This window comes from Wyeomyia smithii, chromosome 3 (genome assembly GCF_029784165.1).
Source record: "Wyeomyia smithii strain HCP4-BCI-WySm-NY-G18 chromosome 3, ASM2978416v1, whole genome shotgun sequence".
In the NCBI taxonomy this organism is placed as follows: Eukaryota; Metazoa; Arthropoda; class Insecta; order Diptera; family Culicidae; genus Wyeomyia; species Wyeomyia smithii.
In genome coordinates, this window is record NC_073696.1 from 101,367,448 (window position 1) to 101,430,309 (window position 62,862).

Below are 62,862 nucleotides of genomic sequence, written 5' to 3' on the forward strand. Positions count from 1 at the left end.
TAACTTGGCAACTTCAACAAGCAATGGGCGTTTTGTTATTTAAATTTCGCCGTGCGCATGCGCGGATCTTAATAAACAAACATTTAGAGCTTTCCACGAGCGGTAATGGCGGAAAAGGCACGCAGCTCATCTTGACGTTTTGTGTAGGTCAGAGAATTTTGAATCTTTTTTTTTCCACTTGGGCTTACTTTTTTGCATACGCACACTAGTGAAAGAAAAAGTAGCTAGTGCGCGTTTATATTCTGTCAATTCCGGCCAATTTTCACTTCGCTCGAAGTGTAAACTCGTGAATTCTGTTTCGCAGAAACTGAAACTGCAGGCTGGGAAAATACATGTGTGTTCTACAACCGAATTTTCACGATAAATTTTGCTGTCTTGTCAAATTTTAATTATCATATTAGACAGAAAAAAATTAAAAAAAGAGATATCAATCTGTCATCCCGCTATACAAAACTATGACTGAAGAGATAATTTCCATTTTTATGTTTTCAGCAGATAAATAAATTAATTCAACTTTAAGTTACTAAACTTGAAATCACGCAGAACGGGTTGGATTTTGATTTGTTCTCCTGAATAAACACCCCACAATGTCATGTTAATAATTTCCATATCATGTTAATATATTATCTGCCAACACTTTTGCATGCCGAACGCGAAGTCACGGTTTTGCTTTCATATTGCGTTCCTCGAATTTGCGGCTGTCAGATCGAATGTTGTTTTGCATATATTACCCGGCAGAGGGAACGGGATGCAATGATTAGCATCAAAATGTTTCAAAGCAACCTCAGCAACAGTAGTAATAGTAGTAGTAGCAGTAGTAGAAATCAAGAAAGCATAAGCAGCAGCAAGAAAAATTAAAAGATGGAGTGTCCGGTCGTCGCTGAATGTTTAGTTTAGAAATAAAATGTTTGTGTAAATTTGGTAAAAACGGCGTCCGTTCCGGGTGACCAAGTGTGAGTGCTTCCCAGTGAACCCATTGCTGGTTACGAAGACGCGAAAAATCCCCGCCCTTGTGGAATTCCTGTGCATAAAAAAACTGCCATCCTTCTCAGGTCTAGCGGAGCACCAAGAAGCAGAACTCGGAGTGCGCAGAAGAAGAAGGCGAAAATTTGGTGTTCCGCAGGTCCTTGATGTAAAGTGAATATTGGATGGAAATTGGATTGAAACATTCTTGCCTGTTGGTGGCGATTGTAATTCTCACATGAAAGCGCGATTTTCGAAGTAAATCTGTCGTGTGCGTAGTGAAAAACAAGAATCGAGTATTGTGATTTGATTATTTTTGCTCTGGCTGAAAAAATGGTTCCTTGACTAGCTAGTGGAATATTGCCTTTGATACCAGGCAAAGTCGTCTGGCAAAAGTCATAAAATGGTCATAAGCAACTGTTTATGCTCGAACAGTGCGACATTAGAATGAAAATAAGGGAGCGCAAACTGTGTTTGCTTTGTGTCTTTTATTCGTGTGAATTCAAGAAAAACATTTCTTATCGTGAAATGCAAACACATCTAAAATTACATGGAAATGCCACAATATGATACTTCATTGAAAAAAGTACCTTTTCGAAACATGAATAGCTAATTGACTGTTATTGCTTCAAGGTATTTGATGTGGGTTTCGTCGGAATATGTAATACTTATCGATATCGGCAGCTAAAGGTTAAAATATAAAAAAAAAACATTGTAAAAAATTTATTGAAAAAAATCTATCGTTTTTAAACTTATGCCGACTCAAGCAACCACAAAATTACCATTAATTAACGGCTTCAGGTGATAGTTTCTGTTTCTACTGTCTCTATCTCTACACAGATGTTGAAAAAACTAAATAGTCTAGCAAAAAAACAAACACCCTTGGGAAGGTTTTCGTAGAATATCTAGATAAATTTATTCGTGCGGTAAATAAATGTTTTAGCAAATATAGCCTCATACATTACCCATTTATCCAAAAAAAGCTTCGATAAACAAGTGTTGAGTGAAATGAGCCAATTTATCAGTTTAAAATTATCCAAAAAATGAACGAAAATCTTGTTAATTTTTTTTTGTACAGTTGTAGTAGTTATAACAATTCATATATCAGATCTTTTCTGATTATTTGTAATTTAAATAGACAAAAAACGACTGTGCAATCTCCGACCCCGAAATAGTGTTACAATAAAAACTGTCGAACAAAATCACGATGGAAAAATGTTACTGAAACAGCTACCAATATATGTTATCCATGAAAATATGTGTTATCAGTGCAAGACGATTAAGGTGGAATGTTAATCAAGGAAGCCGCTCGGAGGAACCTCCATTGTTCCGTTCGGTTGTTGGTCGTCGTCGGATGTGTTTGTGTTTGCTGCCCTCTACTATTGCCGCTCATCATTTGCACTAACGGCGACGGCTGAGGCGTTTGGTTTTGGAAGAACCGCTTTCGAATATCCGAGAGTGGAGCGGAAAATAGAAACACCAACAAAACTACAAGGAGCATAATCTGCCGACTGTAATATGTACGTTAACAGCGTCACGGATGCGACAGATTACGACTTCGAGAAAGCAGAAAATGCAGCCAAATGGAAAGGTGTTTTCATAACATCACTGAGAAAGGTGAGAATTCGAAATTTGTATTTTCAGCATACACAAAATCTGTAGTGTGGTACTGGTCAAGACACTTCACCGTTCAATCGATTGTTGTCATCGGATGTAAACTGATTCTCAACGCATTGATTAGTAATTAATTACTTGTATCCTGCCACAAATGGTGACAAGTTAATAGGCTATTTTTGAGTACCTAACATGATCAGACCAATTTGGGATCATACTGTTCATCTTGACAAAGTAATTATTGGGGGGTTTAAAAAATAAAGCTCTAGGCTTCTGAGGAAAAAGAATTATTTGTGTTTTTTATGCATTAGGGGAAATCTTCTATTTCTACAAGTATGAACATAACTAGATATTTACACGAAGGCTTTTTTTAAGGCATTTAAGGCAGATTTATTGCAACCTTGTAAATCAGGAAGATAAGAAGTAAAAATGTTCTATAAGATTGAGCCCAAGATGCTTCTTAGAAGTACCATCAGATTTATTAGTTCGAATTATGTTAGGGTAAGGAACATATTCTAAGCAGCTTCAGGAACCACCTGTGTATTGAGACGAAATACGAAATGTGTTGGGTGAAATTCAAACAAAAGTATATCAATCTGTTCTCTATCTTTTTATTTGTCAGAACTTGTTTTCAGATTGTAAAACTAAGTTAGCAAACTTTAACAATAATCAATTAAAGTTACCATCAAGGGACACTATTCCAATCACCCCGATAAGCAGTTTCCAACTGTTTTGCAGGCGTTTTTTTTTCAGCACCCGAAGTGGCTCCTGAATGGCTGCAATATAGGTCGATTTGTTTCGAATGGTGACTGTTTACAGATTTTTTTGTGATTAACGGTATTTCTTATATTCGTAAGACAGCTAGACAATCAAAGTTTTCGTTTCCATCATTGAAATTGTCGATATTGATCAAAATTCAGGAGTTTAAGGCCTGCTTTCTTCGACTCATTAAAATAGGCGCCACTGCTTAAGCCGTTCCCTACCCTAGTTACTCTAAGTCACTGATGAGTAGTTGAGTGCCTCTGGCGAAAACCAAACTGCAAATTGAATTTTCATTGATATGTGTTGAGAATAGTTCCTTCAAAAACATCGATTATAGACGAAAGTGAACTAATTGACTGATAACTTGAGGCTTTAGCTAACCTGTTTCCGGGGTTTACAATTGGAGGGAGGAAATATCATTTTTTTCGGAAAGTATACTAATCAGTTGTTTAAAATATTCCTCGAAAGGCAATAAGCATTTTCAGAAAAATCTCATCATCGTCTGGAGCCTTTATATTGTTTCATGTTTTTGATAAACGAAAGATTTTGAACATTAAGCTCATACTTTTGTGAAACAACAGTTTCAGTAGGAGTCACAACGTTCGAATCGAAATTTCGAGCACTCATTCATACTACTGAGCTCAAACTTTTTGTTCATTCAGGATGGCGGAATCCTGGAAAAGCAGAGAATGACAGGAACAGGTTCGAATTCAAGGGAGGCATCGAGGACATATGCCCCGGGCCCTGCAGCTCGAAGAGCCCCCTAGTTCTAGGCTAGACATACCAACCACCACTCGAAGGCATAACACAGGGTGGCGACTACCGGGAAAAATCGGGAAAATCAGGGATTTAATTTTTCGATCAGGGAAATCAGGGAATTGAGGGGAATCGGGAAATCAGGGAAAATTTTACAGGCTTGGGATTTTTTTGCGGAGTTAGTTCTGAATTGGATTTATCTCAATGCGTTCGATGTGGACACTTACCAGCAATCCTACAACAACACTCAATTATTAGGTTACTTAATTTGCTTTTTCCGACGCGAAAGCTTAAGTGCCAATAAATGCTAAATGAGTTGAAAATATGCAAAAATTAATCGATCTTTTTTTGATTGACTGAAACTATGCACTCGTGCTTGACTCAGTATTTGTTCCAAGTAGAAGAATTTTCCTGAAAAGTAATTTTCTAGAAGAAAGTATCCATTTTAGCATAGGCTTCATTTAACCATATCCCCGCGGAGTGACACAGTTTTCTCGATAAATAACCTTTAAACTCTTCTTACTCAGCAACTAAATGCACAATTCGCACAAACTCTTTTGTAAATTAAAGATCGATTTGTTCTCTAACCGTTTTAAATATTTCCATCGTTAAAAATTTCAAGTATATTTGTTAAACTGCAATCAAAATTTAAATTTCAGTTGAATTCCCGCGGGGAATGGATTAGAGCATTGTAGCACAGGAACTTTCTGTTGTATAGTAAAACTTTCTGAAAATGAATTGCAGGGAACTGATGATACCGTGTACGGGGCTCGTAACAGTTAGACAATGCAACAGTAGTGACTTTAGTGACCAAAATATTAAGAAATAGTGACTAAAATTTTTTTAAAATATCCAAATAGATACTAACAAGTCATCACGTAGTGCGCGCATTTTATATTAATTACTTCGCTTTTTTTATAAAAAACAGTGGTTAGACAATTTTTTTCGGTTTCTCGCAATTGCTTCCGAACTATTGACGCACCTTCTAACATCACCTGAGCAAGCTTCACTATCGCCATTGTCATATTCCAGTAATCAAAAATGGTGATTGCTTTCTTGCAACCAATTAACAGAAGACTCAGAGACTTGCTCAGTAGTTTGAGTGTGTTAATAACTCGAAACATAGCGAGGCCAATTAAAGACGAAGTCACACGTTAGTGTTGTCAAATTTCTATCCCGGAATTTTTACTAGCAGAATTAATTGAAACTAACTTAAATGGGATTGAATCTATCATTAAAATTTTCAAAAGTATAAAAGCACCTCGTGACGATGGGATTTTAAACATTTAAAATGAAGTTCTTGAGAAATTCTCAGAAACTGCTTTAAAATGATCATTTTGTCAAATTATGGAGAAATGCCAAAAATACTCAAATTTCAAAGTCGGATAAGAAACCAGCTAAGGTTTCAAGTTGACGACCAATCAATTTATGATGATACGAGCTAATGAATCTGAAGGTTATTCAAGTGGAGATGCTCTTCTTTACATAGAAAAAGCATTCGACAGTGTTTAGTATAAAGGTTTGATTGCGAAATCGTTAATTTTTTAATTTTCTACTTTTTACAGTCAAGATTTTAAAACAATTATTCAACTGATCCAACCAGAATTCCAAATCTGATTGATTATCTTGTCAAAGCAGGCGTGTCTCAAAATAGGTACAGGTCGGACTCGATTATCCGGAGACTCGATTATCCGGAGACTCGATTATCCGGAAACTCGATTATCCGGAATTCGATTATCCGGAATTTTAGACTCGATTATCCCGGAAGTTTATTTTTTTGGTGTCTGTTTTCAATTTTTATTCCGAAATTTTGTCTTTACCATCCCTTCTGGCATATTTGTTACCATTTGAGTCACTTCTAGTATGTTTGGGACATGTTCGAATTAAGTGAAAATAATCAATGTCCAATTTTTCATTTTGCTTCTCTAGATTTTACCCCCTTTCGCCTCAGAAATAGCTTCTGGTTACGCCACTGCATTATACAAGTAAATAAAGAAAAGAAATATTTATTTTATGTTCGTTAATCGCAAAGTTTCAAGTTGTGTGATTCGATTATCCGGAATGAAAAAAAATGTGATGTTCCGGATAATCGAGTTCGACCTGTAATTGAAAACACTGTTCCTGTGAATTTTGGTCCCCCTAGACGTTCCGGAAATGCCTCAAGTCTTCAGAGACTTCAATAAAATTTTCCCGTAAGTAAAGGGAAAAACGACGAACACGACGAGCAAATACTCTGCGGCCTTTTACCGCACTTCTGCATTTACCAGAAGCACCAAAATGAACAGGTTAAAAAGCTATAATATTTTTAGGGTACTTATTCGAGCTTAAGGACAACTTTTCTCACTTTTGTTGACCAGTGTAATTTATATTTTCGATTTAATCAAACTGGACGTGTTTCTCAACAAAAACATATTTTTGTTCAAGATTTAAGTTAGCAAAAGCGAAGCTAAACTGTTTCAATTACTGGTAAGAATTTTAGCAGGAACCAGTTTAATTCTGATCCTTTTTAGTTTTGATATTTAGGTGGAAAAACCTATGATAGTCGTAACTTAAATCAGTTTAAAATAAATTTAAATAGTCAGAGGAAAAAAATGGAACATCAGGGAATTTATTTCAATATCAGGGAATTTATTTTTGGAAATTTCGTCGCCACCCTGATAACAGACAGGAAGACAAGAAAAGACCTTTTTTGCTCATCACCTTCCAGCAGAGCGTGAAGTCATTTCATACAAAAGGGCACCACGAAACTGTTCCGGCCCCCCTACACTCAAATCCGTCCCTGGTTAGGAAATTCATTTTTCGATCAGGGTTTATCAGAGAAAACTAAAAACAATTAAACAAAAAGTTAACCGGGACTGGATTATTTATTTAAACGGTTCTTAAGCGCTAAACGAAATTATTTCAGCCTAAAGGCTAATTTAAGACGTTTAATGTTTAGTGTTTTTTCAATGCGATTCCGGAGTTTCGTTCATCTTCGATCCACTGTTTCTGCTGAATGCAGTGAAATATCAGGAAAATTAATATTATTTTCCAGAAAATATCAGGGAAAATTAAGAAATTATACCTCTTTACTACTTGCCTAAATTGTTCGCGGATGACGTCACACTTTTTTAAGTTGTGAGAAATACTGCAGACAACGATTCTGGACACCGTTATCTTTTAAAAGTCATTACAACGAAGCCTTTTCTAAAGATAATCGACCACTCGGTTTTATGTTCAAAATAGAACGAATTCCACGATGGTGTCAATTCTACAACGCCTGAATAGGGTGTTCTAGGGGTATTTATATTATTATTTCTTTTGATATGAAATGTCAAAAGAAATACACATTCTACTGACTTTTCTTAATTTAAATAGCAAAACTATTGAAAAAATCGATTCCGAATTTTAACAACTGTAAGTGGTTTCGAGACATACCTTACCGTTAAGAAATCATGACACAGGGAGGCCAGGTCATTTTTCAAATATCTTCACACTCCACAAATAATGTCTTTATGCATAGGAAATCTGTAAACACGGTCTCCGTTGAAAGTTTACAAAACTTCCAGTAACACATTAAATCGAGTGAGGTTAATCAACCGACTATAAGGCATCCACTTATTCACACGCGCTCAAATATTTTCAATATTAAGACATGTCTTCACATCTGGCATCCCTGTCATGACACGTAAACCAGGTTTATTTTTTTTCACAAGCCAGCAGCAGAAATTTCACTTAGCTTACCATCAGGGTTATATTCCCCAAAAAGCCAGCAATAGCAATGTCACTCTGTGCACTACTTGCCAGTTAGTGAAAATTTAAAACAAATATAATTTTTCAATTTTAAAATCTTTTAAAATCAAAGAAAACTCGCAGAGATCTAAGACAAATTACCTACTGCCTACTGAAAGGTCGGTTATCGATTAGTACCATGGAATGGGGTGAAATTGATCACTTTTCACAATAATATGGAAATATTTTTAGATAGGAGAGTATTTGAGCTGGTAATCGAATTTTAAAACAAGTACTGCTCTTCAAGTTAAGCATCAGTAACGGTATCATCTTCAATAAACATCTGTATGTCAAGAATCGCTTAATTGTTTGTCAAGAAAAAAATTTCTGTTTTAGGGGTGAAATTGATCGCCCAGAAATCAAGACAACATTATCGGAAAACCAACGTTTTATCCGAAGCTACAATTTGACAGTTCTCGATTTAGATAATTTTGATTGATTTAAAACTAGATGAGGAAAAATTTTTCGGTTGGAGAATTACTTAATTAATATTAACTTTCCTTAAACAAAAAGTTGAGGGTTGAATTAAAATTTGCTTTTGTACCTTATCAGACAACTCAACGTTTAATTCAATAACTAATTATAATTAAATATCAATCAGATCAAGTAACAATGGTAATACATTCACGCATAGTTCGAGTTTTCGTTTGAAAATCACAGCGGTTGGTTGGCTTCTTTGACTTTCGTTTCGATTTTTTTTTCCTCGTTGCTCACAAGATTTTTCTTCGAGTCTTCTTTCTCTTCTTGTTTGATCTTGGCGGGTCGGCCACGACGCTTTATTTGGCCACAGCTCACTAATGAACAGTTAGGATCCGTGTTTTCGTCAGCTTCTGAATACGACAAATTTTCGGGTTCTTGTTTGATTTTTATTATTCGCTGTTGTTTTGGAAATGTAGAATATGCGTCCTCTGTACGATTACAATTAGCTTTCTCCACAGATGTTGAATTATTTGATTGAACAAGGCTTTGATCACAGCTCGTAGTCGGCAGCGAGGATAAAAAATTTGCTTTAGTTTTTAAGTCATCAGATATAATTGGCGCCGTTAAACATTAAATTGTATTTGTGCCGTGTCAAATAAATGTTATGTGAAGAAAAAAAAAAAAAGGCTTTGATCAACATCTTCGTTGATATCAAAACGTGCGAGATGTTCTTCTCCAACACTCTCTCCTGACTCGATTTTAACTATCATTTTGCGTTTTGGAGTGTGAGATTTTTCATCCTGCGAATACCGTTCCGCCTTGAATAGGTTGATCAACTGCTCTGAGAATGATCCATTTGCCGGCGTTACCGGTTTGTTTCCGCCAGGCAATTTCTTCAAAATTGCAATACGATTACAAAGAAAAATACCTGTTGCCCTGAAGCCGGAGGTGACATTTTGTGAACGAGACTTTAGTGCTATTGAATTTGATACGCAAGATTTTGCTATTGCTGTGTTCTGTGAGATAGATTTGTCAATATTCAATAGTGCTTCCTTTAGTAGACGCGGGAAAATATGTTTCGGAACTGACCCTCTATGCTGCTTCTTCCAAATGTCCAGTGTTTTCCTCCAGGCCTGCTTCAGGGGTCTGAAGTATGCCACATCCAACGGCTGACACAGATGCGTTGCATTGGGGGAGGGGTGGGGGGGTAAACAAATCGAATGTTGTTTTCTAAACAGCTTTTCATCACTTCATATGACAAGTGGGAGGCTACGTTATCCCCGATGATCACTTTCGGCAAGTCATTGTCCAGATTCATTAAATAGGGCAACGCCATAGAAGTAAATCAGTCCTCGAAAATAACTTTATCAAACCAGCCTGAAAATTTATAAGAAGTTAGAGATCTATGGCTTTCGGAAAATTTTATACTTTTACCGGATTTGGAACGGTTATATCTGGTACCCTTTGGCCCTCCTTCGGTCCATGTGCTGTAGAGGTGAACGGAAGCATAGACAACATAAGGTGGAAGAACGAAACTGTCCGCGGCAGCAGCAAACATAACTGAAAAAGAGCTTTTCGAGTGGTCCATAATATTGTCCGCATGGTTTCCTCCTTTTCTGATGACGACCTTTTTGGATTTAGGGTCATCCACAAAATTTGTTTCATCATAATTGACTATATTTGCGGCAGGGATTCCGTCGAGCACAATAGTAAGTTTGTCGAAGTATGAATTTATCGTTTCTGGACAAACTTTAGCTCGGCTCCTTTTTATATTCTGCGATTGTCGTACTGACAAGACATCTTTGTTTCGTTTAATGTATCCGTAACACCAATCCTTACCGGGAGAATTTGGTTTGATTTTCGCGATGTTCTGACTCTCCATGTGATAACGCACTAGCGATTGAATGTTGTTTTTGGTCAGCGGAAAGCCCCACTCTCCAGCAATTTTAATGGTCTCCGTAAAATCGTTCTCGACGCCTTCACTAAGCATAGTCTGGCCGCCGTTTTTCGATGAGTGCAATCCATTTTTTTTTGTTAATAATGGTTCCGTAGGGAACACCAAATTTCTTTGACGCTTGACGCATGGAAAGTTTCCCGTTATTCACTGCTTCAACAGCTTTTTCCACACTTCCCGGTGCATAATTTCGATACGTCCTTTTTCCGGGGGTTTTCTTATACTTTCGCGGCATATGCGTTAAAATTAAAACACAAGTTTAGAAAGTTTCGCGCACCTCACAAATCGTGTTGAAATCAAAACAAAAACAAATCAATTAACCGACGCAAGGATCGGGCATGGTTGCTAGTAATAAAATCTGGCAAAATGCAAATAAAGAGCCAATAACCTGAAAGTCATTTTCTCGAAAAATATGTATTTCTACTTTAATTTCCTAAGATTTACATAAATTTTTGCAACATTCCATGCAAATTTTGCCGTGATGACCTTTTTACGAGATAGTGCGACAAAAATCTGATGCGTTAGCTGAAATCTTTCAAATCAGAATTATCTGGCATCCTTAGCCGAGTCGAAAGCCATACAGTCAGATCTCTGCTAGTACGGAAAGTACGTTTCACGACTTCACAAACAAAATGTTAAATGTGAAACTTAGATTCTAGCGTCAATGTGTTCACGTGTATTCTACGTGTGCATATGTAAAGCTTGGGCTTAGTTTAAAACCTTTTAGTAAACTTTTTTTTTATGTTAAGGCGAAGGATGTTCCGTGCCTAGAAGAGACTGACTGTAGGTTTCGTGGTACATAGTTGGTTGTCGACGATGTGTGTTGTCTTTGATATGAATATGAATGGAAAAGTGTATTTTTATTCAAAAAAAACTCTTTTCCTAAAGTTTTACAGCATATTTTTATACTCATTACTGGTCAACATATGGACAAATATATTACGAAATATAACAGTCCCATAGAATTTTCCTTCAACATTTCCATACGCGTTAACTGATAGAAGTAAGTTGAAGACACGAACATATATATATATATATATATATATATATATATATATATATATATATATATATATATATATATATATATATATATATATATATATATATATATATATATATATATATATAGATGAAAATTTGAATAAAATAGTTAAATAACTGGAATTGTCAAGCATAATGTAACTCAACTATCATCATTAAATACATTTTCATATGTGACACAATATTATAGATTCTAAATGCCTTTAATTACGTGATAAAAAGCTTTTGTTTTTAAGGGTCGCAAGTGATCAATTTCACCCCACTGATCAATTTCACCCCATTCCATGGTATAAGAAAAAGCAGGTATTTTTTCAAATTAAAACCCCCTATTGCTAGAAATTCGTGCAACGAAAATTTGTTCAATACGCTTTGAGATTTCTACCTTGGCGCGACCCCTCACATTCAATGCAAACTCTGAAACGAAGACAATTTGAGGTTTAACCTGTGTTGTTATTGGTTAAGTGATTCTTGGTGAAATCGACGACACGGAAACTCTTGACCGATGTTCCTTTAGAATAATTTCCCTGCAGAACCTGCGACAAAGCAACGAGCAATATGGTCTAATACTAGATCCAATACGCTTCATACCCGCCAGCTTTGATAGTGTTGCAATTACGTTCGACTTAATATAACTGGAACAGCTTTAAAAAATAGACTTCGTGTTGAATAACATTTTTTGATAGCTTACTGATTTTATGTTAATATTTTAGCGAAATAACTAGTTAAAAAAAATGCATAAGAAATTTTTCAAGTCAACTGGTTAAGAGCAAAGGAAAGTTCGTTGAAATTTTGAAATCCTCGAGCAGACTTAGGCGGCATCCATAAATTACGTGACGTTCATAGGGTGACGGTCATAGGGTATCGTTGAGCGTTACGAAAACGAACAATCTCTGGAGAGACTCTCCAAAAACGAGCATTTTTATCAAGGAAATCCTTCTGCAGCGTTACGTCGTTACATATAGGGGGTGGGGGTCTACATTGTTTTCAGGAAAAAAGCCAGGTAAACGGAATTATTAGCTGTTGAATCACTTGCTAAAAGAGTGGTTCCCAATCTTTTTGGCTCCGTGGCCCCTTTTGCTAAACACAAAGAACTCCGCGACCTCCAACCAGGGACATCCACTAACTTCGGATAACAATCACGTGCTGCACCTGAACGTAGCGGAATGCTTAGAAATTCACAAACTACATCAATCCATATCTCTCGGAAGATACGTCAGTAATCATCTTTCATGGCTGTTTAAACTTCTCCCTAAGAACCCTAGAATTTGAACAGAACAAATACAACCACATAACTTGACCATTCTTTAAAAACCCTTTCCATTTTCAATACTTATTTACTTGGTTGGCCGACGGCAGTGCTCCAGTCACCTCGTACACTAGCAGATCTTCCACTGCGTACATCCATCATGCACATCCCCCGCGCGAGTGCGAGGCCTACCACGGAGTCGACGTCCCCTCCCGGTTCTCTGCTGAACATATTTCTGACGGCTCTCTCGTCAGGCGGCCCACAGAAGCCTGTCCCCTGGTACAACTCGTGGCTCATGCGTCTGCGCCACACTCTATCTTTAATTTATCGCCAAGTATCGATCGCAGGACTTTACGCTTAAATCTCCGAGCATGCATCATCAGTTTCCTTCAGCGTGCATGCTTCATGTGTAATAACGTTTTGGTCAGATGAAACAAAGTGAAAACAATTGGAAGCTTTTATAGGAAAAAGAAGGAAATGTTCCCAAACGCGATTCTAGAAAGCAACAGCAATATGCAACAGCTCGTTACTTTTCACTGAGTCGTACGCCGCCTTAAAATCTAGTATAAAAATAAAAAGTAAAAAAGTATAAAAATTTCATTTTAATTTTAAAAAATTCGATAGGGTCGAAATGGTGGGATGAACAGAGCACCCTTCGTCACATATACTAACCTGAAATTCATCTCAGTAGACTCGTCAGTTTGTCTGTTTCTGTTCCCTTTCAAGCAATCGGTGTAACCACTAATTGTGGTCGAGAGGAAAATTGTTCATTCCAATATCAACCGTCAAACTAGAACACATTACATTGGCGACGAGGATTGGCCTGGAAAATTCAAGAGCTCCAGAATTGAACCTGAAGTAGAATGGCAACAGCGACAAAATAAGAACTCTTCATATGTCCTGTTGACCTTGCCACCGCAGATGATAGCGCTTGTGAAAAACGTAGGTTTTCCCACCAAAAATTTCGACCAACGTCTTGACGGTTTCGGCGCACATGTCTACGGCAGCTTCGGAAGGATGTAATTTATGTAACGACCGTGAGAGGACATATCCAACTTCCGGAGCAGGAATCGAACCTTGGCTGCATCGTCCTGACTACAGCTTGGATAGCTGCGGAAGAAACTGGTATTTGATTGATCGTATCAAGAACAATGCTCTACATGTCATTTTCTAGGCAAATCGCTGTACGATCGATCAGTCTGGACTAAAGTCGTTGGAGGAAACATGACGGATTTCGAAATCGTAGTTGAGTAGCATCAAATATTGACAGCAATGACTCGTGGTCAGTGAGAAGAGTGAATCGTCGACCTAACAAGTGCTTGTGTAACATTGTTACGTCAGAGGTTAGCGCGAAAGCTTGTTTTTCGGACTGTCCATAAGCTGCTCTGCCTGGGGGAGGGATCTCGATGCGTGCTGAATTACCTTTAAGTGTCCATTGAGAAATTCGTGGAAGCTCACTGCACCAATGCCCGTGCTGGAAGCGTCCGTCGCTACGATGATTGGTAACTTTGGATCGTAATGTGTCAGCAACAGTTCGGACTGCAGGGTTTGTTTGAACTGCTTAAAAGACCGCTGGCAATCAGTATGCCACTGCCACTTCGTATTCTTCTCGAGTAGCTTGTTGAGGAGATGGCGAAGCTAATGGATGTTGCAAACAAACCGGCCGTAGAAATTAACGGCTCCCAGAAAAGACCAGAGCTCGGAAACGTTTGTTGGTGCCGGAAAAAGCGATGCTTCTTTTGCAGGAAGATGCTCTGCATTATAAAGAACCATCATGCAAGAAATTAACGCTTTAGGACATAATTTACCCTGCTTACGATAATAGGTAAAACCTGACGATAATAGAGCCGATACCTCACTTGATTTCAGTTTGGACATAGTGGCATTTCTCCAGTTCGACGTGAAAACCATATTCCTCCAAATCTTGCATGTCCAATGACGCCTTGTGTGCCTCTCAGGATGGTACAAAGATGATAGCATCGTCGAGAAATTAACGTACTCCAAAAATGTCAGTAATCGTTGTGCCAACAAGTCGTTGGGAAGCCCCAGGCGCTAATTTTATCCTGGTGTAAGGCGATTGAATTTGAAGAGACCCCTATGCGTATTTACGATGAGAAGCTTCTTTGCTTCACCATCTAGCAGCGGAGAGGTCTATGATGCTGAAGACGGCACTTCCGTTCAGCTGCGCTAAAATTTCCGATGGAAAATCCTGAAGTATTCGCATGAAGTCCATTGCACGAAGTTTCGTATTGCAACTTAATGCATCGAACAAGCCCTTTTCGGGAATCATTTCTGCAGGGTTTAGGCTAGTGAAAAACCATCAGAATGTTCGGATAATTAATGTTGTCATACATTTACCTGAGTTGAGAAAGTAGGCTTCTTCTGCACTAACGACTTCTCCATTTACACGTTGTTTATCCAGGTGATTTATTACAGAATGCAGAAGTGGTAATGAATGTTACAATAGTGTCGAAATGATTATATGGCCTTACTGTAGTATTCTAACAACTTCAGATATCCTTTTTATAGTTGTTTCATGGATATAATCTCTCTACAAAATAGGTATCGGAATATATATATTAGGGTGGGGAATCGTTATATGGAAAAAACGAAACATGATAGCAGAAAGCCAGAACCAAGTTTTTTTGTTCTATTTGGGGCCCCAAACAACCCTGAATTTATCGGAAGTCGTTTGGTTTAGTCTCCGCTTGGCGCATTTCAAATTTATATGGAGATTTGTATGGAAAAACCAACGTTTTTGCATTTTCCATTCTAAAGAGCTCAAAGTGGCTCAAACCATAGGTTTCATGACTTCAAATGGTAGGTTTTTTGATGCCCAACAACTTGGCCTAAGACATCAAAGAGCTAGGGTGTCCAAAAAAATACTAGAGCTGTTCAAAGTTGAGTATGTCGAAATTTATGTTGCAAATAATTTTTTCTGCCAATACTGCCAGTGTACCGGCATTAGTCAGATTTCTATCAGAAGTAACCTCTGAAACACGTTGTAGATTATACCTACGCCTAGAATATTGACCTGAATTCGTTTGTTTGATCCAGCTGAGTGTATAAACTCGTTACGACAAGTTATTTCTGATGGAAAGCCTACTGACGCCGGTACATTGGTAATGTTGGCAGAAAACAAGATTTTTTGCATTTAAATTGACATACTCAACTTTAAACAGCTATAGCTCTTCTTAGGGTCATCCTAGCACTTCAGTGCCTTCTGCAAAGTTGTTAGGCATCTAAAATACTATACTTTTACATAATGTAGTGCATTATTAGATCATTATTGAGCTCTCTAGAAAGGTAAATGCAAAAAAGTAGGTTCTCCCATATAAATTTTCATACAAATTTGAATAGCAATGCGCCAAGCGGAGACAAACCAGTCGACTTCCGGTAAGTTTAGGATTATTTGGGGTCCCAAAAGGAAACAAAAAAACTTGGTTCTGGAAAATCGATCATTTTTCCCCACCCTAATATATATAGTTTCGTAAGCTGTCAGTGGTCACGCACACGCCAAACGCAAGTTACTAAAACTGAGTTTTACGTTCTTTGGCACACATGTTATTATTCGCACATGGCTGAATGTTCTGAACCAGTTGCATCGACAAAAACCGCCAAAAATATAATGCTTCGCTGAAGACAGAGGAAGATGATTCCGGGATGTAAAAGGAACGTAGTGTCATAAATATTCAGCATGTCCCAGAGATTTGGAATTAACCAAACCACTATCAGTTGATTATGAATTCTTCCTGTAACATCATACAGCTTCATCAAAATTAGGTTGTTAAGAGATGGCATAAGACGGTACCCGACTATGAAAAAGTCAAGAACATCATGGGTTATTTAAAACAAATATCACCAGTCTATACGTTATTAAATAATAAGATATTATGTTATTGCTTTATAAATACAGATACAGTATAAGCTTACACTATTAGTCATTACTTTGAATTTGATCAATAGTTTTTATTTTAGATGTTTGAAATATCGCCATGTAGTTTTCGATTATTCTAAAACCAACATAGGTACTGTCTTACAAAAACCAAGCATTTGATTTGTTTGAAAAAAAAAAGAACAAGACAAATTTCGAAATCGACATAAAAAACCGCTTGAATTCCAAAATTCGCGTAGAAAACTTCATTTGCTAAAGGTTTTTAACCATTTCTGCTAAATACTTTCAAAAAAGAATAAACAGCAGTGTTATTTCCAGCTACGAACTGAGCTGAACATCAAGGAAAAATATAAAACGAACGATCCTCAGACATTCGCGCGTTTAAGCGTTTTTAAAATTAAAAAATGCCGCGTCAAAAACGATTTTTCTGGAAAATCTGCGTAGAATCCGAAATCCGCATAAAAAACGCGTTAATTTCGAAATCTGCGTAAAAAGACCTCAGTGTATTTCCCCTTGAAACCCTTATACACATTCAAGCATTACACCACACACATCAGGTTTAAAACCAGGAATAAGGGAACGCGGGGGACAGGCTTTTCATGCGCGAAATTGATAATGTGTGAGGTTATACCGGAGTATCACAGAGTAATTTAAACTACCCAATAATGATTAGGAGACGTCAGTACCCAGTTATTCTAGGCTTTGCCATGACTATTATAAAGTACAGAGGCAAACTTTTGCACGAGTGAATGATTTCTGGAGTAGTTCAGTATTTTATCGTAGGCAACTATTTTGCTAATTGTTATGTTTTTCTCGATCACATTTGTTTTTGTTTGTTTTGTAAGTTTTACTTGGAATGTAACATCATACAATTGAAAAATTGAAATCTTATTTTAAATTATATAGATCAAACTAAAATTGTTCAATCATTAGAATTTTTTTCGAAAATGGTTAAATAATGGAATAAAATGTTCTGTGCAGTGGTTCCATATGGGAGGTAAGATGTTCATTCGTCTTCAAATAAACGATCAATCCGAGCATTTTCATAATACACTGAAAGAAGGATGTTTCTCACAGTTAACATTTGAGGTCAAAATTAGTGTTGATCATCTGCATCGAATTGTCGAATTGTCATAGTTAAATCTTGATTCCAAACTAGATTTTTCGAAGAAGCTTCATCATTTTAGAATAAAAACCAGTATTTGTAGTGAGTCGAAGTAATAGTCCAACATGCATTTTAAAAGTGGGTAGCCACTGCGGGTCAACTAGTAATAAAATACTTGTCATTCCAACTTTATGTAAACTTTTAAATGGTATCCCCGCCTTTACCCGCGCTCATTCAAAAACTAGAATGTTCCCTCGTGTTCATAGAGACAGGAACAAAAAAGTTTTCTGGGCAATTTTCGGCTGAACGCTCACAATATCAAAAACAAAAACGACCGTGCGACGCGCATTTTTTGCAAGCAAAGATAGCTTGGAGCAGATGGCGGATATAAGATTTGACTCTTGAGCCATAAACGTCATACCTGAAAAAAAAAGTTAGCTTGGGCATTTTTTAGCAAGCAAAGTTAGCTTGGGGCGCCACTCGTAAAATTAAAACTTAAACTACCTTCACATTAATAGCCGTTACGCATACCTAAACTTTTTTTCATATATCTGGCTCGTAAAATTCGAGATTTTTCAGGGTTTTCTTCTTCGATATAGCATGCCGTAGCCGTAAATCATGTTTTTTAAGATTAATTGCTAAATTACTCAAAAAATACATCATGTACTAATTTCATATCCAAGGAAGAGTTTCTCGAAATACTATTCTCTACAAACTTCCTTTAGACATTATCCTTCTATTTTGCTTCATTGAGAAATTAGCGACAGCGCCGCCTTAGCGGTGGAATTTTGAACTACCTAGCCATTATCAAAAGTTGGCCAATAGTTTCAGGATCAATATTCGAGAAGACATCGTTCATCTAGGGGGCAACCCTAAGTAGTTATTAATTTCGCCCTGATTTCAGTCCTTTCCGACCACTGTGAACCGTAGGCAGGTCCAGTGTCAATTCCAGTTGCAACACCTGTGAGACCTAAACGAAATATCCGATTGTCAGCAAGGTCCGGTCCGGATGGCTTGAGGAGGGAGCTGTTCCATTCCAAGCAATCGCCTTAACCACTAATAATATATTACAGTTCCCATAGCCAGTGTTTGTTTGCAGTTATATTGCGAATATGTATTAAAAAATCTTTGAAACCGAATTGGTCAAAAAAGACAGAATTTTGTTTCCAATGCTTAAATCAACAACCAGTTAGAGTGCTCATTATGCCCCTAATATAGTGGGATAGCTTTTATGATAGGAGTGTAGATCTGTTGTCTACTTACAATAGGTCACCGCTTTCAACGACGGGTTGGTAGAGTTTCATCTCCACGCGAGTTATTATGGTTTATTTTCAGATTTGTATGAAAACGAAATTAAGATATCAAATTTTTCATTCATAGTTAATGGTGACATATAATATTCAAGTCTGAAAAATTTACAGTTTTTATTACAGCTCTTGTAGAGCCCCTAGCTTCGCCAAAAACACGTACAGTGCCTCCACAATTATGGGTCAACTACAATTATGGGTCACTTTTACGCAAATACGGATATTCTCACGAAACTGAACAATTTTCATTGGCAGTGGTATTTTTTTATAACTCACTTGTAGTAACCTTATTAAAACGATTGAAATGATTCAATGTTGAAAATGTCACTACAACAATAATTCTGCTCGGTGCAATAAGTGAAGTGACCCATAATTGTAGTAATGTTACATTTTGCGGTGCAAAATTGTGGGTCAGTGCATATTTTGGCTATTTTGATTAGTTTTGCATGATAATACATCACGGCTGAATAGAATAACTTATTATCAAGTTTTTACAACAATAAAATAACTTTTGTGATGGATCTTGACGATTTTATAGGCTGAATAATCTTGAATGTCAAAAGTGACCCATAATTGTGTCTTTTGCTATGCAAGTAGTATTCTTCTTCTCAACCGATTTACACACATCAACTGCAGTTAAACTAACTGTCGGTCGAAAGTATACATCAGAACAAAGAAATAGACAGTGAAACATTGGTAGTTGATATTTTTTTCGATTTTAAATTCATTTTTGAACATTCAGGCAACACGTTGACTGACCCATTATTGTAGAGGGACTGTACCAGTTTCTCGAAATGTTTTATTTTATTTGTCAGTGCTGTTTTTGAGTAACTCGTAAGAACGCAATGACTTCAAATGGTACAATAAATCTTCATGTCAATTAAATCCTAACGATTGTAGCTAAATCTAAAATGATCGGTTCGGAACATTTCATGAAATAACGTTGCATAAATCCATGTGATTGGAATATGAAATCTTGAACCGAATTTGATTTTTCTTCGTTCAATCATGATATCAGAAAATATAACAAATTTTCCCTCTCTTTACAGGTTCTAGAGCAAGTGCATCCCTCGTTGCAAGCCCGCGAGGATGCATTGCTCTATGTCGAAAGCTTATGTCTAAGGTTACTAGCGATGCTGTGTGCGAAACCACCTCCGAAGACAGTAGCGGTAAGTAAAATATTCTCAGATTTTTAAAGCAAGTATATTTATTTTAAAATTTTCTTTCATTCGACTTGCAGGATGTCGAGGAACGGATAGTGCGCACCTTCCCCACCCCCATCGACAAATGGGCCCTTGATGAGGCCAGTGAGACTATAGACAAATCCAAGAAAAAGAAGACGGTGTTTCCAGTAGATCGTGTGCATACATTATTGCAGAAGGTATGTTGGTTAAATAAAGGCTGTCAGTTTTACCAGGATACTAACGGTTGATTTCATTCGCCCGTATCCGTGTTTTTGTTTCAGGAGGTGTTACAATACAAAATCGACAGTTCGGTTTCATTGTTCCTGGTTGCGGTGTTGGAGTACATTTCCGCTGATATATTGAAGCTAGCTGGAAACTATGTTAAGAACATACGACACGTCGAGGTATCCCGTGAGGATATCGAAGTCGCCATGTGCGCTGACAAGGTTTGAGTTTCATTGTTTTTCTATTAGCTATGCTACTCTTATACATAGATCGTGTTCAATTTTTACCGCTCGTGAACAATATATGCAATATGTGTTAAATGCGTTATGGTTTCGTTCATGTAAGCGATTTTTTTATCATTCGGCTCCTTGAACTAGTTACTGATTTCTAGTAAAACGATGAGTTATTAACAGTTTGAATATGGCAATGTATTTGAATAGAGTAGTTTTGTAATGATATTAACAACTCCGGTTCGCTTAGTTACGAAGAATATTGTAATTATTACATGAGACTTTTGCATTATAACGAATACCTCTAGTATCATTGTTTTAGATCAAGTGAATATTAATCCAAGCCGCAGCAGTAACTGTTGACGTAGACATAATATTTGAATTGCTGGAAAAAGCAGGCCCTTAGATAGAGTAGATTGTTCTTCATGTGATGATTGGCGCGGCAAGGATTTTTACTTGTTTGGCATTCCTCATGAATCATTGCCATATTTCAGGATCTTCATAGGTATAGCTACAACTCGTCATATCGTATTTTTTTAACATTTTTCAAATTATTTCTATACATGACTATCTGTTGAGATTGTTCACGAACTATCTAGTATAACAATTCCAGCAGATGTTCAATATAGTCATCATTAGGTTAAGAATATAAAAATGAAGCAATATCCGTCTCAATAATAGTGAATCGAAAACAAAACATGAGTCTAGTAAACATATGTGACTATTCTGCTTTATGTTATCTGTTCAGCTTTCTCATTCTACTAAAATTGGTTGACATCATTATCTGATATTTGAATCAATGAGCTTTAATTTCAAATTAACATACGTTGCAAAATATTATTTATGTTCTTTCATGCTGTCCCAAAACAATCAAATACATATATTTTTTTGAACTTACAAACAACCGCAGGTGGTACGTAAACAAAATTGTTTCAAAAATTTCCCCAAAATTCCCACGTTTATAACGTAATTTGAATAAAATTTCTTTTTTTTTACAATTAGTTTTGCTTACTTTGAGAAGCAAACTGTGCATAATTTAGTGTATTTTTTGTATTTGCTCCCTCGATATCTGTCATAGTTTTAGCTGTCCTTGGTTACCAATTCTTGACTATACAGTGTGTTCCTGGTTTTCACCTCTGTGACTTTTTGTAACGATGAATTGTGTACTTTACACCGGGTTGTTTTAAACCGTCTGGCGGAAGTCACTGCTTAGTGTTATGTAATCCGTAGAAACATCCGTTTGATTTGATTAGCGAAACTCGATAGCAGTTCGAAAAAAAATTCACCTCCGTGTTATGGGATAATCAAACTATCTCTCGGCTTCGGTTATTTTGGTTTGCTTCTTTTTTATACTTACCAATTTGATCTTCATCTCTTTCCTGGTTAATTTTTTTCTTCTGCATCTTGCTTGTTTTTTCTTATCATCTCTTAAGTTTTTTTTATTTTTTTTATAGAATCTCCATTCTGCATGTACTCTTTTTCTATGCGAACTGCAGTTTGTTATATATAGGAAGAAATAATATGGTGCATGTTTATTTGTACTGGGGTTTGATCTCTGGCATATTCTAATTTTTCAAACGTATTCCAATTGTTTTGTCATGTCTATTAATCGCATAATGTCAGTTACAAATACCGATGGCTACAGTAAATGGATTTGTCTCCCCAATCGGCTCCATTCAAAGTTCATACTTTAGCTAGTTCGGATTGACGTTCGTAATACCAATTAGATCCTTAAAACGTCGAGATTCTTATAGCATGTCCTACTTTTTTAATACCTTTCAAATGTGATACAGATACTCAACATGTTTTTTCGACTTTTAATGCACAATAGGCGCTCATGGATATGTTCTATCAGGGTGACAATTCGGGCTCCATGGCACCGAGCCCGCTACCACCAACACCTCGTAGGAGTCTAACCTATGAAGAAGTCGTGAAGGAACTGATACACGACGAAAAACAATACCAGAGGGAATTACACATGATAATCCGCGTATTCCGTGAAGAGCTTGTTAAAATAGTAAAAGATCCCAAGGTAACTATAAGATAAACAATTAGCAATCTCAAAGCAAAGACATAGTTAAATGTTGTTATTTTTCAGGAACTTGATTCCATCTTCTCCAATATCATGGATATCTACGAAGTGTCAGTAACATTACTCGGATCGTTAGAAGATGTGATCGAAATGTCACAGGAACAAACTCCGCCATGCATCGGCAGTTGCTTTGAAGGTAAGATCTACGATCTAGGGTTTTTTTTTGCTAAGATATACTAATGCTTACCCTACATCGTTCGTATTTCCACAGAGCTAGCAGAAGCGGCTGAGTTTGATGTGTACGCAAAGTACGCGGCAGATATAACATCAGTCCAGACGAAGGAAGCCTTAACTAATTTGCTGTCTAGACCCGAGGTATGTTGAAGAAGAATGTTATTCTATTTTTAAAGCAATTTGTTTGTTACGTCTCGCGTCGTTAATAGATATGTTTAACTCTGTCAGCCAACAAGGAAAGCATACATGATTGCAGGGTGTCAAAAACCTGGAAAATCAGGGAATGTCAGGGATTTTTTTTAACTCAGGGAATATCAGAGAAAACTGAAAAATATTCATGGACTCTTCAGCGCAAAAACTGTTTTTTTTTAAACAAAAAAAAGCTAGTTCGACCACTACGGATCGGTTTTTTTATCCGAATAAATACTTTTTTCGCTGGGATTTCAGAGTTGCGTTTATCTACGTTGCATTTTTGTGCCGGATGCTGAAAAATATCAGGGAAATTAATGTTATATTTTAGGGAATATCAGGGAAAATCAGGAAATTTTATTCTGAAAACGTTTTCGCCACCCTGAATTGTTTTTTTGGAAACCTTATGACAAAAATTCAATCACTTTTTGACTTAAGTAAAGCTTTCAAATAGTGACAAGTACCTACTTGAGTTTAACAAGGGAAAGACTCTAGGATTAAGTAATCCAAGAAATCGAGTTGATTTTTTTCAATGACCGATTAGCGGCCAGTTTCGATGGGAGAAAGTCATTTTCAAATTAACGTAGTCAAACATCTACGTAATCAGTGTGAGCAATATGTGTTGCTTACATTTTTGTTTTCGGTGTTCATGTACGAAAACGGAGTATTTCAGCAATATTTGAAACGGTTAAGGAAAAAACGTTTTATCCCAATAAATAAAAAAAATGTCTAAGGGGTCTAGGCTGAATGTAATCTTCGGAATAAAAGAATTCCAGTTAATAAAATCACACCTTTCATCAAAAAGAGAGCCCTCTGCCTTAGCTTAAAAACAGATTTGCTCCTAAGAGTAATAATTCAATCACTTGTTGAAATATCCATCCCTTAATGAATAACTGACTACCAACAGAAAGAGAAGAAAGAGATGACACAACTTTTCTGATTCTTACATAAATAAAGTTTCTGAAACACCATTTATTGAAAATATCCACTGGTCGCTGAAGCTCAACGCAGTCCGCAGTGTTTCTCGATACTTCAAGTTTGACGTTATCGGCGTACAACTTACGGCAACCATCCGAAAAATATCGTCGATGAATAACATGAAAAGATGCGGTCCAAAATTGCTACCTTACAGTACTGCAGAGACATTTGTAAACTGTGCAGAATACTGAAGCAGCAAGCTAAAATTCAACATGTTGTAACTTCAAATCATTCACCAGATTAAGATTTCTCTGAATTTGGTCTGTTGTTCCATCCTATTCAATTCATGCAAGCGAACTTGTTCTCATTGAATAAAGAGGTGACGGCAGTAGGAAATATACCTATGTCACATTCGAATCGATTCGTTGAACATTCTGTAAAGCTCCGTCATCTATGTTAAAGTGGAGAAAAAATGTTGATAATCTGCAGGAGCGACTCTTAGCTTTGAAAGGTACCTGTTCAATTACAAATTCAGAAAATCACTGTTCAAAGTTAAACTAAACAACCGCAAAGTAATAACAATAATGTCCGCGAAAAAACGCAATTTATTATCATTTTTGCTATTGTAAAATAAAAGTGGTAACATCCAGCTTTCAATTAGTCTTTACTATAACTTTATACACTTTTTGCCTGATGCTCCCATGCGCAATGCACAGGTTGCACATATGGACGAGTCGCCCCTGATAATCTTTTTCTTTGGAACAATAAAAATAAAAAAATGAAGTTCTGCAAGTCCCTATCAGATTTTGATCTATACAAAGTGCAAACTAAAAGGATGAACGGATACTGTTTTTCCGCGTTCGAAAGGAAGCCATCAAGGCGAGTTGATCTCACCAAGTAATAGAACAGTACCGGTTAGTGTTTGCAAACACTTTTTCAAAAAATAGATCAACCTAAAATAATGACGCAGGCCGTAAATAAGCCATTACTCAAAATTTTCGGACGCCAATGGTGTGTTTATCAAAGAAGGAATTGAATCAACAAATCGTTAATTAAAATTAACTTAAATAATTGTGTCCTGAGATTACGAGCTTTGATCTTAACATCGTTCGACAGCGCTCTGCAAATTCAGTTAATTTATTCTGGTAACAAAGTGAATAAGGCTGATCTGGTTTTAGAATTGGCCCGCTGCATTGCTGCTTTGTTTACATTTTTTCTTCTTAATTTATTTCAGGCAAACTCGTTGATGTCAGCCGGTCATGGTTTCAGAGAAGCGGTCAAATTCTACCTACCAAAATTACTTTTAGGGCCTATCGGGCATGCACAGTTATATTTAGATTATATTAAAGTTTTACTACAGCTTAGTCCATCACAGGAGGACAAGGAGAGCTTCGAACAGGTCCAGGGCCTGCTGAAACCCCTGCAGTGTGAACTGCAAAGCATATCCTCGCTACTACCCAGGTATGCTCTGTCCCTGTTGACTACATCCAGTACCCAATCTAATTCACATTTATCTCCCACAGGGAATATTTCGCAAGAGTGAATAGTAGAGCCCGGCGTCAGTCGGCAATCGAGAAAACGCGAGAACTACAGAACAGTGTCGAACACTGGGACAAAGATGTGGGCCAGTGTTGTAACGAATTCATTAGGGAGGATACGCTTGCGAAATTAAGCTCCGGCAAGAGGCAAACCGAACGAAAAGTATTCTTATTCGACGGTCTGCTGGTACTATGCAAGACCAGACGACAAATTGTTCCTGGGAATAACTACGAATTTCGGTTGAAGGAGCGCTTTTTCATGCGCAAAGTGGAAATTATCGATCGACCGGACACGGAAGAGTTGAAATTTGCATTCGAAATATCACCGCGTGAGCCTAGTAGCGTTGTACTTATCGCCAAGAATGCGCAGCATAAAAACGACTGGATGGCAGACCTAGTGATGCTTAATACGAAATCTATGCTGGAACGCATTCTAGACAGTATTCTACTAGACATCGAAAAGAAACACCCCCTAAAATTGCCTAGTCCAGATATTTACGCATTTGTCGTTCCGGATTCGCCTTCCAATATAGTGTTAGAAGAACGGGACGGCACTGGCGTGCCTCTGATTAAGGGTGCTACTTTGACGAAATTGATAGAACGATTGACGTACCACATTTACGCCGATCCTATGTTCGTGCGAACATTCTTGACAACGTATCGATCATTTTGTTCACCGAAAGAATTGCTTAAATTGTTGGTTGAACGATTCGATATTCCGGATCCAGCTCTGGTGTACGACAGTACGAACGATAAAGACCTCGGCTCGGACACGGAGAAATTTCACAAGAATTCTCAGCGAGAGGATTGGAAGCGATACAAAAAGGAATACGTGCAGCCGGTTCAGTTTCGAGTATTGAATGTTTTGCGACATTGGGTGGATCATCACTTTTACGACTTCGAGCGAGATCTGGAGCTGCTGGATGAACTGCACAAGTTCCTAGAGACTGTACGTGGCAAATCCATGCGCAAGTGGGTGGATTCGGTGTTGAAAATTGTAAAAAGAAAGGTAGGTCGCATATTTGCACACGATATTTAACACTCAGCGGATGGTAAATCACTCGAATTCTCTATTGCAGAGTGAAAGTGAGGACAATCATCGGCAGATTTCGTTTGCCTTCGATCTCAGTCCACCGGCGATAGAGCACCATCTGCCGTTGAACAATGAGAATGAGTTCAACTTGCTGATGTTGCATCCGCTGGAGTTGGCACGTCAGTTGACGTTACTGGAATTTAAGATGTACAAAAATGTAAGGAAGGATTTTCAGCGGCAGTTTTTCTCTTGATTTTAAACATTATTTTATTTACTAGGTGAAACCATCAGAGCTGGTCGGCTCAGTGTGGACCGGGAAGGATAAAGAAACTACTAGTCCTAATTTATTAAAGATTATGCACCACACCACGAATGTAAGTTCAAATTTTGTTGCTTTCAAATAGGTCGTGTGCAAAACATACGCTATCATTCTTTGTAGTTTACTCGCTGGATCGAAAAATCGATCATCGAAGCAGAAAATTTCGAGGAGCGTGTGGCGATGGCATCACGTGCAATAGAGGTGATGATGGTGCTGCAGGATTTAAACAACTTCAACGGCGTGTTGTCGATCGTGTCTGCTTTCCAGGGGGCCGCCGTGCACCGACTCAAGCTTACGCTAGAGGAGATTCCGAAGAGCTACCAGCGGGTGCTGGCCGATTGCCGGGAGCTGAATAATTCGCACTTCAAAAAGTATCAGGAAAAGCTGCGTTCAATAAATCCACCTTGTGTGCCATTTTTCGGAATGTATTTAACCAATATTTTACATATAGAGGAAGGGAATCCAGATTTTTTACCAAATACGGAATTAATAAACTTCTCTAAGAGAAGACGCGTAGCTGAAATTACTGGTGAAATACAGCAATATCAAAATCAACCATACTGCTTAAAAAAAGATCCTAGCATTAGGGTAATCAGATCGTTACATGATGAAATTTCACTTTCTGACCTTTTTTTGTTTTTTTTTTCAGCATTTTCTAGAAAATTTAGATCCTTTTAAAGGAATGAGTGTGACGGAAATTCAAAACTATCTCTACGAGGAAAGCAAACGGATAGAGCCAAAAAATTGTCGTCAGCCGTTGAAATTTGTATGTTATCTGATTATATTAACCCATAGTTTGTTTGGTGTTAAATATATGTTGTCATTTTTCAGCCTCGCAAATGGCCTGATATTTCTCTAAAATCGCCTGGTATTAAACCATCCTCGAGACGAACAATCGGCTCACTCAATTCGTCGATGACGTTGCCGTTCGGTAAATTTGCACTACCGAACAATAACGACACTGGAGCCGAGCAACAGTCACCTCCAGCCAACTCATCGTCGTCTTCCGTACTCGACTCAGCGATATTCGCTCCCGTCTACTTGAACTCTGCCTCGTCCTGTATATCACACAACCAGCATCACCCGTATCAACAGTATCCGCATCACCATCACTCCCAAGGATCAATGCCATATTACCACCCAGGGCAGCATAGTTTATCCCAATCTGTAGTTAATCTAACATCCACAACTGACCAGCAAATGGCACCGGAGATTCCCCGCCGGTCTGATAGTATTATACTGCCTTCTTCGTTATCATCCCACACGCAGTACAACATGAATAACAGCAGTTTGTCCGAATCGAGCAGCAATCCCAGCGGAAGCGGTAGTGGCAAACTGATTCCGAGCCCTCGCTACCCGTCTTCGTCAATGGGTGCCCTATCGTCGTCGTCTAGTGTCAGTGGTTCCACCTTTTTTGGCATTCTCAGCGCCTCGAGCAGTGATGGTAACGCCAACAATAATCATTCTACCGCTAGCTTTAAATACACGCCAACGCTTAGTCAGAACAGAGTACTAGCCAATATGCATGCTGAAGAGCCTCCCAATTCGATTATTTCAGCGTCCAGCCTAGGTGTTGGTGGTGCTGCAGGAAATAGTAACTTCAGCTTAAGCAGCACAGCTACGACTAATGCTGCAAGCATTTTATCCCTCAGTGATGGGCCTCCGGTACCTCCCCCACCGCTGCCACCACAGACATCAGTTCCCGTTATTCCATCAGCCTCTTCGATGTCTTTATCATCGGCCAGCTCATCGTCGACGCTGGCAGCTGCTCATGCACCGGCTCCACCACCCTCGGCAGCAGACATTCCTCCTGCGATTAGTCCACGAACAGATAAATTAGCACAGCCTCCACCAGCGCCATTACCTTTGCGAACTCATGGAGGTGGAACTGATTTTTGCCATAATATTTCCGGACTACCGAACTGTACATCACCACAAGCAACTAGTAGTAGTTGCAGTAGCTTTAGAAGTAATTCATCCAACCCTCTAAGGTATGTAGTAATGCAGTAATTTTCCGTGAATATGTGCAAAAATTCATGATATCTTTTTATTTCAGAAACCAAAACTGTGATTTTCCCCCTGCAAACACTGCTCTAAATAGATCTTCCTGCGAAAACTCGCCCATCTATCCGTCGAGTCCGAAGTTATATCCCTTGGGAGCAGTTGGAGGTCCAGGATGCACTGTACCAGATTTGAACAGCAGTGCAGTTTCACCACCCTCGCTGTCCGCTTCTTTTAACTCATCGACTACGGTCGATTCGATGATCCTTAGCACAACGGTGGCAAGCAGCGATTTCGGTCCAATACCGATCTCACCGCACGTGAACGTACCAAATGCACACAATATTCCTCCCCCAATGCCACCTCCTCTACCTCCTAGGGTTAAACGGAAAGATTCCTCTGGGGAGTCATTACAGTCATCGCAGGTACGACAAGCGCCGGACGCGCCCAGGGTAAGTTAGCGGTTGATTCTTTTTCTCAATTGGCCTGAACTATCTTTTTGTTACAGCTTCCCCCGAGAGATATCAGTCCCCCACCGTTACCGCCGCGTCACTATATCCAGTCTCAATGCATGCATCATTCGCAAAAGGAGCAGCCTCTATACGGCTACGGTACCATAGTTTGTGATAATTTCAAATCAAGCTGTTTGTTTGCGGTATGTACGCTTTTTTGTACTAATAAATCATGTTATACATGTACTCATTTAATTACACAGAAAGATGAATCCCCATCTTCATCATCGTCGTCATCCACACTAACCCGCGATAACCTAAATCAACATAACCAGCAGAATGTGAGTAAGCAACGCCTACTGATGCTACCGCATACCAGTACCATCATGATGCGTCGAAATTCCGCTATGGACCGATCATCAAAGGAAACAGTGGCTAACATAGCCTCATCGCCATCGCTTTCCGGACTATCTTGCGGCGGTGCGGTGGGCGGTAGTGCGCCTAATACCGCGGGACATGTTAATTTGTCGCCTGCTGCTGGCGGCCCGGCAGCTAAGAACAAATCCGTGCAGAACTCTCCCATTTCGCAGCAACCGCTGGTGTGCGGACGTCGGCCTAGGTAGGTTCTTTCTGTGGACACAAATCGCTTTACCGTTTTTTTTTTTAATTTAAAATCTCGTTTTCAGTTCGAATATCTCGCCACGTTTTTCACCCGGAGAAACTACACCCAAATTACCTCCGAAACCAAAGCAAACAGGTGAGAAATAGACTGCCGCTGAAAGCCTTATGCCCCGTGTGTTATGGGACTCCTTACCACATTTGACGCCTATGCTTCTTACGGTAGTACCTAGATAGGTGTAAATAAATTTGGAGTGATTTTTTTCTAGAGCAAGATTGGAAACATTATTTTCGGTTCTTTCAAACTGATGCTAGTGGTTTCAGTTTTTCTAATTTTATAGCTCTATCGCTATGTCACTTTATGATCAATTGCGAAGCTACACCGTGATATATTGGAGTATCTTCCCTCTGTTAGCAATAAGTTATTAGTTAGCCGCTTCCTCATTAGCGGTTATTACTGTGTTTCCGGGGGTCCATCAAAGTACAGCACTCGTTCGCTAATTGCACGCGATTTAGTTGCACTGCGTTTTAATTGCACGTCCGTTAGTTGCACGAAAGTGCAATTAAAAAGCAGTTTTGCGTCAAACTACACGTGGTTTTTGAAGCTAATGTCTCTCTGTCAAGTTTTGCGAGGGGATACTGAATGCGCGAAATATTTAATTAACTGAAAATAAATTCAATATTTTTAATTTTGTTATTTTAGATTCCGGTTGTATGTACTTAATAACAAATATACATAATCACATTGCACGTTTGCCCAATTTTTTTTCAATTATAGTTGATCTAATTAATTTCAATTTGATCACTTGTGTCGAATCCTCACTGAAATGTCGCATTAAGCTGTCCACACACTGAACAGCTTCTGAAAACGTGGGATTCTCTGAAATACAGTAATGTTCGTTACACTCCAACTAAGTTGCAATGTATGAAAAAATCTGACTGGTTCGAAATTGGTTCGTAAACGGATACACGAAAACCAAACATTAGCGCACCCCCTAAAAATTTTTGACAGTTTTGAGTTCATGCAATTAAAAAGCCCATCCGCTAGTTGCACTGCATCTTTCGTGCAATTAGCGCACTACGCCTTTTTTCTTCTCTATTTGAATTTGAGCTTTCCTGATCCATCGATGCTTTACACATTCGCTGGTATTACCGAGGTAGAACTAGTCAAATCAGTGAAACCGTTTGTATTGTCCTCACTCCTCACTATAGATTATTTTCAACGCATAATTGTTTTTACTTATGCATGAAATATTATACAGCCTGGAGTAATTCTCGTGCATTTATTATTTTCCCTGTAACGATTCCAATGCCCACATTGGCAGTTCTATCCATGAACCGATCAGTGAAAGTTCTTTTGTTCTTCAGCGGGCTCCCCTATATGATCTGCTCCAGTCTTTGACAATCTTCAGAATCAACTTGAAACTGATGTCTTAAGCAGAAACATGCTTTTGAAAATCTTCTATCTTCTTTTGCTCGAGCTTGTATGTTTGTAAAAGTGTATAATATTTAAAAAAGATAAAATAGATACTTGAACTTGTTCTAGAACAATAAAAATATAATTGTTACCATTCTTCCAGATCGAACAATGTTCCCTTACCCCAGCACCAACTGACCAAGCGGAAATGGTTGCGGGCGACACTTTTTACGATGAGCGGCATATCTAGTCGCGAATGGAATACGCCTGAAGAAACTTCACGGAAAGAACGATCATCATCTGTTATGACAAAGCGATAACAACCGTACCGAGTATTTCGACAATGTTCTGCAATTTTATCGATTTATGACTTTGTTTTTATCGGATGCCCCCCTGAAGCACTGTTGCAATTATGTTATTGCTTTTGCAATTTTCTTTTATAATTTTTAACAAGCATTATTTTATGTGCTCTCATTCGAAACATCGTATGTATAGTAAGTCGCCAGAAGTAAGGCAAGTATACAAAACGAAAAGTGCCATATTTAGCGGTTAGGATCGGAAAAAATTCTCAGCAAACAAAACTTGTATAGAAAACGGTATTACCATTCTGAAAAATAAGCATCTGATTTTCTCGCAACTGATGAGGCCATCCTTATAACAGCATATAATACAAGCAGTGTCGTGTTCCTATATTTGCATAAAATACTACCATATTAATAAGAGAAGTACGTTGAAATAGACGAAACAATATTTACGTTGACCAATTAAAATTGAGAAAAACAACGCTGTCGTTATTAGAAACAAATGACCACGAGGCAAAGTGGCTGTTTTGATGAAAAAAATAGACCTCTTTTTTTTCTTAAGAGACCTGGTTAATCTAATTCACAAACTTGTTTATCAATGAATAGGAGCTAATCACTAGAAAAGTATTATAATGTCTACGCCATGCAGAAGGATTTCCACTAGGATTGGTTGTTTGAATAAAATTTAGGCAGAAGTTTCGTTACAACTATATAATACCAAACCAACTGAAAAAATCATTAACATAAAAGTGTATGATTGATTTTCCTAAAAAATCTGCTGTGTCACTTTGCCTCGGCGTGTCTCTGATGATCGTTTTTTACTGAAGAACATGCGATGAACTGCGATCCGCAACCACATAGAATATATATATATATATATATATATATATATATATATATATATATATATATATATATATATATATATATATATATATATATATATATATATATATATATATATATATATATATATATATATATATATATATATATATATATATATATATATATATATATATATATATATATATATATATATATATATATATATATATATATATATATATATATATATATATATATATATATATATATATATATATATATATATATATATATATATATATATATATATATATATATATATATATATATATATAGGGTACATGCACTAAAAGCTAAATATATACATACAAAAACAAATAAAGGAAAACTTCTACACGCTGGTGTTGCACGGAATAAAGAACTTGTGAACTTTTAAGAGAAACATAAACATACACAACATGTTGTAAGTGAGAATGCATTGAGAAACGGTCACGCGGTGAGAAGAATGTTGCACGAGAGGGCCGTGCATTTGTGATATATTTTTCAAAAATAAAAAAAAACTGGGGGTTTGGAACGAGATAAGCGTAACGCAAAAATATAAGCATAATGATAAATGTTACTGTAAGTATATAATACCACAAAGATAAAATAACGAAGGCCACAAACCACAATATGGAAGTATATAAACTCTACAAATAAAAACAAAAAACAACAGACGATGTGATTAACTACACGCAGAGATAGTATAAAAGAGAAATGCGAACAGATATAGTGAAATCAGAGGAAAATCTATATTACTATTACTTCAAAAATTTAAGCAACCCAGTAATAAACAAGTGAGTGTAATATGTAAATAATTTATAAATATCAAAGAAGGTGTTTAAAACAGGCACCTAAGGTATGAATGCAAAGGAGAAATTAGGTGTTTTAAGAAATCTGTAAGCCGAGAGAAAGGAAAAGAACTACTAAAGCTGTGAGCGAAAATGAAATGTTGTTAATGCAGATAATATACAAAAAGAAAGTAAAAAAAAAGCAGAGTAGCTTATCATCGTTGTATGATGCATCTATGGTTTATGTGCGAAAGTGAGGTAAGAATAATACAAATGAAAACATATATGTTCAAAAATTGTGAAAGTTTGTGTGTATTCTAACTTGTTTCCGAAAACGACTCTAGTTTATGAGCAAACTCTGAAATTTTTAGTATTTTTTATCAGTTCTTTTTTTATAATTTGCTCACTTGATTTGAGAAACATGATCCATAGTTAAATTTTTATTTTCATGTTTTAGGTTTCAAAGTTAGATTTTTTTGCCTTTCTCCTAGAAAGGTATAGCAATCACTGGAAAAACCAAAGGTATAAAAGTGGTCCCAATGGCCGAATGTCATATACCACTCGACCCCTTTCGACGAACTGAGCATTTTCTGTATGTATGTATGTATGTGTGTATGTGTGTGTGTGTGTGTGTATGTATGTGCAACTTTTTTTTCTCACTCACTTTTCTCAGAGATGGCTGGACCGATTTTCATAAAATTAATTGCAAATGAAAGGTCCAGTTGCGCCATAGGTTGCTATTGAATTTCATCGTAATCGGATTTTTAGTTTAGAGGTTATGTATCAAAATGTAAAAATCACGAAACATCAATATCTCAGAAACCACACAACCGATTTTAATAAAATTGGTTTCAAATGATCGGGCTGTCTCCAGAACCCTTAACTTTTGAATTTCGTAATGATAGAACATATGGTTCAAAAGTTATGTAAAGAAAAGTTATCCTGAGGTTGTTTAAACTCACTCATTTTGCTCAGAGATGGCTGAACCGATTTTCACAAAATTAGTGTCAAATGAAAGGTCTAGTTGTTCCATAAGTTGCTTTTGAATTTCATTGCAATCGGATTGTAACTTTGTCCGTTGTTCATGAAAATGTGAAATCACATAATGAAAGTGAACATGTTGACTTCCTCCTAACGATCACTGGCTAATTAAAAGGTAGAAAAGTGATCCAAATGACTACTCGACTCAGTAAGACGAATCGAGCATTTTCTGCATATGAGCATGTATAGGTGTATATGTTTGTGTGTGGGTGTGTACGTGTGTATGTGCACCTTTTCTCGCACTCACTATTCTCAGAGATGGTCTGACCGAACAGATTTCAATGAAATTAATTGCAAATGAAAGGTCTAGTTGCCCTATAAGACCCTATTGAATTTTATTGTAATCTGATTTCTAGTTTAGAGGTTATATATCAAAGTGTAAAAATCACGAAACATCAATATCTCAGAAACCACACATCTGATTTGATTAAAATTAGTTTCAAATTAACGGGCTACCTTAAAAACCCTTAACTTTTGAATTTTATGAAGATTGAACATGTGGTTCAGAAGTTATGGAAAGAAACGTGTTCTGGAGACTATTTAATCTCACTCATGTTTCTCAGAGATGGCTGGCCCGATTTTTATAAAATTAGTGTCATATGAAAGGTCTTGTTGCCCCATAAGACCCTAATGATTTTTTTTACAAACGGATTATTGCTTTGCCTGTTATGTTTAAAAATGTGAAATCCAGCTATGAAAAGAAACATATTCCAAGACAACTTACTTGGACTCACTCATATTTCTCAGAGATGGTTGACCCGATTTCCACAGAATAAGTATCAAATAAAAGGTCTACCTACCTCATAACACCCTATTGAATTTTGCAGTAATCGGACTGTAACTTCGTCTGCAATGTATCGAAATGTGAAAATCACGAAACTTCATTATCTTAGAAACTACACAACCGATTTGAACAATATTGATATCAGATGAACGGGCTAGTTAAGGGTTAACTGATGAATTATGATTGAACACGTGGTTTCAAAGTTTGGCTGCCCCATACGTTACCTTTTCATTTGATTGTAATCAAACTTAAGCAAGCGTTATGTTTTAATTTGTAAAACAACGAAAGTCTATTATCTCAAGTATTACACGACTTATTTGAACATAACTAGTGTCATACAAATGAGTCATCTCTCAAACTTACAAATAACAAACTTCATAACAATTTGATATGCTGTTTAAAAGTTTTAGAAAGAAAAGAAATTCAAAGACTATTCAACACTTTACCTGCTTCGATCAATATATATGGCCTCAACATGATTTAAATGTGGTATCGTACTATCTGAACGTTCCCGGCATCGCTCGTGATTAAATTGTTCGAAATTAAGAGTCATTGCTTTTATTTCGCTATTTCTTAAGTACTAACATTACGTCAAATTTCATATTTTATACTTTAATTACAACATCAATATTTTAGAACCCAAAGAGTGGATAAACATTTATTGGATTTAAGCATTCATGTAAATCTATTTTTAGAAATAATAAGTTTGAATGAGAAAGGCTGAGTCTGACCGCTAGGTGGATTAATTTAGGTTTTATTATTATTTTCGTTATTTTATTTGGTTGTATTGTTATTAGCGAGTCACAACCCGTAAAAGAATCGCGTAATTGTTTTCGATTCGACAAAAAAGTGCAACCAATACAAGCACGATCAGAGCTCTACTGCAACAATTGTTGTTTGTCAAAGCACCAAATTTGATAAATCTATATTGAGCGTCTTAGTAGAGTGATTTAAAAAATGAGAAAAAAGAATTACAAGTTTCCGGTCAACTCTACTAGAAATTTGAGAAGTAAATATTGAATTTAGTCCGTACAAATACGTATTTCGACTGCGACATACACAGTCATCATGAGTGCTTATGTGGACTGGTGGTCTACTGGTAATTGTTGAGTCTTGTCGGATTGATGGCGTATTCGGTTGCAATGCGATTTTATCAGGTTTTGCTTCGTCGGCAACCAGGCATTATAAAAAAACAGTTCCAATACGCTCCATCAACAATGCTTCCCAGGTCCAGCGGTTGTTCCTGTACACTTTGGCCCCGACGAAATCTTAATGACCATAGGATCTAGGCTTTATTCCATGCTTTTGGTTGAATGGTCCTTTTCTTTTGATTTTTCGCTCTTGCGTAACTGTGTTGGTGGACGGAGCAGGTTCAACGATATTCGACGCGGATTGAAGGAAGCTGTTTGCAAGTGGATCATACCCACTTAAGCGCAGTAGTATCAAAAGGACTACTAATAAATTGTGTCCCGCTATCAGTCACCAGCGTTTCAGGAGCTTCAAACCTTGCAAAAATTCCTCGGAGAATTCCCACAGTCGCTAGTGTGGTGATCTTCCTGGTTCGAATGACTTCTGGCCACTCACTAAAAGAGTACACCAGAATGAGGTAGAACCATCCATCCATTGGACCGGCATAGTCCAGATGAACTCGCTGCCACGGCTTCTTTGGCACTGGCCAGGACTCCAGAATTGTTCGTCGGTCGATTTTAGCTACGCTGGCGCATTCGTTACAGGTCTGAACGAGCTTCGCAATGTCTTCGTCGATGTGAGACCAATATACGTACTGACGCGCTATCGACCGCATTCCTTCCACGCCTGGATGCCCTATATGCAACTGCTGAAGCGTCCGTTTCTGAAACTTGGGTGGAATAACTAAGCGCTCTCCATACATTAGGCAATCTGCTACGACGTTGGGAGTATCACGTCGCAAGTGAAACTGTGATACTTGAGGATTGCCCAGATCTTTCTTCCTTGAAAGCCAATTTGCCTTGACGAACCGAAAAACTTGTTGTAGTGTGTCGCCGGCTCTGGTTTCCGCTTGAATGATTGCGGAAATACTTCAAGACTTTCGATGATTGCGCTTCTGGCCGAAGCCTCCTTTTCAAGATTGGTAATTACAATCTCTTCGTCTGGACGGACGTGCCAGTTGATCAATCGAGATAAAATATCCGCATGAATAAAACTTTCCTTTGAAACATATCGAGTATAGAACTCGTAGCGGAGCAGTGTCAATGCCCATCTTTGCAGACGATTTGCCGTGTATATGGGAATCTTCTTTTTGGTCCCAAAAATAGCGAGGCCAAGCGGCCGAATGAGGCTTGGCAAGCTAGCGTCCATTCAAATTTTGCTTTAACCTTCAGCAGCTGGTCCATCGGTTGTCGTAGCGTATGCATTTCGTAATAGTTCACGGTCCTCAAGTAGGAGCGAAGCGTAGAAACATTATGTGGTAGTGGCATACTGACGATTGGGGCGATCTTGTCGTGGTCTGGCATTATCCCGTTACCATCAAGGATTTGTCCTAGATATTCGACCTGCTGCATGCCAAAACTACATTTTTCAATCCGCACGGTGAACCCGTACCCTGAGCCGTACGAGGGTTAGCTGCAAATTGCGTTGATGCTCTACTTCGTTGCGACCTCCAACCAAAATGTCGTTGAGTTAATCAAGAGTACAGTTGAGCCTAGCCAACATTGTATCCATCGATTGTTGGAACGCGCCCGGGACTGACTCGATGCCGAGTGACAGGCGTGTGAATTGAAAAAGGCCTTTATGGGTGTTTATGGTGAGTAGCGGTTCGCTGACCGTATCCACCGCTACCTGTAGGTATGCGTCGGATTAGTCAATGTGACTAAAAACCCGACAGTTGACCATCTTCGTGAAAATATCCTCGGGCAGTTGTAATGAATACTGGTTCGGCTTAGGGACGCTGTTGAGACCAGTCGAGAAGTCGGCTTATATACGGACGGTTCCATTTGGCTTCCGTACTGCGATGATCGGTGCCGCTCAGTCGCTGAAATACACCTTCCTGAGGATGCCAAAGTTTTGCAGGCGAAACAGCTCGTCCTCCACAAGACGCTCTACAAACTGCCGGCCGCTTTGGTCTGAAAACCGGACTGCCCTTGAGAACCAGTTTGACGGGAGTTTTGTTAAATAGTCCCATCTTTGAGTAAAGACTTAGGGGAACTGACCTTGTGAGGTCGCAACACGTTGATCTGATTGCGTAGTGACCTGGTTACAGAATGACACGATCGGATGATTTCACGATCTGAACAAATCTTTCCAGTCTGCCTAGAATGTCAAGAAGAACATTAGGAGATGCAACGAAGAACTTACCCTCCCGCGTGATGCCGTTGAGGGTGATCCTGAACTCCAATTCCGCAATAAGTTCGAGTGGTTACCCTGACGCAGTTTTGGCACTGCATACGGTTGATTTGGCTTTTGACTGACCGATTCTAGCCCAGGACCGTTGTCGATATGTCGGAGTCTGTGTGCAACTGAAGACGAAGAGGAACGTTGTTAAGTTGCAGCTCGACAAATTTCCGGCGTTGGCCGGTGCTCCGGACGGACGGATTTTTGAGAACGGCTGTCGCTTGTTCTTGTCTCTTTACTATCCGAGTGGCTGTCCGAGTTGCTTGACAACGAGAAGCAGGTTAAATATCCCTTGCGATGTCCGTATTTTCCACATTCGTTGGACCTATGGCCTTTAAACCGGCAATTCTTATTGAAGTGCATGCTCCCGCAGGACCAGCAGGATTGTCTTGGGTAGTTATTGGTTCTTGTTGATATCCGAAGATGAATGCCACTCAGACGATGTTCGCTTGGGGTACTCAACAGCATTCACTGGCGATAAACTACCTTCGACCATTCTGGAGTCCTGTTTCAATTCATGTTTAATTTACCAAGCCATTACATTGCTCTACAACATGTTGCAGCGTCAGGTCTGCCGATTCGTTGAATTTGTTTATAAGGTGCATTCGATTCTCCGCCTCTTGCTTGGATTTAAGGCCACACACATAAATAAGACACTTAATAGTAAGACAAGATGACGTCGGCTCTCATCCGGTCACCGACGTTCGCGTTGCCATCTGTCAGGCTGACGGAAGTCAGTCGATGAGCCCTGTGGTGAGCCACTTTGACGGTGAATTCCAACTATTCTCGCCACCGATTAAAGCTCAGAGCCCGGAAATCAATTCCAGAGGCCATTTTGAAATTCAAACTGGTGACTTCCGGTTTCCGAAAAACAGCCAAAAATGCCCATTTTTATAGATATATTCTGAAAATTTGTTTTAAATGTTACTATAAATTCTGTTCAACCATTCATTGATTAATAATTAATAGATAAATTGCAGTTGTAATCATGCTATTAGTATGACTCGCGCGCGCGCTTGTGCTCATACGAAATATGTGTCCTGAACTTACTTTTGTTTTGGATTGGTGTAACATTGATCTTCGAAGCTTGGGAGACAATTGGCTGTATAGTATAAATAAAATATTTTACTTTGATTCTCGCCTGAGATTTACACGGGAAGAGTGAAGCGGATGTTTATGTTCATACCGTTTAATGTGGAAGAGCAGGATTAAACATGATTTTTCAAGCCGCCATCTTCTTGTTCCACAGCCATCTTGTTTTTGATTGAGCCCAAAATATCTACTTTCGAAAGAAAACAGGAAAACCAATTCCTTTCGTCTGGATTCGATTTGACCGCAAATTCGAAAAAGACTACTCATTTAATCACGTAATAGCAAAGAAAGATCAAAGAAAGGTTTAAAGACACATGCAAATGGCATAATACTGAACTTGATTTAACGCTACGCTAAGTTTTGTATAATTCTAGTTTTGATGAATCACTGGAATAATGGGACGTCAGCATTTGTACCTGTAGCTCAAAACCGACATGACCCAAAACGTCCACACATTTGAAACAAGAGAACTAGGGATGGTGAATGTGGATTGAATAATATGCTTCAATTATTTACTTGCGGCAGCAACATATATTTTCTTTAAAAAATGAAAAACGGTGTTACGAATGAGTTATAACAGAACGACAATGCATTTAAAAGGTAGGTAGAATTAAAATGGAAAAGCAAAAAATATGTATCGTCATTTTTCACTCTTTCTCCCGATGATACACAGGTTATCAAACGCGTTAAGTCTTGTTTTCCCTCGCATTTCGCACACACTGGGTTCTTTTTCTAACAATGATCTGTCGCACTTTCTGCGGACCCATGTTAGAGTGCCATCATCTCCTGGAAAGATTTCAGATAAGCCTCGTGCAACTTCCGCACAAAGTCAGGGTCATGTTTGATAAGATAACTGATCGCCTGAATCAGCTGCGCTTGTGTTAGAGGCTCCACAGCAGATCCTCCCATTGGGAAGAAGCCCGGTGGTGGAGGATGATGATTGTTGCTGTTGCCACCACTGGTGGTGTTGGCCTTGGCAAGAAGATCTGTTATCGAAGTGCTGTTTCCGTTGAGCTGCTGCTGATGCTGTTCATGGTGTTTTTTATTTGCTGCGTTTGCAAAAAGATCGGTAAGACCCTTGGCCGGCGTTGAACTCGTGGCAAACATTGTCGGTGGCATGAGAGCCGGTTTCCCAGCGCTGCCAGTGGTTGAAGCAACATTCAGTAAAGAGCTGCTGTTTAGAGAGTTATTCATTGGGTCAGATTTCTTCAAGAGTTCATGCAACGGTTGTTGCTGATTTTGATGTTGTTGCTGATGCTGCCGCGATTCGAGTACGCTGATTTCAATAGGTTTAGTTTTCGGAATTGGCTGGTTGTTGCTCCGAACGGCCGCCAAGTTGGTCACACTAAGAAACTTTGCCAACGGTGAGGTGCCAAGTTCTTGTGTCGGCTGTGGACCAGAGCTCACAGGAATGCCCATTAATTTGAAACTGTTTTCAAGCTCACTTACTTCGGGTGTCAATTTTCCAGTAATAATTGTCTCCTTCGGAGGCGTCGTAGCACGATGCTGTTTTTCAATTTGCTCCAACGTGGGCACCGGATTGGCCATCAGTGTTTGAACAAGTGGGACTTCCGATGCCGCCGGCTGTTTTGCAGCAATAAAAAAGTTTACCACGCTTTGCGGTGTACTTTGATCCGACACCTTGCTAGGGCCAGCAGCAGGATTTCTGAGCGGACCTTGCTCTGGTTGTGGAACAACTGGTTGCGAGGGTTGCTGCTTTACGCCAGTGCTGTTGTTGAAATCTTCCTGGGCCTTAGTCAACATAGTGAAAATGTCTACCTGGTTACCTGAAAATGAATTGAATCACTTGTTAATTTTTATAGCATTTAGATAGATAATTACAAGTTTATTATTCTTCAACAATATAGGTTGGTAAAAAAGTAGTTTGTTTGCCGTTTATATGAATAAAAATATATATCACAAAAAATACTTACCTCCGGCGTTTCCATTCGCATGAGTTTTTCCCATGTCGGCAATTTTCTTGTTGTCGTTGTTACACTCTGCAACTAGTTTAGCAATTACGTCCCGAATGCGGTCGCACTCCGAATCGTTGTAAAACCAGAAACCCCGAATGCGGGACCGTTCGTTACGGTACAGCAGGAATGGCGTTTGGCACTCCAAGTCAATTTGGCCGTTAATCGGTTCGACTAGCGAATTGGTGTTGAGCCGATTGTTGATAAAAATGCTGTGATAGGGTTCCGCGTTCCGGCTGTAGATAAACAAGGCCCCTTCAATATCGGTTTTTTCCCACTCGTTTTTCGCGGTGTTAAAGGTATAGAACGCAACGTGAGCCGATGAATTAACTATGTCCTTTGCATATGGATCTGAGCGCTGAATTGCTACTAAGTTCATACGTAGCTCAGTCTGATCAGCCATCACTTTTTCAACGCAATCGTCAAAAGCGATGTAGTTCTGCACTATTGGTACAGGCTTTGTCTATCTACTCAGCACAGGGAACACAGCACAACTTTAAACATTTGCGACATCCAAAACCTAATTATACATTAAGTGAATGAAAAAACAGGTTTTCTACATTAATTCCAAGCTATTGTATGCTTTTTCCAGCTTCCGAAAGCAAGAAAGGACTTTTTTCACACACGCAGAAATGTTGCAATCACTCGTGAAAAACAATGACAGTTGATGGCTTTTGCTTCTCGAGTAAAATCAATGTTCCATATTGAGGCGGTGTGGATAAACTGTAACACACATGCATTGTCATAAACTGAATAAGAGCATCTTCACCGACCTGACATGTTTTTACAGCGGTACTTATGTGGACCGAGGGGTGCGACACTAAGAGCTTTACCAAAATTAAAAAATGCTTATTTCAGTTTGCCGATACTGGCAGCTCTTATTTAAGTTCGCGGGATTTAAAGATCCTAAGGAGGGATAAACTAAATTTTCGATGATAAAAACAGTTTTGCGGGTTCTGGTGGTTAGCCCTTAGACCAAAAATAAGAGTGCTGTCTATACGAGATCGAAAGCGAAGAAAATATTACGAAACTAGACAACTACTGTTCAAGATTGTATTTCAATAAATTTTGAAATTATACTCGGAAGACGGCCAAACGGGTGTCAAAACGATCGAAACCAAACAAAACTATTTTGTTAGTTATCGACTATTGTGAGGACAATGTTTCCGTTAGTCAGATATGTTCGTTTCTTATACACTGGGGTCGCTTTTCACGCGGTTGGTTGTACCGCATTTAAAAGATTAGATTAGATATATTCATACTAAACTTATTCGATACCGCGTACAAACCATTTTCCGAATCGAGTAAAAATAATACGCTTTATTGTTGAAATATTCCGTTCAAAAAACGCATAAAAACCACCCGCGTAAAAAGCGACCCCAGTGTATACCGGAAAATGAAAATCACACTAAAAAATATCGTATAAAGAAAAAGAACGCACATCCTAAATCGCCCAAAAAAGGGTCACATGACAACAGATCTCGCTGTAGTTTTACGCAGATAAAATAACGTTGTGAATGATTAAATTGTGATGTATATCGATTTTATTATGTAGGCAATGGGGCTTATTACGAGAGTCACTTCACGTAGAAATGACAACCGTGATAGGCACGGTGAAAGTGATTCCCGTTTGATTTGCACGCGTCTTTTTTCACCGTGAGGTGACATCCGTACTAAGCCCCAATATCCTGACTGCGTCCATTCTATAAAAGTTCTAAAACAGTTGATTCAACATATTCTCAATTTGTTGATTTTCCAATCTACACAAATGCATTCACTGCCTTGAAGCAAACATCACAACTTGTTTGGTTGTATGGAGAACAATAGTAAAAAACATGAATCTGTATCAATAACGTTGTTAGAGGGAAACTATCAATTAGTTCTGGGATGTCATCTCCTGATTATTTTCAAACTAAGTGATTTATTTTATTGAAAGCGATCAATGTAGTCTACTGTTGGTTTTGTGTAGTATAAAATTCCTACATCTACTACAGGTTTATTTAAATGTGATAGTAATCGATGCTTATCGAGTCGAATTCATTTTCTACATTTAGAATGTAATCATCGTTAACGCGTTCAAAACTGAATGAACTACCTATCAAATTTAGCCCTCTAGGACGCACGTTTCTTTGTGGATGAATTGGAATGGTTGTCAATGAACAGCTTCTGCCATCAGTAAACCTAAATCCGAATACTTTGTATACCACTAGGCGGCCTTTATTATTCAGCAATACGATTTCACCTAGCTCAACATCTTTCAGTATTTCATTTTCGTATCTTATCTGTCGGTCGATTGTAGTTGGCTCTTGGAAACGGAGCGTCCTATCAGATGACAATTTTTGAAAACCAGTACTAAGCATCCATATAAAAGTACGTTTTTTTACGCACACCACTTTGTTGTTTCGATTTCTAATTCTAAAAACATGTTTGAAGTTAGCTGAATTTTTAAGTTGTAACTCTTCACCAATATTGAGAAATAATTCAGATGCTTCGTATATTTCCTTTTCTTTGAGCGTTTCTTTTTCATTCAAAACGCCCACAAATTCAAAATTTCCGCAACTCAAGTCTGGCTTCTGCTTTGGCTTCCTTAATATTATGCTTTGCTCGAAGCATATTTCTGAATGATGAAATCCCAAATCAGTCAATGTGTGGGTAGCGGCAGCCCTGGCTTGTTTACAATATTTTGTATATCAATATTACTAGGTAGGTCGTTTCTCACTGCAACATTCAAAAAATTTGTTTTAGGAAAGTTGAATTCATGCTGAAGTCTATGGATTATGTCTCGTTTCATTTGGATTCTGTTCAATCGCGACTCAAACCCCTGTATCGTGAAGTTCACAACAGTGGACTCAGTTGAAGTAAATGATCGAGCGTCACGAAAGATTCCTTCACATGTCTGGCTATGTAACATTGCAACCATGAAGCCTAGACCCTTGCTCCTGCAAATTAAAATGTATATGATTAGAGCATGAGCATTGATCTCAAGGCCCCAATATGTGTTTGTTGTTACGCAATTCTCTATTGTTTTGAATTTTTTGATACTCCAGTTTCGTCAACATCGTACTACGAATAAGACGTACCTATAAAGCATAATATATATATATATATATATATATATATATATATATATATATATATATATATATATATATATATATATATATATATATATATATATATATATATATATATATATATATTATATATATATATATATATATATATATATATATATATATATATATTTTTTTTTTTTTTTTTTTGTTTCAGGTGAAGGGGAAATTTGCATCCAAACCCCTGAGGTGACCAACCTACGTCCTCCTTAATGGCTATGCTGATAGGCATCATGCCGGACAGGACGCAGACTGCGTCGTATGACACTGTACGGTACGCGCTCACAACCCTCAGGCACATGAGCCTGTAGGTACTTTCCAGTTTACGACGATGACTGTTGGTACCTAACGCTTTGGACCACGCTGGCCCACCATACCTAAGTATGGACGAAACCACGCTGGCAAGAAGTTTACGCTTGCTGCCATATACCGCTGAGCTATTGGACATCATTCGAGATAGTCCTGCAGCGGCCGTTGAAGCCCTCTTACAGGCATAGTCGACGTGACTCTTAAATGTGAGCTTATCGTCAACCATAACCCCCAAGAGCTTCAAGGAACGCCTTGAGGTAATGGTGCAGTCACCGACTCTGACCACCGCCTGTTGCTCTAATTTGCGGTTGTTCACAACCGTAACCTCCGTTTTATGGTGCGCTAACTCCAGTTTCCTAGAGTGCATCCAGTCTTCGACCTTGCGTATGCAGTGCGCGGCCGTCAACTCGACCTCTTTGATCGACTCGCCGTAGACCTCTAGCGTGATGTCGTCTGCGAAACCGACGATCACAACCCCTACAGGGAACTTTAGTTTCAACACCCCGTCATACATGACATTCCACAACACCGGGCCCAGGATGGAACCTTGCGTACCCCTGCGGTCATTGGGACGCACTTCTGACCCTCCTTCGTGTTGTAAACTAGTACCCGATTCTGGAAATAATTTTCCAAAATCTTGTACAACGACACCGGTACGTGGATGCTCCTAAGCGCGAGCGCTATGGAGTCCCAACTGGCGCTATTGAATGCATTCTTCACGTCAAGCGTGACGATTGCGCAATAGCGAATGCCCCAACTCTTACGCTGGAGTGCTACCTCTGCCGTCTTGGTGACAGACAGACAGTGTCCAGCAGACAGATAGGTCTGTATGCCGATGGGTCCCCTGGCGGTTTCCCAGCCTTCGGCAACAGCACCAATCTCTGTCGCTTCCACCTGTCCGGAAAGAGGCAGTCATCCAGGCACTTCTGCATGACTGCTGGAAATAGATCGGGGGCCACTTTCATGGCCGTCCTGATGGCCAAGTTCGGGATTCCATCCGGTCCCGGTGCCTTGCTCACCTTTAGGGAGTTGGCGATCACGATGAGTTCCTCATTCGTAACCCTTACCTCCTCCACAACCTCGACACGGCTGCCGTCTCTCACGGATTGGATGCCCGGCAGGTTGGCCAACCATCCATGGTCTGTGTCTGAGATACTGGAACGTCGGACGTGAGACTCAGCAACCGGAGGCCAAGGATTTGGCTCGTGTCGTGGAAAGAGTCCCTCGATGATACGCTCCAGCATCGCTGGTGATCGCTCTGCAGGCGCCAACACGCCTTTGGTCTTCGCCATTACGACTCTGTAGGCGTTGTCCCACGGATTCGTATTGGCACTCGCGCATAGCCTATCGAAGCAGGCCCTTTTGCTCGCCTTTATCGCACTTTTAAGCGCCGATCTTGCAGATCCGAATACTACACGGCGCTCTACCCTCTGTGCATCGGTACGTGCACGTTGCAACATCCGTTTTGCACGGAGGCACGCGCTACGGAGGTCCGCTATCGCGTCGGTCCACCAGTATACCGGTGACTTACCATTCCTAGGTTGGCGGGTCCTAGGCATGGTGGCGTCGCACGCCCGCGATAATGTGGCAACTAATTGGTCAGCACTCGGGCGGAGCCAACTGCCCCCCTCGCGCTCTCTTCTCATTGCTTCTGCAAATACCTCGGCATCGAAATGCGATGTCTTCCACCCGCGGACGGTCGGAGTATTGGCTCTACCCGTCGCCTGCCGCCTCACGTTATGGACTACGCTATAGCAGACCGACTGGTGGTCACTATAGGTGTAGCCATCGTCTACCCCCCAGTTCACGATCAGTCCTGGGCTGGAGAACGTCACGTCGATGATCGACTCCGCACCATTTCTGCTGAATGTACACTTGGTTCCAACGTTGGCCAGATCTAGGTTGAGCTTTGCCAAAGCTTTCAACAAGATCTGACCCCTCCGGTTCGTGCGGCGGCTTTCCCACTCAACAGCCCAAGCGTTGAAGTCGCCCGCCACTACTAAGGGTGTTAGTCCCGTCAGCTCCATAGATAACAAATCGACCATCTGGGTGAACCTTTCGATAGACCAACGCGGCGGAGCATAACAACTGCAGTAGAACACTCCGTCCACCTTGGCAACCGCGTATCCTTCATTTGAGGTTGACACAACCTCCTGAACCGGGAACTTGCTGGTCGTGCATATGGCCGCCGTACTGGACTTATCTGCAACCCAATTACCGTTTCCGGGAGGAATGCAGTAGGGGTCCGATACGATTGCGATGTCCGACCGCGACTCAGACGCTGCTTGGTAAAGCAGCTGCTGTGCCGCATAGCAATGGTTCAGGTTCAATTGTGTCACCCTCACGCCCGTGGTTTCGTGGCCGCCTTACCGGCTGGGCACCGTGGGCCTCCCATAAAGTGCTTGGCGTCCCGTTTTCCAGTACATACCAAGCACTTGGGAGGCTCCCCGCAGTCTTTAGCTTTATGGCCAGCACCACCACAACGCCTACATAACTGGCTCCTATCGGGCCCCTTGCAGGTCCAGGACTTGTGTCCTCCCTCGAAACACCTGAAGCAAACGTCCGGCTGCTGGAGTATGCTCAGGGGACATACCAGTTTGGCTGTCTTCAGGGCCAGAGTTGCATCGGCCGATGCAAGCCGGAAAGTGGCCACCTGGGTCCCCGCTGGACCCTTTCGGAGGCGAATTACCTCAGTGGCTACTTCCACTCCGCACTTCTCCTTGAGGGCCTGTGCAATATCGCACCTCTCGGTGATTTCATCCAGGTTTTTGAGCTGGAGAGTCACCTCTGAGGTGAGTGCCCGAATTCGCACATCTTTCCCGAGGACCTGCTCGCCTACCGTCTTGTAGGCAGCGCCCTTGTTTTTAGCATCCTTACGGAGCTCAAGGATCATCTCGCCGGTGCGAGAACGACGGATGGTCCGCACATCCGCTCCCAGATCCTTGAGCTGGGTTTCGCCTCTCATTTTCTTCAAGACTTCGGAGTACTTGGACCCATCCGTCTTGAGTATGAGGGCGTCGCCCCTGCTTCGCGCCTTCTTTCCCATTTTTGGACGATTTGTCGCCTTCTCGTCGTTGCGCTTGCTGTCTTTTTGGCGCTTCCTTCCTCCCACGGTAACCCAAGGGTTTCCCGTAGCTGCCACTTCGGCAGACTTTTCGGCGGACTTGGAGGCCGTTGGTGTGCTGTCTCGCGGGCTTAGCACAACCAACCGTTTCTTGCTGTTCTCGGGGGCTTCCCCCGGAGACTGCCTTGCTCTTTTTGCGGCTGACCCGGAGGCGCAAACCGCTGCAAACGTGCAGGTGTCCGTTTGGACCGACTTCATCGCCCTTCCGGTCACCTCCGTTGCATTCTTCTCTGCAGCCACCACTCTTGCCTTGAGCTCGGCGTGCTCCTCCTTCGCAGCATCGACGGAGGACCGAAGCATGTAGAGAGCCTGCTTCAGGTACTTCGTCGTGTTGGTGCGACTTTTCGCAAACTCGATTATGGCATCGAGCTGCTCCGACAGCGCTACTACCTTCGGTAGCGCGTCTCGCTGTCTTCCGACCGCCTTTATCAACAGTGGACCAGCCACTGCGATGTCTTGCTTCGATCCGGTAGGCGTACTGCCTTTGCCGTCTTCGCAGGCGTCCTTTACTGCATCCATCTCCGCCTTTCTCGGCGGAGACCTCTGGATGCCTCCTCGTGCAAACGGGTTTTTCAACCCATCTGCGCCCATTTGTTGATTATTTTGAGTTGAATCCATTTTTGTTTAGTGGGTCCCCCTTCCAGCCGCTATCCTTATCCATACTGGAGTGGTCGCCTATCTGGTCCCATAGTAGTCTATGCCGAAGCAGTGAGGCCATGGCTAGGGGCGGCTGCCATAGCGCCTTATGAGCAACTATGACACCCCCGACCGGCGCAAGTCAGGAAAGGACATCTGATCCCACTCCTGCCCGGTTCCCACCGGGCAATGAATTTGGAACGTACTGGAAGGCCTGCCAGGTTTTACGGGACGGAGACCCCTGCACCGGTTGTTGTCTCGCCGTTTCAAGCCGTTGTCACACGACCTTACTAAGGGAGCTCGGCGCAGGTGCCAGCCCAGAATCGTGGTACGAAAACAAAATCCGACTCTTATCATATGACTTTGCGACCAGCTGCCGTAATTGGGAACTTACTGGCATCAATCCCAATGGGCGACTTAGTGCATTTGGGTGGTGGGAGCGGCACTATTCGCTCCGTCAGAGCTGCTTCCGGATAATGTGGCTTTTGCGAGAATTCGGCGGCCCAATGCCTGAGTCTCACCACAACCTAGGCTAGCTCTCGCTGATGGTCCGGGACTTGCAGTTGCTTGCAGTGAGCACTTCCGTGGCCTACGGTAATCGCCAAATACCGACCCGTGGTGGCATACAGCTCTGCCAAATATATATATATATATATATATATATATATATATATATATATATATATATATATATATATATATATATATATATATATATATATATATATATATATATATATATATATATATATATATATATATATATATATATATATATATATATATATATATATATATATATATATATATATATATATATATATATATATATATATATATATATATATATATATATATATAAATATATAAATATGTGCGTGTGTGTGACAATGTGATGTGTTTGTGTGTGACAGTGTATGCATGTGTGTGTATCTGTGTGTGTGTGTGTGACTCTCTCTATATGTGTGTATGTGTGTGACTCTGTCTTTCTCTATGTGTGTGTGTGTTCTATTTGATATCGTGTGTATTGTATTGAAATCGTGTGTTTCAGGTTGAGATACCAACCCTATCTTATAGACTCTCTCTGAAGGAGTCAATGCATCATCCATGAACGCTGATATGAAGTGAGATAACAGCTTTAAAAACTCTACTGTTCCCTGTGAGTTGGCAATGTACTGGCCCAAGCTTTCGATTGTAGCTTTTGCTGTTATTTTTTCTACGGGCCTGAATTTCATTTTGTCCTTTTCGTTTCAATCATTGATTGTCAATCCATGTCGATCTTTCGAAACATCGGTGACTAGCTTTTGTAAATGTAATTTTGAAACAAAATATTTTCCTGTGAATGAAAATAATTGGTTGATTATAATTATTATAATTAATGTAATTTTGAAAAAACAATATTTTCCTGAGAATGTAAATCATTGGTTCATTATAATTATTATAATTATTATTCTTATCAAAAATAAACACTATATTTCTGATAAACTACAATTAAATTAAAAACCAACATACTTGCCTAGTATCATTTGTTTGCCTAAGTTCATCAATCTTGTTCGAAATTTATTCGCGAGATGTGTTGGATCTTGTACACAAAACTCGCTCAACTCAGTAGATGACACAAACCAGTCTCCTAGAAAATTTTTTCCGTTACACGGTAGTTGCATTTTTTTCAACATTGCGCCTATGAATCGGCCATCTCCATTTGTAGCTTTACAGAGAATATGGATACCCGCCTTTTCAAATTCATTATTTATGAAATACCATTTTCTCAACACATCACTTGTAGTAAATTTATTGTCCGTACAATAATATTGAACACTGAAAGGTGCTGCATTTGTTGCTATAGGTTGCACCATAGATAATTGCACATTACGCCCGATTGGATAGTTTTCATATACGTTATTATGTCCATTGGTGACGAACAACCGAATGCATTTATTTCAGGCATAGCATTCTCGCCTAACGGTGCTACCAATCCCGTCAATTGATCGCTCGAAGGTTTGTATTCAACACCTCTAGTTGTTCTTGTAGCATCTTCGCTCCAACAAACCGTTAAAGGATAACCACCGTTAGATATTAAATATCTTTTCAACTCGGCTACCATGAGACGTCCTTCTACATATTGATCAGAGTTAGCTTTGAGATACCTTTGAATTGTTCGAATATGAGGAGCTGGCCCATTGGCGCGATCAAACTCGTATAACTCTCTGCCTCCTTGAACAAACCTACAAAAAAAAACATTTTTTCACCATTTAAATATGTGCAGTTCCACAAAAAAACGGGCAACCTTTTTTTTATTTGGCTGAAACTTTGTATAGATGTTTCTATGGGCAAAAGAATACCTTTTTACTATTGGTTTGGTATTTTTGAATCACGAGTCACTTTTGAGAAGCTATGTAAAGAAAGTATTGATGTTTACAAATATTACAAAATTTACAAATATTTTTAGAGTTAAAACGGATTGTTTGATCGATGTGAAGTCTTCGGCAAAGTTGTAGATAATACTTTTGTCTGCCCTGGAAAAAATATACACTCTACAAAAATAATTTGAATAATTTTTTAAGGTTCAGGAAAATGAACGATTAACTATCTAAAACAGTTTATTGTTTTTCAATAAAATTATTTTTTTCTGAGCCAAAACGGTTTGTTGGATTTATGCGATGTCTTCAGCAAAGTTGTAGACAGTATTTTTGTCGTGTCATTAAAATTTTTTTTTTTTAAAATAACAAAAATAAATGTTTTAAATTTTACAGTGTATATTTTTTTAAAAGGACAAAATTATTATTTACAATGTTGTTGAAGACACACCGATCAAACAAATCGTTTGGATGCTAGAAATATTTTTTTAACATAACATTGTAAATGTTCGAATATTCTACGCTTTTCTAAAAGCGAGTTGCTACACGTTCTACGTTTTTATGGTAACTGAGTTGCGATATGCTCCACATTGTTCGAGAAGCATATCCAGCCAATCAGCGCAAAGTAACCAAAAGCGAGAAGAAAACTACCACTGAGAAAGAATGTGCTATAAATACAGGGGTGCGTCGCGCATCATTCATTCAGTATTCAGTGTTTATCCTTTGTGAAAGACGAATCGCGAAATACAAGTTAGAAATAAACGTTAATAGTTGCGTTTTCTTTCGGTGAAAATTACAGTCCACTATTGAAACTAAAGTAAAAAAATCAGATATTTAGAAAGTGGGTTTTTTGAGTTATTCAATTTATGGTTTTATCTACAACTTTGCCAAAGACGTCACACCGATTAAATAAACGTTTTGGCTTTAAAATATTTGTTAAAATCAATACTTTCTTTACTTAGCATTTTTACATAACTTTTCAAAAGTGAGTCGTGATTCAAAAAACCAAACTTATAGTGAAAAGGGCACATTGTGCCCATAGAAACACAAATGCAAAGTTTCAGCCAAAACAAAGATAACAATTAAAAAAATTAAAACAAACATTAAACTTTTTTGTGGTACACTTTAAAAAATCGACACGTTACTGCCAAGTGGATTCCACTTACTTCTGTGCTAATAGATGAAACATTTCATATCTAAGTGGAACACACTGACGTTTCAGCTCACAGCACAAAATCAAGTGTCTTACACTTCGGTTTGCCATGTCAAGCACACCAAAACCAATCTTTTTAAACGTAGATTTCAATGCTAAAACGTGTCAAATGCCAAAACACGTCAAAATATTGTGGATTCCATTAAACATCGATATGAATCGACATGCTAAAATGATTGAGTTGGTTTATTGGTATTCATGTGTAAAGAGCATTTGGTATGAGCGTGTGATTTTTTTCAGTGTACTGCACATATACTAAATTATAAAAAAGTACCTGTAAGTAAAATAATCCTTCTCTTGTGTAGTATACCTTATACCTTTTGCATTTTGATCGCGATTTGATAAATTCTGCAATACGCGTATTATGCTGGTATTATGATGGTTTGATGACGCGGCCAAAGAAACGATGGTGCTACTAGTGGCCATGTTGTAGCACCCTTTCAATTTGAATGGTTAGAAAACCCCACTTAGTCTTCACATGCATCGGGTGGGCTCATATCAATAACGAATGATGCTTCTCCATCTGTAAGGTTCTGTACGTGCTGCTGATTTTCGAAGCTGCCAGGATTTGGTGGAATAAGCGGCTCAAAATGTCCCTCCGATTCTCTGTCACTGTTTCCGTTATCCGAAAACTCCAAATACTCCGCTTCCGTGCTCATATCCAACTCTTGCAAAAATGAACAACCGGGATTGAGATTGAAAATCTCCAACTCCTCATTATTGGAAAGACGTGATTTTTTGGAATTAGGGCTTTTCAATTTTGTAGACGAAAGGCGCAAATATTGGACTTTATGAATGTTACTCAAATGTTAAACATAATTGCTAATTTTCCAAACTCCCGTTACTCCTTGACGGCAAGTAACATAATTTTCATCTCTGCATAAAATACATTTAATCTTAGCGGCGGGAGTTTCGCCTAGTCCACCATGAATATTCACTTCTACTTCTTTCAACAATTCTATGATTTTTTTGTCTTCAGCTTCAAATCTGTAAAATAACATAATACAGCTAGTGATTTAAAAAAAAAGGAATAAAACTAACTTACCGTTTTGTATAAAAAGAAACAATTTTCTCTCGCACAGCTACTTCCGCAAGTTCTCGTGATTCAGATGAAATCTTTAATTTTTTTCTGAAGAAATTATTTATTCCACGTTTCTTCACTGTCTCAACAATTTTCATAATAATGGCTCTTTCGCCAGCAAAAAATCGAAACTCAGATGGCGAGTCGAACCGCTCTAAACTCTGCCGAATGGCCGGGTTCATACAACGAAGAGTAATATTTTTCACATCCTGCTCAATAGACGTAATTTCACCTTGTGTTACGTTGGCCAAAGCTCCATTCACGTAACCAACATATTCCAGAATTGCTTTAATGTTAGCCGGAATTGGACCAACATCCTTGGCCAATGCTGTCCAGAAATCTTCCTGAAAATATAAATAAATATTGAAATGCTTATGCACAATAGGAACTATTCCATTACCATTTTTTTTTCGTTCAATTGCATACTTCAGAAGCAAACAGAAAAATGTATAGTTGCGGTTTTCCTTTTTTAATAGCAAGTCAACTTTTCAGTATAATCACGCACTTTTTCCACGTTGCTCGCTGCTGGAACTGTTACTATTTAAAACTAGGCAGTGTTGTCGGAAACATTGAATGAAACATGAAGCGAAAAGTTAATTTTCGGAAATGATCAGTTGTTTTTTGTCAGAATTTTTGAAATTATGAAATAAATTTATAAATGGTTATTATAACTTTTCAAACAATTAAGTTTCATTTTGTCCATCAAACACAACCTTTTGGGCATCAGAAAGGTAAATTGAAAGGCATCAGAAAGGTAAATTGAAAGAATGCAGCCTATTAATACGACTACGACTAACACGTACAACTCAAATTGGTTCAAATACAATTTGGTAAAATGAAACATATCCTTATAAATTGTATTACAATTCGCCCATTTCGGGATGAAAAATAATAACTTCGATTTTACAACACGGCCGACCGTTCCCACTGTTAACTAATTTCAAAGGTGTGCAAGGTGAAAACGACCAACTAGAGAGGTATATCACTTTGATAGTCCTTTGGGATTTTTGGAGTCAGTTGTCACGTCTCATAGAGTGGAAAGAATGCCAGATTTTGCGAAAGATAGATCGTCTTTAGTTGGCTTAGATTTTCTTAGACAAGCTTTCGGAAAAATTGAACGCCTGTTACAACTCGACTGACTTTATACCCTTTATACGGATTTCAGTTGGAGTTTTGGTGTTATCAGGATGTGTCGCACCCCTCGGGTAAAACACCCACATTGTCTCCTATTTTTTGAGCAACCTACCGCATCCTTCGTCATGCCAAAAAATCGTTGAAAGCTTGCCACTCTCACGGGCAGTGTAAACCGATTTGGAATGTGTCTGATATTTTACTAGTGCATATCTTCCAACGTATGTACACTGCTTCTACTTGTATCAACCAAAAGATCCGCAAATCGACCTGGCTGACGATGGTTTTACTGACTCATGGTGGTCCAAGTTAAGTTACAAAGTGCTCTCATCCGGCACTTGAAATGTGGTTGGAAAGCTCTTGATGGCTTTGAGTTTCTTCCGATGACGAGACTGCGCCTGCTGCTTTTATTTCTGCTCTTACTGTGAATCATTTTTCGTGCTGTTTCGTTTGCTGCTAGATAAAGAACTGAACCGATGTACAGAAGGGAAGAGGGGAATGGGTACTTGGTTGGGTTTGAAATCATAGTACATTATTCTAATAACTTTATCATGTCCACAAAACAAGATGTTAAGTACAATGCGACACCATCAACTACTACAGTTTACGAGTGGGGATAAAACATACCTATGATAGGTAGATGCTTTGTGGACAATTTTACAGCATCCAGTATCGTGTTGTTTACAACGATTTCTTTTCAGCTCCATCACTCAATGCCGGTCAAAGTTATATCCCTGATGGGAGCGAAACTTTCCAAAAATCCCAGTGAAAACCTTAAATCGGGTGCGGGTAATCAACCGTCTATTACGAGCCTTTGGCATCCCTATGCCGAGCAACAGTGAATGACAATGAACTCATGTTTTGGGCTCAAATTATTTTGTGCCCGCTGTCAGCAGTAAGATAAAGATGTATGAAAAGAAGCGGCGATATGCTATCTCGTTTTGACGTGGAATACGTCTTACGGCAACAATTACAGGGACCCAATTTCAATACAGGGATCCAATTTCAAAACCGAAAACATCGAGAGCGTCACAAAAATTGTCCAATTTCAAACGTTTTAAACCCAGTCAGTTTCCAACCGATTTCTGTCATTTTTGCAGCAAATTGTGATCTGATTTTTCAAACTATTGTAATATTGAAAATTGTTGAACATTGCCGAAACGCAAATGTCGACTTTTGATTGGTAGCTTGCTGCCTTTTCCTAAAAAGGACGACAGAATGGAGTACCTAGTTAGCCGGGAGTGCACTCTTTGGGCTAAATAAGAGACTGTTTCTCCTCAAACAAATCAGTTTACTAGCAGCAGGCAGTAGCAGCGGACATCAACACCGATGGCAGTAGGCGAAGTGGATCAGCAGCGGGCAACAGCGGCGGTGGCAGTGGTTAGCTGTAGTTCCTACCTCTTTCAATTCGGTTTCCCTTCGATCTGAGTTGGATCCCACCAGCAGGGTTGCCAATGTTCCAGTATGAACTGGATTCTTCCAGTTTTTTTCAAGTGATCCAGTCAAACAGTTTATTCCCAAAATCTTCCAGTTTTTCAGATATTTGCCAGTTTTATCCAGTTTTTTATTCACTGAAGCTCCGATTGATTTTCGAAAATATTTTTCAAACGTAAATATTGTGGATTGATAAACAATTTTGACAATTCTTAACAGCGTTCTCAGTATGCTATCTTCTCGCACGAAACACGGTCAAATTAAAGACTGCATGACATGGTTGAGATAAAACCAAACAAATAGATTATACCAGACCATGAAAAAAATTTCTGTTTATTTTCTGTTGCGTAGCAGTTAAAAAATGATTAGAAGAATTAGATACCAAAATATAGCAAAGTCAGAAATAATTGAAATTTAAACTTCACTGATGTAACGGAAAAAATGTTGCTCTATTTTCTTAATTTTGAGATAAATTGCGTAATTTTAAATAGCGTGCGTGGTTTGCTATATAGCGTGTGCATGTCTAGCGTGTCTGTGCATGTTTATAGCATGTGTGGCTTGCTATATAGTGTGTGTGGCAAGCAGTATCCAGCTTTTTACGCACCATAATGGCGGACGCTATAATGAAAAATTCGTAATATGTTACCTACCCTTTTGACAACTCTGCTTACGTCAGTTTGACTCTTCATGTGTTTCGCAAGAAAAACGATTAATCTGGCAACATTAATGTTGCCAAAACTGCAGAAATCACGAATCTGACGTAAGCAGGGAGGTTCAAAAATTACGAACGCGCATTATAGCACCCGCCATTCTGGTGCGTAAAAAGCTGGATAGCGATTGAAATTTTTATATATAATTGCTTATAAATCACCTCATGTAGAAATTAATTATCACTGTAAATCATTCAAAACTAAATAAAAAATTTGCCATGTTGAAAAAAAATTATTCAGTTGTCAATAAATGGCATTGACAAACACAATTGACCTCAAAGTTTATCTGAAGAATTTCTGAGCTAGTTAGCCTGAATCACAAAATTTTTCGCGCAAGTCTTACTAATTGCAGCAATCAGTTGTAAAATTATCTACGCTATCGTAAAATGCAGAAAATTGTTATTCAAACTGTTATACTATAGATGGGGATTGCACTATTTGCCCTTGTCTATAGCCTCTCCGTAGCCACTGTCTAAATTAAGATATTTTAGTGCAACATGATACAAAAGACAGCCTCAAAACAATTCAATTTCATTCTTGTTTTGGATACGGCAGCAAGTGAAACCGCGGTGCCGGCTATAGAGGTAAACGTCATCTGGTGCAAAGAGACTATTAAATTAATTAACCTCAATTGAGTGTATTCCCAATCCTATTCCAAGAAATACATTGACATAAGACAAGCTGTCGTATTCTACGTTACCTCTGCGGTCGTGTCTTATAAACAACCTCTTCAACTATTTATATGTTGAGATGTTAGCCCTTGAAACATGGCGTGATGCCAAAGGGGTGGTCTTTCAGGCTACCACTTCTTCACACGAGCTCTAATGTCTTTGAAATTCAGACATGTCTTCACATTTGGCATCCCTGTCATAACACGTGAACCAGGGTTATATTTCTACAGGCCAGCAGTATAAATGTCACCTTGTCCGTCACACTCGGTTAGGGTTATATCACATACATAAGACATACGTAACACTCAGGAAGAAATCTTCCAAAAAAGTTGGTACAAAATGAACTACTCGAAAGAACCAAACTCTGTAAAAAAACCTCTGTTTGAGTAGTTTCTGGAGGTTGTGTACCTGCGCAGCCCTGCATTTGTCTCGTTCCCACTCGAAAAATGCAGCATTGATTTTGTAAACAACTTTTTGATAGTTTTGTAAGGGATTTTGTTGAGGGCTCGAGTAGAGCCGCGATGAAGAAAATTCATTCCGTTCATTTTTGTCGAGCAGTTCATACTGGTGTTGGTACCGGGTGATGTGGGGCAAAGAGTACCAATAAAAATCGCCAGTGTTACGTATGTCTAAGTATGTGGTTATATTTTTCATAAGCCAGCAGTAGGAATGTCATTTTGTGCTCTACCAGGGTTATATTTTCCAGCAGCAGAACTCATGTAACCAGTAAGCACTAAATTATTGCCCTACAACAATTGGGTTGTTTAGCCACTCACGGGTTTCTGATTTTTATATATCAAGTAAAAGAGTGTAATTTCCTGAGCAAAACCAGATTTTTTTAAACTTAATATCATTGTCCTTCGATTTTAAATGAAAAATAAAAAATCGCTCCAAATCGCTACAATGACAGTTGGTATATGGGTGAACCACATACATAAGACATACGTAACACTCAGGAAAAAATCTTCCAAAAAAGTTGGTACAAAATGAACTACTCGAAAGTACCAACCGCTGTAAAAAAACCTCTGTTTGAGTAGTTTATGGAGGTTGTGTACCTGCGCAGCCCTGCATTTTTCTCGTTCCCACTCGAAAAATGCAGCATTGATTTTGTAAACAGCTTTTTGACAGTTTCTTAAGGGATTTTGTTATGGGCTCGAGTAGAGCCGCGATGAAGAAAATTCATTCCGTTCAAACTGGTGTTGGTACCGGGTGATGTGGGGCAAAGAGTACCAAAAAAAAAATCGCTAGTGTTAAGCAGGTATTAGACGAAGCAAATATTTGCTATTTTTTAATACAGATTATATTTTGTGCAAATAAAAATCGTACCAATAATAGCAAATATTTGGGTCGTCTAATACCTGCTTTACGTATGTCTAAGCATGTGGGCGAACTGTCATTGTAGCGATTTCGAGTAGTTTTAATTCGTGATTTAAAAATTGAATGACAACGATAGAAAATTTTTGAAAATCACGTTTTGCTTGGAAAATGCAGCTCTTTCAGATGACATGAAAAACTGATATAGCTTAACAACCCAATACCACATACATAAGACATACGTAACACTGGCGTTTTTTTCTGGTACACGTTGCCCCATAGTACTCCGTACCTCGCCCTGTCAAACTGCTCGATAAATAATGAACAAAATGAATTTTCTTTTTCTCGGCCTTATCGAGCCCCAAAGAAAATCCCATAAGGAACTGTCAAAAAGTTATTTACAAAATCAATGCAGCATTTTTCGAGTAGAAACGAGACAAATGCTGGGCTGCGCAGGTACACTGCCTTCGAAAACAGCTCAAACAGTGATTTTACTCAGGGTGTGGTACCATTCGAGCAGTTCATTTTGTACCAACTTTTTTGGAAGATTTCTTCCTGAGTGTTACGTATGTCTTATGTATGTGCCAATACTATATTTGATTACAGAATTCTGGGTAAGAACTTACTCTGACCTTAATGCTTGTATATATCTGATATAATGTTAAAAAGGAGAAATAGCGAGCTGATAAAGTGCTGCAGGTGGCAACCAATGATATGCATCACTAATGTTGATTTGGAGCACCCGTGAGATTTTTTTTTTGACATGTGAGTTAAGAAAACAAACGAAAAAAATTTAGAACCCAAATTATTTGGGGTCTGGAACGAATGCAAAAAAAAAATACTTGGGATGTTCCGTCTATTTCTAATTGACCACTCTATTCGCTCGTTATTGGTACTTACGAAAAAATGTAATGCGTCTTCTATATGCATTTAAAACACTTCATCGTAGCACTTACGGTAGCCCTTTAAGCGCATATTTTGCTCTCAGTAATGCTAGTTTAGCATAAAGCCCTAAACATTAAGAAACATGATATAAAGCTATTTGGCATTAAAAAGGCTGAATTAGTGCTAATAAAATGCTATCTCCTAATGCTCATGGTTACTTGGGACTAAACATTGCTGGAGTGATTTCTTATTAACCTATCAAGGTACAGTCGCCGTTGGATAACTGCAAGTCTTTTAACTGCAACGCTTTTTAACTGCAAGACCGATAACTGCAACAACTTTGCAGTTATCGGACCGCAATCCGTCAAATCTGATGTCAAGGTCATATTTGACTTTGAAGTGACAGATCTCGCGGGGGGATTGTAAAAAAAAATCGAAAATGAAAATTGTTGAATCTCTAGAAACATTTCAAAAGGACTTTTTCACTTTCTCGTTTTTTTTTTCGATTTCGTTTACTTGTTGTCTCTTCAATCTAGATGGGAGATTATCCAGCTTTTTACGCACCATTATGGCGGTCGCTATAAGGTGTGTTCGTAATATGTGAACCTCTCTGCTTACGTCAGTTTAGGGATTTCTGCTGAATTTTCAACAAAAATGTTGCCAGTTATATTTCTTTTTTTGATAAACTACATGAAGACTTCAAACTGACGTAAGCATAGCTGTCATAGGGGTGGGTAATTTATTACGAACTTTGCATTATAGCGTCCGCCATTATGGCTAGTAAAAAGCTGGATAGATCTCCACTATAAATAAATGAAGCTAAATCACCCTGTTATGTGGTTCACTTTCCGTAATTATAAAAGAAAAAAAAATATCCCTTTTTCTTGTTTGGCTAGCTTTCACTACTCAGCGAGGCAGTGCATAGTAGATCGTAAACAATATTTGGTGTCCTAGCGTTAAATAGACCATTTTAGGAACTGACAGCTGTCACGGATCCTGCACGCTCGTTCAATTTTACTCTAAATTGATTAGAAAGTACTCACTTTCGTATTTTGATCCAAATTGTCAAAAAATGAGTAATATTGATTAACGAAACTGAGTAACTTTCACCCAGTTTTCGTATTTTTTTGTTTTGCTCACTTTTGGGTAACCGTTCATTTTATATCAGTTTGCTGTAAACAAAATCTAGGCATTTAACAGTTCCCTGTTTGTTTCGCTTATTCGTACATGGATTTAGTTTTGAAAGTACTGCAACGAATAGTTTACAATAAAATAATAATCCGCTCTTTGAAATATGATCCACAAGTCAAATAAGTGTGTGCTGCAGTAGTGAGGGAACGAAACGCGAAGAATGAGTTCATAAAAACATCGGACACGTCCGCTTGTTCGAATAACTTCTGTTTTTGTTACATTGATTTTGCAACATATTGATCAAGCTAAGACCCATATTCTTAAATCATGGATGAGACGGTAATGCTTATTCTTTTTGTAATACTAGTTGGTTCCTATATAGCTGGAAGTATACTGTTAATCGTGATGCTGTTGGAGGAAAAACTAAAAATGTGTATATGTTTGGTGCTAGGTTGTTGGTGGGAACGGCCCTTACAGTAATACCAGAAGGAATTCGTTCCTTGTACGATGCAAGCTCGGGTGGAAGCAATCTTGAAGTTAAATACGTGGGCACCTTTCTAACACCGGACAATAAACACAGCGCTGATTTATCCACATTTGGGCTCTCCCTAGTACTGGGCTTTGTCTTCATGATACTTGTACCGAGTTGTAGCTTTTTTACGCGAAGCAATCCGAAAGATGGTAATGATATAAAATATTAATAATTAGGTAACTTGATGGGAAATAAATCTACAACATATTAACAATTTTTCTTATGTTGTTTTCAAATTTTAATTTCCGAATTTCCCATTGTTTTCTTTTGCATAGGGAAGTCAAATTAACGAAACTGAGTAACAGTTACTCAGTTTGGCTAGTTCATGCTTTTTTTTGAAATGAGTAAATAGTACTCAGTTTTTGACATTTATCCATGCTACTCAAAAATGAGTAACTATATGGTTACTCTGTTTAGGGTAGATCCACTTTTAACGAAATTGAGTCAAAATTTACCCAATTTAGAGTAAAAACGGCCGAGCGTGTGCTGACATTGATGTTGCTTTTATTTGCGTTATGTCAGCGGTCCCGAGCTTTCTGTCAAAATTTCATTCATGAATTGAGTTCAGAAACGTCTCGTAAAATGGTCTATTGTAGTGATGAACTTTACCTTCGCCTACATGTTGGTTATGTAAAGTAGTTACTAAAACGCAATAAATTACTATGCGGAAATATGAATATCAAATTGATTAATCAAAAAGCTTGCCTTTTTTTTCGACATCATTGAAAACGAAAATGGTAATGAAGGACCCCCCTCTAAATTTTGGCATGAGTCAAGTGTAGCAGTTATCGAACGGCATTCAATAACTGCAATGTAAACATGTTGCAGTTATCGAACGACGACTGTAGCAGTCATGATGAAGTAATTGTCAATATAATAAAATATTTCTGTCAAACGTTTCGATATTGTGTGCGAGATTCGACCATAGAGAACAGACGTTCATAGAGCGGGGGCCTAGTGTGGTTGGTAATGCTCCGCCAACCACGCTCGACGCCTGGGTTCGAATCCCACCGCCGACATAGGTGTCGATGGTTGTGAGGTGGCGTGATCCACTCACAACCAACCCAACTGGTCTAGATTCAATCCTAGCCGACACCGGGAGATTTTCTGAGGCGAAAAATCTCTGGGATCACGCCTCCCATCGCATGAGGAAGTAAAGCCGTTGGCGCCGGTCCGTTAATAAACGGGTCGTGAGTTAGGGTCCTGGGTGTGGAGTCGTCTCCCTGGGCGTCGGTGATTGGCCACAACAGTGGCGGAACTAGACCGACGGTAAATAAGCGAGAATAAAAAAAAAAACAGACGCGATAAGGCAATATTTATGCAGTGTAACTGGGGCACCACAAGACAGATGTCGTTAGTATATTAACGTATTTTAATTCAAATTTTTACATATGATTTCAAATTTCTTTATATGAACATGAATGTCTGTTCTCTGTGATTCGACTGTGACATTCGTGTATTACGGGGTAGTCTAAACTGATGTGAAGGTCGCAATATTGATCTTCGAGAAATCAACACTAAATCATTTCAACTTGCAGTGTGATGTGACCGAGCTATTAAGCCGTATGAATAAATGCGTTTGCTTCACTCATCCCGTGCAAATCTTACGGGAGAAGCAGAGTAACTTCTTTTATTCAGGATGTAACGAATTGAGTCAAGTGCAAAAACACTTGAAGTAATCGTGACATTTTTTATAGTGTAAAGCTTGTAGTACATTCTTTGTCTAATGGTCAAATATTTATTTACCCTTCTGACATAATGGTCAAATTTATTTG

The 62,862-nt window shown here is 38.9% G+C and overlaps 3 protein-coding genes across 5 annotated transcripts; 1 reads left to right on the forward strand and 2 right to left on the reverse strand.

The window, feature by feature from the left end:
* Positions 1–774: 774 nt before the first annotated feature.
* LOC129729522 (protein son of sevenless-like) lies at positions 775–32,412 on the forward strand. 3 transcript variants are annotated; one of them, XM_055688153.1, is made up of 21 exons: positions 775–953; positions 2,042–2,580; positions 19,887–20,006; positions 20,078–20,218; positions 20,303–20,469; positions 22,307–22,508; positions 22,575–22,704; positions 22,780–22,883; positions 25,084–25,310; positions 25,373–26,396; positions 26,467–26,637; positions 26,699–26,794; positions 26,860–27,327; positions 27,389–27,505; positions 27,571–28,183; positions 28,298–28,730; positions 28,796–29,192; positions 29,249–29,395; positions 29,456–29,811; positions 29,879–29,949; positions 31,391–32,412. In XM_055688153.1, exons 2-21 carry the CDS (start codon positions 2,482–2,484, stop codon positions 31,423–31,425), a joined length of 5,118 nt encoding a protein of 1,705 aa, XP_055544128.1. In that variant the 5' UTR covers positions 775–953; positions 2,042–2,481; the 3' UTR covers positions 31,426–32,412. The 3 variants fall into 3 exon arrangements, with proteins under 3 accessions (XP_055544128.1, XP_055544126.1, XP_055544127.1); XM_055688151.1 differs by having other exon boundaries at positions 2,102–2,580; positions 27,571–28,730; XM_055688152.1 differs by having other exon boundaries at positions 776–953; positions 20,303–20,467; positions 22,308–22,508; positions 27,571–28,730.
* Positions 32,413–36,429: 4,017 nt separating this feature from the next.
* Positions 36,430–36,903, reverse strand: LOC129728446 (uncharacterized protein K02A2.6-like). The gene has a single exon (XM_055686889.1). The coding sequence runs from the start codon at positions 36,901–36,903 to the stop codon at positions 36,430–36,432; it is 474 nt and encodes a 157-aa protein (XP_055542864.1).
* A 3,078-nt stretch (positions 36,904–39,981) lies between these two features.
* LOC129727657 (mRNA-decapping enzyme 1A) lies at positions 39,982–42,120 on the reverse strand. Its single transcript, XM_055685692.1, has 2 exons — positions 41,408–42,120; positions 39,982–41,260 (listed from the first exon to the last, which is right to left on the reverse strand). The coding sequence occupies exons 1-2, from the start codon at positions 41,847–41,849 to the stop codon at positions 40,242–40,244; spliced, it is 1,461 nt and encodes a 486-aa protein (XP_055541667.1). The 5' UTR covers positions 41,850–42,120; the 3' UTR covers positions 39,982–40,241.
* Between the last annotated feature and the right edge of the window lie 20,742 nt (positions 42,121–62,862).

What these genes read in the sequence shown, in the direction of transcription:
- LOC129727657 (XM_055685692.1), bottom strand. Translation starts at nt 41,849, where the DNA reads ATGGCTGATCAGACTGAGCTACGTATGAACTTAGTAGCAATTCAGCGC. An exon ending in TGCGAATGGAAACGCCGGAG is followed by an intron (nt 41,261 to 41,407) that starts GTAAGTATTTTT and finishes ATTCATTTTCAG; the next exon opens with GTAACCAGGTAGACATTTTC.
- LOC129728446 (XM_055686889.1), bottom strand. Translation starts at nt 36,903, where the DNA reads ATGTATGGAGAGCGCTTAGTTATTCCACCCAAGTTTCAGAAACGGACG.
- LOC129729522 (XM_055688151.1), top strand. Translation starts at nt 2,482, where the DNA reads ATGTACGTTAACAGCGTCACGGATGCGACAGATTACGACTTCGAGAAA. An exon ending in GTCGTCAGCCGTTGAAATTT is followed by an intron (nt 27,506 to 27,570) that starts GTATGTTATCTG and finishes GTCATTTTTCAG; the next exon opens with CCTCGCAAATGGCCTGATAT. An exon ending in TCCGAAACCAAAGCAAACAG is followed by an intron (nt 29,950 to 31,390) that starts GTGAGAAATAGA and finishes CCATTCTTCCAG; the next exon opens with ATCGAACAATGTTCCCTTAC.